The following is a 72,089-nucleotide window of genomic DNA, read 5'->3' on the forward strand; positions in this document are numbered from 1 at the left end:
ATCCGCCTCCCTGTGCCTGCCCCACAGTCCGGGATCGCCTCCCAGTGCCAGCCCCACGGTCCGGGACCCGCATCCCGGAGCCAGCCCCACGGTCCGGTACCCGCATCCTCGCGCCAGCCCCACAGTCCGGGACCCACCTCCCTGCGCTTGCCTCCCAGTCCAGGATGCGCCTCCCCACGCCTGACCCACAGTCCAGGACCCGCCTCCCCGCGCCAGTCCCACAGTCTGGGACCTGCATCCCCGGGCCCGCCCCACAGTCTGGGACCCGCATCCACGCGCCTGCCCCACAGTCCTGGACCCGACTCACAGCGCCAGACCCACAGTCCGGGACACGACTCACAGCGCCAGACCCACAGTCCGGGACCCGACTCCAGGCGCCTGCCCCACAGTCCGGGAACCGCCTCCCCTCGCGCCTGCCCCACAGTCCGGGGCCCGCCTCCCTGCTCCTGCCCCACAGTCTGGTACCCGCCTCCCTGGGCCTGCCCAACAGTCCGGGACCCGCATCCCCGCGCCTGCCCTGGACAAACTCTGGGACCCGCCTCCCTGCACCTGCACCACAGTCCGGGACCCGCCTTCCCTCGCCCGGCCCACAGTCTGGGACCCGCCACATCGCGCCTGCCCCACAGTCCGGGACCCGCCTCCCCGCGCCTGCCCCACAGTCCGGGACCCGCCTCCCCACGCCTGCCCCACAGTCCGGGACCCGCCTCCCCCACAGTCCGGGACCCGCATCCATGCGCCTGCCCCACAGTCCGGGACCCGCCTCCCCGTGCCCGTCCCATGGTCTGGGACCCGCCTCCCCGCGCCTGCTGGACAGTCCGTGACGCACCTCCCCGCGCCCGCCCCTGGTCCGGGACGCGCCTTCCTGCACCACTCCCCAACCCCGGTCTGGGACACGCCTCCCCGCGCCCGTCACACATTCTGGGACCCGACTCTCCGCGCCTGCCCCCTAGTCGGGGACCCGCCTCCCCGCGCCCGCACCACAGTCTGGGACACGCCTCCCCGCACCTGCCCCCCCGGTCCGAGACCCGCCTCCCCGTACGTGACCCCTAGTCCAGGACCCGCCTTTCTGCGCCTTCCCCACAGTCCGGGACCTGCCTCCACGCGCCTTCCCCACAGTCCGGGACCCGCGTCCCCGCGCCCGCCCAACAGTCTGGGACCCGCATCCACGCGCCTGCCCCACAGTCCGGGACCCGCATCCATGCGCCTGCCCCACAGTCCGGGACCCGCATCCCTGCGCCTGCCCCACAGTCCGGGACCAGCATCCCTGCGCCTGCCCCACAGTCCGGGTCCCGCTTCCACGCACCTGCCCCACAATCCAGGACCTGCCTCCCCACGCCTGCCCCACAGTCCAGAACCCGACTCTCAGCGCCAGACCCACAGTCCGGGACCCAACTCCTAGCGCCTGCCCTACAGTCCGGGAGCCGCCTCCTTGCGCCAGACCCACGGTCCGACCCACCTCCACGAACCTGCCCCACAGTCAGGGATCCGACTCCCCACGCCTGCCCCACGGTCTGGTAACCGCCTCCCTGCACCTGCCCCACAGTCCGGGACCCGCATCCCCGCGCCTGCCCCACAGTCCGGGACCCGCATCCCCGCGCCTGCCCTGGACAAACTCCGGGACCCGCCTCCCTGCACCTGCCTCACAGTCCGGGTCCCGTATCCAGGCGCCTACCCCACAGTCCGGGACCCGACTCCCCACGCCTGCCCCACAGTCCGGGGCCCGCATCCACGCGCCTGCCCCACAGTCCGGGACCCGCATCCACGCGCCTACCCCACAGTCTGGGATCCGCCTCCCAATGCACGCCCCACAGTCCGGGACCCGCCTCCCCATGCCTTCCCTACAGTCCGGGACCCGCCTCTCCGCGCCTGCCCCACAGTCCGGGACCCACCTCCCAATGCCTGCCCCACAGTCTGGGATCCGCCTCCCAATGCACCCCCCACAGTCCGGGACCCGCCACTCCGCGCCCGCCCCACCGTCGGGGACACGGCACACCTCGCCTGCTGGACAGTCCGGGACACAGCTCCCGCGCCCGCCCCTGGTCCGGGACACGCCTTCCTGCACCACTCCCCAACCTCGGTCTGGGACACGCCTCCCCGCGCCCGCCACACATTCCGGGTCCCGCCTCTCCGCGCCTGCCCCATAGTCGGAGACCCGCCTCCCCGCCTCCCCGCCTCCCCGCGCCCGCACCACAGTCCGAGACACGCCTCCCCGCGCCTGCCCCCCGGTCCGAGACCCGCCTCCCCGTACGTGACACCTAGTTCAGGGCCCGCCTCTCTGCGCCAGCACCCCAGTCCGGGACCCGCCTTCCTGCGCCCGCCCCACAGTCTGGGACACGCCTCCCCGCGCCCATCCCACAGTCCGGGACCCGCCTCAACGCGCCAGCCCCACAGTCCGGGACCCACATCCCCGCGCCTGCCCCACAGTCCAGGACCCGCCTCCCCACGCCTGCACCACAGTCCAGGACCCGCCTCCCCGCGCCCGTCCCACAGTCCGAGACCCACATCCCCGGGCCTGCCCCACAGTCCAGGACCCGCCTCAACGCGCCAGCCCCACAGTCCGGGACCCACATCCCCGGGCCTGCCCCACAGTCCAGGACCCGCCTCAACGCGCCAGCCCCACAGTCCGGGACCCACATCCCCGGACCTACCCCACAGTTCAGGACCCGCCTCAACGCGCCAGCCCCACTGTCCGGGATCCACATCCCCGCGCCTGCCCCACAGTCCAGGACCCGCCTCCCCGCTCCTGCACCACAGTCTGGGATCCGCCTCCCCGCACCTTCCCCACAGTCCGGGATCCGCCTCCCCGCGCCCGTCCCACAGTCCGGGACCCGCCTCCCCACGCCCTTCCCACAGTTCAGGACCTGACTCCCCGCGCCCGCCCCACAGTCCGGGATCCGCCTCCCTGTGCCTGCCCCACAGTCCGGGACCCGCATCCCCGCGCCTTCCCCACAGTCCGGGACCTGCCTCCCCGCGCCTTCCCCACAGTCCGGGACCCACATCCACGCGCCTGCCCCACAGTCCGGGACCTGCCTCCCCGCACCTGCCCCACAGTCCGGGTGCGCCTCCCCCCGCCTGCCCCACAGTCTGGAACCCGCATCCACGCGCCTGCCCCACGGTCCGGGACCCGACTCCCAGCGCCTGCCCTGGACAAACCCCCCGACCCGCCTCCCTGCGCCTGCCCCACAGTCTGGGACCCGCCTCCCCGCGCCTGCCCCATAGTCTGGGACCCGCCCCCACGCGCATGCCCTACAGTCTTGGAACCGCCTCCCGGCGCCTGCCCCAACAGTCCGGGACCTGACTCTCCGCTCCTTCGTCACAGTCCGGGACCCGCATCCCCGCACCTGCCCCACAGTCTGGGAACCGCCTCCCCGCGCCTGCCCCACGATCTGGGAACCGCCTCCCCGCGCCTGCCCCACAGTCTGGGACACGCCTCCCCGCGCCTGCCCCACGGTCTGGGACCCGCATCCCCGCGGTCTGGGACCCGCATCCCCGCGCCCGCCCCACAGTCCGGGACCCGCCTCCCCGCGCCCGCCCCCAGACTGGGAACCGCCTCCCCGCGCCTGCCCCACGGTCTGGGAACCGCCTCCCCGCGCCTGCCCCACGGTCTGGGAACCGCCTCCCCACGCCTGCCCCACAGTCCGGGACCCGCCTTCCCTCGCCCGGTCCACAGTCTGGGACCCGCCACACCGCGCCTGCCCCACAGTCCGGGTCCCGCATCCAGGCGCCTGCCCCACAGTCCGGGACCTGACTCTCCGCGCCTGCCCCACAGTCCGGGTGCGCCTCCCTCCGCCTGCCCCACAGTCCGGGTGCGCCTCCCTCCGCCTGCCCCACAGTCTGGGAACCGCCTCCCCGCGCCTGCCCCACGGTCTGGGAACCAGACCCCCGCGCCTGCCCCACCGTCTGGGAACCACCTCCCTGCGCCTGTCCCACAGTCCGGGACCCCCATCCTCACTGCGCCCACGCCCCAGTCTGGGACCCACCACACTGCACCTGCCCTACAGTCCGGGATCTGCCTCCCCGCACTTGCCCCACAGTCTGGGACCTGCCTCCCCGCGCATGCCCCACAGTCTGGGACCCGCGTCAGCGCGCCAGCCTCACAGTTCGGGACCTGCCTCCCCGCGCCTGCCCCACAGTCTGTGACCCGCCTTCCATCGCCCTCCCCACAGTCTGGGACTCGCCTCACCGCGCCCTCCCACAGTCTGGGACTCGTCTCACCGCGCCCTCCCCCCAGTCTGGAACCCGCCTCCCCGCGCCTGCCCCACAGTCTGTGACCCGCCTCCCCGCGCCTGCCCCGAACAAACTCCAGGACCCGCCTTCCCTCGCCCGCCCCACAGTCTGGGACTCGCCTCACCGCGCCCTACCCCCCCCCCCCAGTCTGGGGCCCGCCTCCCCGCGCCATCCCCACTGTCTGGGACCTGCATCCCCGCGCCTTCCCCACAGTCCGGGAACCGCCTGCCCCATAGTCTGGGACCTGACTCCCCGCACCTGCCCCACAGTCCGGGACCCGCATCCCCTCGCCTTCCCCACAGTCCGGGACTTGCCTCCCCGTGCCTGCCTCCCAGTCCGGGACTGCCTCGCCGCGCCTGCCCCACAGTCTGCAACCCGCCTTCCCTCGCCTGCCCCCAAGTCCGGGACCTGCCTCCCCGCGCCAGCCCCCCAGTCCGGGACCTGCCTCCCCGCGCCTGCACGCCGGTCTGGGACCCGCCTCTCCGCGCCTTCCCCACAGTCCGGGACCTGCCTCCCTGTGCCCACCCCACAGTCCGGGACCTGCCTCCCTGCCCCTGTCCGGGACTCGTCTCCCCGTGCCTGCCCCACAGTCTGGGACCCGCCTCCTTGTGCCTGCCCCTGATCTGGGACTCACCTCCCCTTCTAACAACCACCAAACCTTAAACACACCATTGTTCACAGCAAACTACCCAGCCTTCAAGAAATATCAACCAGAACACCACACAACCCTGCCACAGTAACCTGTGCCAGACATGTCACATCATCGACATGGATACTACCATCACACAGAACACGTGTGGTATTCATGTGACTCTGCCAACTTTGTCTACCTCATATGCTATAGGCAAGAATACCCCAAAGCATGGTATATTGGCAAGACCGAGCAAATGCTACAACAACAGATGAGTGATCCCTCCCAGTCAGGTAACACTTCAGCGGTCAAGGACTTCCAACCTCTGATCTTCAGATAAGCATCCGCCAATTCTGCCTTTGAGATACAAAACAAGGCAGAATCGCTGAGCAGAAACTGATAGACAAGTTCCATACTAATGAACACTGCCTCAAGCATGATCTTGGTTTCACGTCATGTTATATGGAACCTCCACATACTGTTCTATATCAGTAAAATTATCCTTTCTGTCTTGTTTTGACACCATCACCTTGATAACTTGTTATGATCGCTCTACCTAAAATAGTTTGTACAGTTTTGGATTACTTATTACTTTGATCAGACCCTTGATATGTGACACTGATACCTGGAATGTTATTCCAGTCATTTGGTTTGTCCTAGAGAAGGTAATGAGCAGGTTAAACCATGGAGAATCAACATATGCTATCTCTTTCTGAACTTCTGGAAAACCTTCCATAAGGTGCTGCACAGAAGGCTATTCAGTAAGATAAGGGCCCATAGTTTAGATTAGATTAGATTACTTTACAGTGTGGATTAGATTACTTTACAGTCCACACCGACCCGCCGAAGCGCAACCCACCCATACCCCTACATTTACCCCTTACCTAACACTACGGACAATTTAACATGGCCAATTCACCTGACCTGCACATCTTTGTGACTGTGGGAGGAAACCGGAGCACCCGGAGGAAACCCACGCAGACACGGGGAGAATGTGCAAACTCCACACAGTCAGTCGCCTGAGGCGGGAATTGAACCCGGGTCTCTGGCGCTGCGAGGCAGCAGTGCTAACCACTGTGCCACCGTGCCGCCCACCACTCTAGTGTTAGAGGCAAGGTGCTAGCATGGATAGAGACTTGGATGTCTTCTCACGGTGGCAGCCAGTGACAAGTGGTGTTCCACATGGGTCATTGTTGGGACCACAACTTTTCACTTTATATATTAATGATCGGGATGAAGGAACTGAGTGAATTCTGACTAAGTTTAGAGATTATTACAAATTTAAGTGGAGGGGCAAGTAGTATTGAGGAGGCAGGGAGGCTGCAGGAAGACTTCGACAGGTTAGGAGAGTGGGCAAAGAAGTGGTAGATGGAGTACAATGTGGGAAAGTGTGAAGGCACGCACTTTAGTAGGAAGAATAGAGGCATGGACTACTTTCTAAATGGAGAGAAAATTTATAATCTTAAGTGCAAAGGGATTTGGGAGTCCTAGCCCAGGCTTCTCTTCAGGTAAACTTGCAGTTTGAGTTGGTAGTTAGGAAGAGAACTAGAATATAAAAGCAGAGATGTAATTCTGAGGCTTTATAAGGTGCTCGTCAGATGACAGAGTATTACGAGCAATTTTGGGCCCCATACCTCAGGAAGGATGCATTGGCCCGAAAGCAGATCCAGAGGATGTTCACCAGAATGATCCCAGGAATGAAAGGCTGAACATATGAGGAACGTTTGAGGACTCCGGGACTATCTGAACATAGTGGAGATTCACAAACCATCCACAACATTTCAAGGTGACCAAACCAATTAACTCGGTGTCTCCTGATTGGTCAAGGCCCGTGGAAACTTCCAGAAGCTGAGCAGGAATGCCGCCCCAACAGTTCCCAGGGTCTGGTAAGTATTGGAGTTTCCGATCAATTTGTTCAAGTTAAAACTGTCCAAGTTTAAATGTGACCGTTCGTTATTTTCAAATAAACTCACCCGCGGCTGGCTCGTGCTGTGACATCACTTCCTGTAAACACGCAAAGGAACCTGGGAAATATCGCGGTTACCGGGCGAGGAGTCCGCAGGGTCCTAGAGGCACACACTCCCCCAGACAACATTACTCAGGGAGTCCGCAGGGTCCTAGAGACACACTCCCCCAGACAACATTACTGAGGGAGTCCGCAGGGTCCTAGAGACACACTCCCCCAGACAACATTACTGAGGGAGTCCGCAGGGTCCTGGAGGCACACACTTCCCCAGACAACATTACTCAGGGAGTCCGCAGGGTCCTAGAGACACACTCCCCCAGACAACATTACTGAGGGAGTCCGCGGGGTCCTAGAGACACACTCCCCCAGACAACATTACTGAGGGAGTCCGCAGGGTCCTAGAGGCACACACTCCCCCAGACAACATTACTGAGGGAGTCCGCAGGGTCCTAGAGGCACACACTCCCCCAGACAACATTACTGAGGGAGTCCGCGGGGTCCTAGAGACACACTCCCCCAGACAACATTACTGAGGGAGTCCGCAGGGTCCTAGAGACACACTCCCCCAGACAACATTACTGAGGGAGTCCGCGGGGTCCTAGAGACACACTCCCCCAGACAACATTACTCAGGGAGTCCGCAGGGTCCTAGAGGCACACACGCCCCCAGACAACATTACTGAGGGAGTCCGCAGGGTCCTAGAGACACACTCCCCCAGACAACATTACTGAGGGAGTCCACGGGATTGCAAATACACTCTAACCAGAGCAACCCCACAGCTTTTTTACACAGGATCAATACAGTCACATATAACACAAACATCCAAACTTTCACACTGATGTAACAAGGATCCACATTGTCTCACTGTTTTAACGTGGGATCCAAGCTGACTGCCTTATTCGTGTGGGAAACGAGGAGTGTGTCAGAAATCAGTGCACTATTGGCAGTGAAACCTTCGAAATGCGCGATCGAATTTTAATTCATATTGAAAAAAAATGAAGACACGTTTTGCCTTGGAGGGGTGTCAGGAGGCAAGATAAAAACAACAGACAGGTTTGAAGATTTATGCAAAGCATTGGAATGAGGGGTGATGGGGCCAGTCTGTTATAATTTATCAGAGGAGAAAGTGAGGACTGCAGATGCTGGAGATCAGAGCTGAAAATGTGTTGCTGGAAAAGCGCAGCAGGTCACCTGCTGAATGTTTCCTGAAGAAGGGCTCATGCCCGAAACGTCGATTCTCCTGCTCCTTGGATGCTGTCTGACCTGCTGCGCTTTTCCAGCAACACATTTTCAGCTATAATTTATCAGACACAATTAATGAGAAAGCAATGGGTTACAGCTTCGAGAGACTGTACTGAGTGTGATTGGTGATGTGTTAATTTGAGGTTGTTGATTGTCTGTGCTGTGGCGATGGAATCTGACTACCATGTCACTAGATGGAGCAGCTGAGAGTTCAAGGCTATTGGCTCATGACATTTTGATTTTGCTGCTCCTCGGATGCTGCCTGAACTACTGTGCTCTTCCAACACCACTAATCCAAAATCATGACATTTTAAGCCATGCATTTTAGCCAGGCACCAGGGCTTTGAACGAGCACTCAGCTTCCTGAATCATTCTGGATCAGTGGTGCTGGAAGAGCACAGCAATTCAGGCAGCATCCGAGGACAGGCAAAATCGACGGACCTGCCCCACAGTCCGGGACCCACATCCCCCCGCCTGCCCCAAACAAACTCCAGGACCCCCCTCCCTACACCTGCCCCACAGTCCGGGACCCGCCTCACCGTGCCCACCCCACAGTCTGGGACTCGCCTCACTGCACCCGCGCCCCAGTCTGGGACCTGCCTCCGCGCGCCTACCCCACAGTCCGGGAACCGCCTCCCCACGCCTGCCCCACAGTCTGGGACCTGACTCCCCACACCTGCCCCACAGTCCGGGACCCACATCCCCTCGCCTTCCCCACAGTCCGGGACTGCCTCGCCGCGCCTGCCCCACAATCTGCGACCTGCCTCCCCGCACCTGCCCCACAGTCTGTGACCTGCCTCCCCGCACCTGCCCCACAGTCTGTGACCTGCCTCCCCGCACCTGCCCCACAGTCCGGGACATGCCTCCCCGCGCTTGCCTCCCAGTCCAGGACCCGCCTCCCCGCACATGCCCCACACTCTGGGACCCACCTCAGCGCGCCTGCCCCACAGTCTGGGAACCGCCTCCCCGCGCCTGCCCCACAGTCCGAGACCCAGATCCCCGCGCATTCCCCACTGTCCGGGGCCCGCCCCCCCCCCCCGCATCTGCCCCACAGTCTGCGACCAACCTTCCCGCGCCTGCCCCACAGTCCGGGACCTGCACCCCCCGCGCCCGTCCAACAGTCCGGGACCCGGACTAGCAGAGCGCTTTAGGGAACATCTCCGAGACACCCGCACCAATCAACCAAACAGCCCCGTGGCCCAACATTTCAACTCCCCCTCCTACTCTGCCGAGGACATGGAGATCCTGGGCCTCCTCCACCGCCGCTCCCTCACCACCAGACGCATGGAAGAAGAACGCCTCATCTTCCGCCTCGGAACACTTCAACCCCAGGGCATCAATGTGGACTTCAACAGCTTCCTCATTTCCCCTTCCCCCACCTCATCCTAGTTTCTAACCTCCAGCAACACTGTCCCCTTGACTTGTCCGGACTTGTCCGACCTGCCCAGCTCCTTTTCCACCTATCCACTCCACCCTCTCCTCCCTGACCTATCACCTTCATCTCCTCCCCCACTCACCTATTGTACTCTATGCTACTCTATCCCCACCCCCACCCTCCTCTAGCTTATCTCTCCACGCTTCAGGCTCTCTGCCTTTATTCCTGATGAAGGGCTTTTGCCTGAAACGTCGATTTTGCCTGTCCTCGGATGCTGCCTGAATTGCTATGCTCTTCCAGCACCACTGATTCAGAATCTGGTTTCCAGCATCTGCAATCATTGTTTTTACCTTCCCTAAATCATTTCTTACACACGATTCTGATTTGAAAGGACAATCCAACTCGCTCAGTATCTCCACTCTGGGAAAGTGGACAGGTTGTGGACAATGTAAGATCAGAACAATCAAATCAGTTCTTCAACCTAACTGGCATTTACAGTCCTCAACAGGTCCACAGCCTTTTTTACATTGAAGTCAGTGAATAGAGAGAGCAGCGAATCTGAAATCACCAAAAACCATCGATGCAACCAGACAGTACAGAAGAGGCACTTTCGCCCATTGGTCTGCATTGCCGAAAATTACTCTCAATCTACACTAGGCTGACTTGCCCACATTGGACCCACATTCTTGACCCACATTCTGACATTTCAAGTGGTCATCCAAATACCGTTTAACTGTGAGGTTTGCTGCCCAGGCAATGCATTCCAGATTCCCAGCACGCTCTGAGTGAATTTTTTTTTAAATCCCCTCTAAACCTTATATCTATCACCTTAAAACTAAAATCATTATTGAGTCTTCAATTGAGGGAAACAGCTGCTTTCTATTCATCCTGTCAACGCCCCTCATAATCTTGTACACTTCTATCTGATTCCCCCCACCCCCATCCCAACCTTCTCTGCTCCAAAGAAAACAGGCCGAGCTTATCCAGCCTCTCTTCATCGCTGAAATGCTCCATCCCAGGCAGCATCCTGGTGAATGTCCTCTACACCCTCTTCAATGCAATCCCATCCTTCTAAGAGTGTGCTGGCCAGAACTGCGCACAGTACTCCGGTAGTGGCCTGACCAAAGTCCTGTACAGCTCTAACATAACCTCCCTGCTTTTCTAATCATGTTTCAACCAATAAAGGCAACAGCCCCATATGTCTTCTTAATGACCTTATTAATCTGTTCTGCCATCTTTAGGGATCTGTGGGCCAGCTCCCCAAGATCCCCCTGCTCCTTTAGCTGTCTAGTCTCCTGCTTTCCTACATTTACCTGAACAAATTCTGCAGACAATTTGAGCAGAACAACTTCCCCAAAGTGCCATGTGATATTGACCAGTAAGTCTGTTTTTATGACATTCATTGAGAGAGAAAGGTTGGTCAGGGCAGTGGAAACAACTTCCCTGCTTTTCCAAATACCACTGGATGAGACTTGACACACACCTGAAAGGGCAGAGAGTCCTTGGTTCCTGTAACACTGAGAGTGGCAGTGCCACAGTATCGGTTTGTCACTCTCCCTCACTGTCACTGGGTCAAAAGCCTGGGACTGGCTGCTTAATGGCATTGTGGGTCAACCCACAGCAGGTGGACTGCAGCAGTTCAATAAGGCAGCTCACCACCAACTTCTCAAGGGGCAACAAGGGACAGACAATAAATGCTGGCCCAGCCAGTGATGCCCACATCCTACGAATAACTATTAATAAATTTTGAGTTCAATAAAGGCAGATATTTTCAGAACATTTTCTTGTATATTATCATTGCTTTCCCGTTTGAGCTACTTTGAGCTCTCTATCTCCTGGACCATCAGCAAGTCACAATTGGCCTTTCACATGACGGACATAACCAACAATTCTTCCACCCACCACTCTTCCAGTTTCTCTCTCACACACAGACACATACACACACACACACACACACACACATACACAGACACACATGCACATACTCACATCTACACACCAACACATGCACTCAAACACGTGCTCACACACATTGTGGAAAGCACGGTGGCACAGTGGTTAGCACTGCTGCCTCACAGTGCCAGATACTCAGGCAACTGTCTGTGTGGAGTTTACACATTCTCCCCGTGTCTGTGTGGGTTTCTTCCGGGTGCTCCAGTTTCCTCCCACAGTCCAAAAATATGCAGGTTAGGTGAATTGGTCTTTCTAAATTGCCCATAGTGTTGGGTGAATGGGTAAATGTAGGGGAATGGGTCTGGGTGGGTTGCTCTTCGGTGGGTCGGTGTGGGCTTGTGGGGCCGAAGGGCCTGTTTCCACACTGAAAGTGATCTAATCTAATCTAATTATATACACACTCAAAAATGTAACTGATTAAAATGGAATGTAGAAAGTAAATCTTATGCCCGTGATGGTGACCATGAAATAATTGTCAATTATCATCTGATTTATTAATGTTCTTTAGGGGAGGAAACCTGCCATCCTTACTGGTTCTGACCTACACATGACTCCAGATCCATAGCAATGTTCTTGACTCTTAACTACTCTGAAATTCTTGAGCAAGACACACAGTTCAAGGGCAATTAGAATTGGACAACAAACACAAATCTTGCTAAAAACAAACTTTCTGAAGATTTTCCTGCATCTGCATTGGGAAGAATTAATTCTGGTTTACACTTGAATAGGAGTGAAAGAGACAGCATGAAGGAATGGAATGGAACAGGGCACAGGGCTGGTCCTGTCAGGAAACAACTAGAGCTGTTTGTTTATGTTCATATGGCGAGCTCTCAGTTTAACACACACATTAAAGACTGGAAATGCAATTGGGTGTGAGGAGAGAGTGTCATTGACAAGTGCATCAGAACTGACAAACTGCCATTTCTGGATTTGTGGTAATGTTTCAGTCAGCTTCTGTGTATGTACATAACAAACATTGTCCATTGCTTAAAATTTATGATGTGTGTCATTAGAGCTATACCCACCCAAACAAGTGGGGAGTATTCCATCACACTCCTGACTTGTGCCTTGTAGATAGTGGACAGGATTTGAGCAGTCAGGAGGTGAGTTATTTGTGGCAGGATTCCTAGCCTCTGAAATGTTTCTGAAGCCACTGTATGTTTATGGTTAGGCTGGTTGAACTCCCAGTTATGGGTAATCCCTAGGATGTTGATAGTGTGGGATTCAGTGATAGTAATGCTGTTGAATGTCAAGGCGAGGTGTTTAGGTTCTCTTTTATTGGAACTGTTAATTGTTGAGCATGTGTGTGGCACAAATGTTGCAATATTACCAACTCTGCTGGCACAGTGTATGCTATAGTTATGCCTACCAGTGGCATCTGAAAAGCTTTTCTTACATTCATAAACATCAGTCCTTCTTGTTGGTATGAATCTCAGCTAGCAAGTGGGGGATGAGTCTTACACAAAGTCTTCAGCAGAAAGTAGGCTCAGCCTTGAGAAACAGATTTATTACATCATATGTAATTGTAAATTACAATGCATCAGATATTTATGAGACCCCTTAGTAAGACTTCAGCCTCAATTTACCAGTTGTGGTGTAAAATTCCAAGCAGTGGAATGTGGTGAAACGGTTAAAAATTATGTCCCAATACATGTGTGAATCTAACCGGAATGGAGGTGTTGCTTAGTCCCGTGTGAATCTTATTACACACCTCCCCGTGTGAATCTTCTTATCTGTATGTAACCAGAATGGAATGTGTTTTTTAGCCTTGCTCTGCTGTTCACATGAATGTTTATATCTGGAAAAGAGTATATCAGCTGGAAAAGTCTCCAGTTCGGTGAGTCTGCTCCGGGGTTACGTTTAACCGCCGAGCGTGGGTTGTTGGCAACCGCTCTACGAGAACTGACGGCTCCCAGTTCCGGTAACATGTAGAGTGAGTATAAGCCAGACCCGTTGTGCGACGCTGCGGGGAATAAAATGCCCATATTCTAGCAGTCTCGCCTCTTGGTCGTTTGTTCTGTGTCAGACTACTCTCCTACGAACCTGACCTTGAGAATTTTTTAAAACATTTGGCGTAGTCGGCAGGATCAATCGCAATTGAGGAGAGATTTTGATACAGAACAATGTTTTGGAAAAAGACTAAGAAACCAGAAGAACAAACTGTGGAGGTCCCGACCGTCCTGGGATGGCATGGATGTGGGCATGTATGTGGCAGTTTGTTTGAGAGAGGATCCCAGTCCTGCCGAAGAACCCCTTGCCTGGGGTACAGCGGAGGATGTGGGCATGTAAGCGGAGTTAACAGAATTGAATGGGATTGAACTGAACTGAACTGAGTGGAACTGAAGTGAATCAAATTGAACGGAACAAAATGGAACTGAGCTAAATTGAATTGAAATGGACGGAACTGAATTGAACACAATTGAATTGAACTGAACAGACCTGAACTGAGCTGAATTGAACTACACTGAATTGACTGAACTGAAATTAACTGAAACGAATTGAACTGAATTAAGCATAATGTAACACATGTATTGGGCCAAGCAGTGGAATGTGGTGTAAAATTCCAAGCAGTGGAATGTGGTGAAACGGTTAAAAATTATGTCCCAATACATGTGTGAATCTAACCGGAATGGAGGTGTTGCTTAGTCCCGTGTGAATCTTATTACACACCTCCCCGTGTGAATCTTCTTATCTGTATGTAACCAGAATGGAATGTGTTTTTTAGCCTTGCTCTGCTGTTCACATGAATGTTTATATCTGGAAAAGAGTATATCAGCTGGAAAAGTCTCCAGTTCGGTGAGTCTGCTCCGGGGTTACGTTTAACCGCCGAGCGTGGGTTGTTGGCAACTGCTCTACGAGAACTGACGGCTCCCAGTTCCGGTAACATGTAGAGTGAGTATAAGCCAGACCCGTTGTGCGACGCTGCGGGGAATAAAATGCTCATATTCTAGCAGTCTCGCCTCTTGGTCGTTTGTTCTGTGTCAGACTACTCTCCTACGAACCTGACCTTGAGAATTTTTTAAAACACCAGTAGATACTGTGACTAAAATATTCTGACACACAACATGGGTGCAACTAAATCACTTGAAAATTTGGTAACCTCATCCCAGGAACAGTCCTTTAAAATCAAAGGGTGGACCTTATCTCATGATGCCAGCTATCTCTTTTTCATACTGACTTCTTCCTGCAACATTTGCCACTTGTCAGCCCAAGCCTGGATATTGTCCAGATCTTGTTGTGTTTGAACATGGACTGCTTCAGTATTTGAGGAGTCACAAATGGTGCTGAGCACTGTGCAATCATCACTTCTGACCTAATAATGGAGGGAATGAAGTGAACATCCTCACTTCTGACCTAATAATGGAGGGAAGGTCATTGATGAAGTAGTTGAAGATGGTTGGGCCTAGGACACTACCCTGGATTAGTGGTGCTGGAAGAGCACAGCAGTTCCGGCAGCTGCCGAGGAGCAGTAAAATCAACATTTCGGGCAAAAGCCCTTCATCACGCGCTCTGCCTTTATTCCTGATGAAGGGCTTTTGCCCGAAAAGTCGATTTTACTGCTCCTCGGATGCTGCCTGAACTGCTGTGCTCTTCCAGCACCACTAATCCAGAATCTGGTTTCCAGCATCTGCAGTCATTGTTTTTACCTAGGACAGTACCCGGAGGAACTCCTGCAGAGATGTCCTGGAACTGAGATGACTGATCTCCAACAACCATCTTCCTATGTGCCAAGTATGACTCCAACCAGTGAAGAGTTTGTCCCTGATCCCCATTGATTCCAGTTCTGCTGGGCTCCTTGGTGCCAGATTTGGTTGAATGCAGCCTTGATGTCGAGGGCTGTCACTCTCACCTCCCTTCTGGAATTCAGCTCTTTTGTCCATGTTTGAATCAAGGCTGTAATGAGATCAGAAGCTGAGTAACCCTGGTGAAACCCAAACTGGGCGTCACTGAGCAGGTTATTGCTGAGGAGTGCTGCTTGATAGCCCTGTTGATGACACCTTCCATCACTTTACTGATGATTGAGAGTAGACTGATTGGGCAGTAATTGGCCGGGTTGGATTTGTCCTCTTTTTCCTTTACAGGATATACCAATTTATGGGGTAGGTGTCAGTGTTGTAACTGAACTGGAAGAGCGAGTTTTGAGAAGATTTGTAGCTCGGGTTGAGGTTCTGGATGTAGGTTTGCTCGCTGAGCTGGAAGGTTCATTTCAAGATGTTTCATCACCCTATTAGGTAACATCTAGACTGGAGGAATTTGGCTTGGGCAGAGGCAATTTCTGGAGCAGAAGTCTTCAGTACTATTGCCAGAATGTTGTCAGGGCCTTTATCCTTTGCAGTATCCTGTGGCTCCAACTGTTTCCTGATTTCACATGGAGTGAGTTGAATTGGCTAAAAACTGGTATCTGTGATTCTGGGGACTACTGGAGGAGGCCGATATCGATCATCTGTATATCGTCATGACTCAGTGGGATAGTGTGCTATAAATCACGACCCACTAATTCCCAAGTTGTCACAACTGTGAAAAATTGATGAAATTACCAAAGTGCCCAATTGTCTAATTCCAGTTAAAAGAGTAATCCCACTCAGTTACTCTCTACTAACAATTAAATACCTTTGTAATCAATTTTTTTTAAACATCAACAAAAACCATCACAAGTTGCTAACTTATAACTCAAACTTAAACTCTATCCCCTTTCAAATTCCCTTTCTTCATACAGACAGACAGACACAGATGTGGACATTAAAGATGAAACATGGATGAAAAGTCAACAAGAAACAGTTCACTGGCACCATCCTGGACTATAAAACTTGATGTCGAGCCATGCCCTTTCAGTTCCTCCCACTTCCTTCCAGTTCTTTGTTCATGAAGCGAGACTGATTGCATTCACTGGTTCAGGATTCACACTTTTCAGAGACTCTGAAGGATGCTTTTACTCATCCCCTACATCCCTTGCCCCTTTCTCTTTCAACAGTCCATTTACAGAGTGAAGAGTTTATGGGGAAATAGCGAGTAGGAACAGCTACCGAAGGATTTCCTGTGACTTTCCTCACACAGGACAGAGGGAGAGAGCCAGTGTTAGCTGCACACTGGAAGCTTCTGTTATATTTTCCACACACACGGTATGATCAGCTGCTCAAGAACCAATCAAAACGCTGTTGCCAGGCAGTTGTTCCTTAGTTCAGAAACACACTATTACTGTTCCATTTGACATTGCCCTTGCTGTTCCTGGAAAAGGAAATATTCCATACACAACTTACAATGTGTTCGCATAACCATGTCTTCATTATAAACTACTGACTCCTGCGGAGTCTCCTTGGTTTAAAGCAGTATCTTTTCTCACTTTTAATCCGCAGTCCAAAATAATACTGATGTCCAGTGGTGTTGGATTCAGGTGGACAAATTCAGAAGTCACACAAAACCAGGTTACAGTCCAACAGGTTTATTTAAAATCACAAGCTTTCAGAGCACTGCTCCTTCATCAGGTGACAAAGGAGCAGTGCTCTGAAAGCTTGTGATTTCAAATAAACCTGTTGGACTATAACCTGGTGTCATGTGTCTTCCAAAATAATACTAAAAGTGACCTTTACGGTATACAGAAACAGAAAGAAATCCTTGTATTTATAAAAATCCTTTCATAACCTGAGAATCTCCTGCAATGATATGCATGTAATGACATATAATTGATCTGTAATCACTGGAAACACCGCAACCAATTCTGGAATAGCAAGATCTCATAAACAGCAATGTGACTACAACCAGATATTCTGCATTAGTGGTGTTAGCTTCTGGGCGAATATTAGCCAGAAAGCATTCTTTTTACAAATATTCACAGCTAAACTTTACATCCACCTTCAAGGGTAGCAGAGACTTGGTTAAACATCTCTTTTCATAGGCAGCACCTCCAACAGCATTACACTCACACTGCAATGCACTGACAGCAACAACATGCATTCATATAGTACCTTAAACATCTTCAATCCTCCCAAGATGCCTCAAAGGGGCATAATCAAACTAAGTAAGAATCTAAGTCGCATGTGATGTTCTGACAGATGCCCAGCATGTGGCCAATGTGATAAGTTTAACAAATGTTAAGGAAAGCAACCATGTAGATAGACAAAGAGGTTTAGGGAGGGAATTCCTTTCCTGAGCTTGTGGCCTGTGCTATTGGATTGATAGATGACTGATTCAAATGGAGAATGTTCAACAGGTCAGAATTAGAGAAAATCTTTGATAGAATCACACAATACAGAAGAAGCCCTTCAGCCCATCAGGTCTGTACTGTCAAAGTTAAACTAAATCTTCACCAGTCCCATTATTAAGCACTGGACAGTTGTAGATTTTGAGGAAGTGCCAATGAAAGGGAGGGGCAAGATCATTGGAGGGAGTCAAAAACAACAATGACAATTTTGAATCAAGGTATTGGTTCATCAGGAAGAGTGTAAAGTTAGTGTGAGTTAGGAGACTATACCTGAGTGAGGCAGAAACAAAGGAGAAAGTGAGGTCTGCAGATGCTGGAGATCAAAGTTGAAACTTTATTGCTGGAACAGCACAGCAGGTCAGGCAGCATCCAGGGAACAGGAGTTTCGACGTTTCGGGCACAGGCCCTTCTTCAGGAATGAGGGCCTGTGCCCGAAACGTCGAATCTCCTGTTCCCTGGATGCTGCCTGACCTGCTGTGCTGTTCCAGCAATAAAGTTTCAAGGCAGAAACAAAGGCCGAGTTAGTACATCTGGGAATTTGACCTGAGGGGACGAAGAAGAGTTTTAAGTAAAGTTTACTGCAGGCATTAGGCTCAGCGATGTGTGAGCAGATGAGTGGGATCGTGATGTGCAGTATGTCCTGCAGAGGAGAGATGTCACAAACCACAGCATGATATGGGTGCAGCTGATCGGGGAGTAGGCTCAGGGAATATTTCTTGTCACTAAACATCAAGTTTTCAGTTGTGCTCATGCCTTCTTCCTTCTATTCTTAAACATAGCTTATTGGGTATAAGATTGATACTGATGTAATTAACAGCAGCTATGCCACAGGAATTGGTGCTGGGACCACAATTATATGCAATACACATGAACCAGTTGGATCATGAAAGTGAATGTACTGATGCCAATTTTGTAGATGACACATAAGTCGTTGGGAAGGCAAGTGGTGAGCATGAAATACAGAGTGTATGAGCCATTTGGATACAGAACTGGCTCAAAGGTAGAAAACAGAGGGTAGTGGTGGAGAGTTGCATTTTAGACTGGAGGCCTGTGACCAGCAGTGTGTCACAACGACTGGTGCTGGATGTACTGTTTTTTGTCATTTATATAAATGATTTGGATGTAAACATAGGAGGTATTTAGTATGTTTGCAGATTACACCAAAATTGGAGGTGTAGAGGACAGCAAAGAAGGTTACCTCAGAGTGGAACAAAATCGTGATCACATGAACCAATGGGCTGAGAAGTGGCAGATGGAGTTTAATTTTGGTAAATGTCAGATGCTGCATTTTGGAAAGGCAAATCAGGGCAGGACTTGTACACTTAATGGTAAGATCCTGGGGAGTGTTGCTGAACAAAGAATGCAGGTAGATAGGATAGTGAAGAAAGTGTTTGGTATGCTGCCTTTATTGGTCAATGCACTGAGTAGGTGTTGGAAGGTCATGGTGCAGCTGTACAGAACATTGGTTAAGCCACTTTTGGAATACTGCATGCAATTGTGGCTTCCCTGCTATAGGAGGGATGTTGTGAAACTTGCAAGAGTTCAGAAAAGATTTACAAGGATGTTGTCAGGGTTGGCAGGTTTAAGCTATAGGGAAAGGCTGAATATGCTGGGGCCATTTTCCTTGGAGTGTCGGAGGCTAAGGGGTGACCTTTTAGAGGTTTATAAAATCACAAGGGGTGTGGATAGATGAACAGCCAAGGTCTTTCCTCCATGGTGGGAGTCCAAAACTAGAGGGCATGGGTTTAAGGTGAGAGGGGCAAGATTTACATGGGACATAAGCGGTAACTTTTTCATGCAGAGGGCAATGCTTGTGGGAGAAATTGGCAGAAGCCAATATAATTACAACATTTAAAAGGTACTTGGATGGGTGTATGAATAGGAGGGGTTTAGTGGGCTATGGGCCAATTGCTGGCAAATGAGACTAGATTTATTTAGGATATTTGATCAGCATGGATGGGTTGGAGCAAAGAGTCTATTTCCATACTCTTCATCGCTCTGACTCTGTAACTCACACTCAAAGATAGATATAGACAGGTGGAGTGATGTGATGGGGTTGAAGGCTTGGGGGAGCAGGCAGGAGAGTGGAGTTGAGGTTATTCCTACTTCTAGTTACCTTGAGAGTGAAAAACCTGATTGATGGAATATAATATGAGAAACTGTGAGGTTATGCACTTTGGCAGGAACAATAGAGGAGCTGTATATTATTTGAATACAGAAAGGCTGCAGAAAGCTACAACTCAGAGCTCATCCACAAATCACAAAAACTGGAATCTAAACCTTTGGGTAATAGAGAAGGTAAATGGAATTAAATGCAGAAACTGCTGGATAAACACATCCGGTCTGGGGTCTGTGGAGAAAAATCAAAGTTAACATTTCAGGGACAACGACCCTTCCTCAGAACTCAAATGGAATATTGGTCTCAGATGCGTTTATGGTTATGAAGGGTAAAGATAAGAAGGCAGTCAAGGCAGTATAAGAATAGACAGACCACGAGGGGATAGAGGTAGTCTGGAATGGCCTATCAGGTCTCCAAATGAGGGCTTGAAGGCTGCACTCTGTGACTTTGAGGGGGTGAGTGGTAGTGTATAGGGACACGAGCTATTCTCCGGGGATTTTACAACAATGTCCAAACAGGGGGAAGGTGAAACCGCAGTCCCTTCATCGCTAAGCTCTCCACATAATGACGGGGGCAGTCTTAAGAGATGGAAACACTTTCAAGAATATTCTAAGTCAACAAATCAAAAGTGATACAAAACTATTTATCTGCAAATCAATGCTTAATGAATGAAATGTGTCACCCTGCAACTTTCCAGCCATATATCCATGTTTTAAATTAGTTATTCATGTTATTTCACGCTTCTTTGTGAAAACACGGTTTGGACTCAGACAATCAGTGAGAGGGAGAGGTCAGGTCTGTGTGTGAGGGCAATGTTAATCCCTTGGGACCAAAAACAATTCACCCCCTCAGGAATGTTACTGCATTCCTGGTCAGGCTTGGAGGGGGTCATTTGCAAGACTGGGTGTGTATGTAAGTGACCAGAGAGGGTGGAGGAGGTTAATGAAGGTGTATCAGCAATTGGGAGAAGGATGGAAAATGAGGGGGTTTGGGGCACAAGGGAGAGGTGAGGAGGATGGCAAATGTGTAGTGGGGCGTATTGAGGGTTGGAGGGTAAATTGGGAATAGGGGTGGGTGGAGGAGCGGGGTGGGGAAGTGAGTGGCAGAGTTGGGGATTTTGGGGTAAATGGGCCTAAGGGATTGAGGGAGTGGGGATAGGAAGGTGGAGGTAGACGGAAGGGTAGATGAAGGGGAGAGTTCCTTTGAAACTTTCCCTAACCCCACACCCTCACATGCAGCTTAAATCCTCCCAGCTTACTCTCCCGACTTTATAAATGGAACATCAAATCATTCCGGCCAGGCAGGGTGGGAGGAAAAGTCCAAACGTGCCCAACAAACAGGCGATGATAAATATCCAGAGAAAAATCCGGTCAATCACCATGGCAACATACTTCCAGTCTTCCTTTACCTAAAAGAGAAAAGGATGACAGGGGTATGGAGGAAAGACGGTAAAGGAGGGATGGAGAGGGATAGGGAGGGAAGGAAAGGGATAGGGAGGGGTGAAGAGGGATAGGAAGGGGAGGAGAGGGATAGGGAGGGAAGAGGATAAGGAAGGGGTGAAGAGGGATAGGAAGGGGAGGAGAGGGATAGGGAGGAGAGAGGATAAAGGAGGGATAGAGAGGGATAGGGAGGGGTGAAGAGGGACAGGGAGGGGAGGAGAGGGATAGGGAGGGGTGGAGAGGAGAGGGATAGGGAGGGTGGAGAGGATAGGGAGGGGAGGAGAGGGATAGGGAGGGGAGGACAGGAATTGGGCGAGGTGAAGAGGGATAAGGGGGGGGAGAGGGTAAAGGAGGGGTGGAGAGGGATAGGCAGGGTGAAGAGGGATAGAGAGGGGAGGACATGGATAGGGAAGGGACAGGGTTCGGGAGGAGAGAGGGTAGGGGAGGGAGGAGGTCAATGAGAGCAGGGGGTAAATGAGGGGAGAGAAGGAATTGGAAGGAGAACCAAGATAAAGTTAAACCAGTTTGAGACTATGCGGCGAGCAGAATTTGCCCAGAGATTAATCCAGCCTTCAGACCTGCTGTGGAACCAGCCCCTTCCAGAGTAAACTTCCCACCAGAGTTGTAGCTCTATTTCCATGCAGCCTGGCCCAGAGGGATCTCAGAGGGAAAACTGGCCTGAACCTGGGTCGTTGCTTTGGAGCCTAACAACTCACCACTTCCCTGTTCAGTGAAGAGGAGTTCAGGTCAGGATGATTGGATAATTTGGAAAACCAAAAGGAATTCCATGTAGAATGACCAATCCACCAGGATAGTGTTGTATGGTCGAGAAACAGAAGATTAATTCTCAGATGGTACTGGGATTACAACTAAAGAGAAAGTGGCAGTAACATCCTCCCACTTCACTCAGCAAAGGAGCAACCACAAAGAGAACACTCCCCTCCCGAACACAGCAAACACTTTCACAACTCAGTTCTGTACTCCGAACAACTGTTAAAGTAAGAAAACTGACCCCAGTATACCAGGGTAGGCAAGACTCACAGTTTCTCCCTCTCTCCACTCTCAATGTCGTGAAATCAAATAGCAATGAGCTTCCCTTATAGGAAAGAACCTCAGAACAGGAGCTGCCTAACTACAGCAACATGAACACAGAGTGTGGAACAGGAAATTATTAACTAAGATCCACCTGCTGTCACATTGCAGAGAGCAGTTCTTGTTCAGGTACTTGATTAACCACTGCCCACATGGATGCTAGGGCAGTTGCTTGCTCCTCCTGCAGAATGTGGCAGGTGGGAGACATGGCACATGTCTCCACTGGCTACATCTGTGGGAAGTGCACCCAACTCCAGCTCCTTGAAAACCGTGTTAGGGAATTGGAGCTGGATGAACTACGGATCATTCGGGAGGCTGAGGGGGTAATTGAGAGGAGTTACCAGCAGTTGGTCACTCCTAAGGCTCAGGACAAGGATAGATGGGTTACAGTTAGGGTGAGGAAAGGGGACAGACAGACAGTGCAGAGATCCCCTGTGGGCATTCCCCTCAGCAATAAGTAGTTTTGGATACTGATGGGGGGATGACCTACCAGAGGAAAGCCATAGTAGTCAGTTCTCTGGCACTGAGCCTGACACTGTGGCAAATATGGGAAGGGGGCAGAACAGGAAAGTACTCGTGGTAGGGGACTTGATAGTTAGGGGAATCGACAGGAGATTTTGTGGTCAGGATCGGGATTCCCGGAAGGTATGTTGCCTCCCTGGTGCCAGGGTCCGGGACGTCTCCGACCGGGTGTATAAGGTTCTAAAAGGGGAGGGCGAACAGCCAGAAATCTTGTTACATATTGGCACTAATGATATAGCCAGGAAAAGGATCGAGGATATAAAAAGTGATTTCAGGGAGTTAGGGTGGAAGCTGCAGAGCAGGACGACCAGAGTAGTTTTCTCTAGTTTACTCCCGGTGCCACGAGATAGCGAGGCGAGGAACAGGGAGCGGGTGCAGCTTAACACGTGGCTGCGCAGCTGGTGTAGGAGGGAGGGCTTCAGATATGTAGATAATTGGGATGCCTTCTGGGGAAGGTGGGACCTGTACAAGAAGGACGGGCTGCATCTGAACTGGAAGGGGACCAATGTCCTGGGTGGAAGGTTTGCTCGAGTGGTTCAGGAGGGTTTAAACTAGTATGGCAGGGGGGTGGGAACCCGAGCTGTATACCGGAGGTGAGAGTTGATGCAGATGAGGCAATAGCAAGAGGTAGACCAGCTAGTGGGAAGGATTTTCCTGGGAAGGAACCAAGGGATCAATTAAAGTGTGTTTGCTTTAACGCAAGGAGTATCAGGAATAAAAGTGATGAACTTAGAGCATGGATCAGTACCTGGTGCTATGATGTTGTGGCCATAACAGAGACATGGGTTTCTCAGGAGCAGGAATGGTTGCTGGATGTTCCAGGGTTTAGAGCATTTAAAAAGAATAGGGAGGAGGAAAAAAGAGGAGGGGGTGTAGCACTACTAATCAGAGAGGGTATCACAGCTACAGAAGCTTCCATTGTCGAGGAGGGCTGCCTACCGAGTCAGTATGGGTGGAAATTAGGAACAGCAAGGGAGCAGTCACCTCGTTAGAGGTTTACTACAGGCCCCCTAATAGCAGCAGGGAGATTGAAGAAAGCATAGGTCGGAAGATTTTGGAAAAGTATGGACGTAGTAGGGTTGTTGTAATGGGTGAATTTAACTTTCTCAATATTGATTGGAACCTCCTTCAAGCAGAAGATTTGAATGGAGCTGTTTTTGTAAGGTGTGTTCAGGAGGGTTTCCTAACTCAGTACGTTGACAGGCCGACGAGGGGAGAGGCCATTCTAGACTTGGTGCTCGGAAATGAGCCGGGGCAGGTATCAGATCTTGTGGTGGGAGAGCATTTTGGTGATAGTGACCACAACTGCCTTACATTCTACATAGCTATGGAGAAGGAGAGGATTAGGCAAAATGGGAGGATATTTAATTGGGGAAGTGGAAACTATGATGCGATTAGACATGAGCTAGGAAGCATGGACTGGGAGCAATTGTTCCATGGTAAAGGCACTATAGACATGTGGAGACTGTTTAAGGAACAGTTGTTGCGAGTGATGCACAAATGTGTTCCTCTGAGACAGGCAAGAAGGGATAAGATAAAGGAACCTTGGATGACAAGAGCGGTGGAGCTTCTCGTCAAAAGGAAGAAGGTAGCTTTCATAAGGTGGAGGAAGCTAGGGTCAAACTCAGCTCTAGAGGATTACAGGCAAGTGAGGAAGGAGCTCAAAAATGATCTGAGGAGAGCCAGGAGGGGGCATGAGAAAGGCTTGACAGAACGGATTAGGGAGAACACAAAGGCATTTTATACTTATGTGAGGAATAAGAGAATGGTCAAAGAAAGAGTAGGACCGATCAGGGATAGCATAGGGAACTTGTGTGTGGAGTCTGAGTAGGTAGGGGAAGCCCTAAATGAGTTTTTTGCTTCTGCTTTTACGAAAGAAATGAACTTTGCAGTGAATGAAGCCTTTGAAGAGCAGGTGTGCATGCTGGAATGGATAGAGATAGTGGAAGCTGATGTGCTGAAAATTTTGTCAAACATTAAGATTGACAAGTCACCAGGCCCGGACCAGATTTGTCCTCGGCTGCTTTGGGAAGCGAGAAATGCAATTGCTTCACCACTTGCGAAGATCTTTGCATTCTCGCTCCCCACTGGAGTCGTACCTGAGGACTGGAGAGAGGCAAATGTAATTCCTCTCTTCAAGAAAGGAAATAGGGAAATCCCCGGCAATTACAGACCAGTAAGTCTCACGTCTGTCATCTGCAAGGTGTTGGAAAGGATTCTGAGGTATAGGATTTATGACCATTTGGAAGAGCATGGCTTGATTAAATACAGTCAACACGGTTTTGTGAGGGACAGGTCATGCCTCACAAACCTTATTGAGTTCTTTGAGGATGTGACTAGAAACGTTGATGAGGGTCGAGCTGTGGATGTGGTGTATATGGACTTCAGCAAGGCATTTGATAAGGTTCCCCATGGGAGGCTCATTCAGAAGGTCAGAAGGAATGGGATACAGTGGAACTTAGCTGTCTGGATACAGAACTGGCTGGCCAACAGAAGACAGCGAGTGGTAGTAGAAGGAAAATATTCTGCCTGGAAGTCAGTGGTGAGTGGTGTTCCACAGGGCTCTGTCCTTGGGCCTCTACTGTTTGTAATTTTTATTAATGACTTGGATGAGGAGATTGAAGGATGGGTCAGCAAGTTTGCAGACGACACAAAGGTTGGAGGTTGTTGACAGTATAGAGGGCTGTTGTAGGCTGCAGCGGGACATTGACAGGATGCAGAGATGGGCTGAGAGGTGGTAGATGGAGTTCAACCTGGATAAATGCGAGGTGATGCATTTTGGAAGGTCGAATTTGAAAGCTGAGTACAGGATTAAGGATAAGATTCTTGACAGTGTGGAGGAACAGAGGGATCATGGTGTGCAGGTACATAGATCCCTTAAAATGGCCACCCAAGTGGATTGAGTTGTTAAGAAAGCATATGGTGTTTTGGCTTTCATTAACAGGGGGATTGAGTTTAAGAGTCATGAGATCTTGTTGCAGCTCTATAAAACTTTGATTAGACCACACTTGGAATACTGCATCCAGTTCTGGTCACCCTATTATAGGAAAGATGTGGATGCTTTGGAGAGGGTTCAGAGGAGGTTCACCAAGATGCTGCCTGAACTGGAGGGCTTATCTTATGAAGAGAGGTTGACTGAGCTCGGACTTTTTTTCATTGGAGAAAAGGAGGGGGAGAGGGGACCTAATTGAGGTATACAAGATAATGAGAGGCATAGATAGAGTCGATAGCCAGAGACTATTTCCCAGGGCAGAAATGGCTAAGGCTTACACGAGGGGTCATAGTTTTAAGCTGTTTGGAGGAAAGTATAGAGGGGATGTCAGAGGTGGCTTCTTTACACAGAGAGTTGTGAGAGCATGGAATCCGTTGCCAGCAGCAGTTGTGGAAGCAAGGTCATTGGGGACATTTAAGAGAATGCTAGACATGCATATGGTCACAGAAATTTGAGGGTACATGCATGAGGATCAATGGTCGGCACAACATCATGGGCTGAAGGGCCTGTTCTGTGTTATACTGTTCTATGTTCTATGTTCTATGTCAGCTTCAATCTGTAAAACTAGTTTCTCACCTTGGTGTTGTGCTTTGTCAGATTTCTGCTTTTGGTTAACCATTTTCCCATTGTAGTCTGTGGTCTGTGCAGGTATTTTCCTCTCTGTTTGTGATTTCTGTCAGGTTTCCTTTCTGATTTAATCTTTGCACTGAGGTTAGTCAAGACAGAGTGAGACAGTTGTCAGAAAAAGGAGGGAGTCAAGAATTTGCATAATAAATAGGAAGGTGGAGGTGGGGTGAGGTCACAACTGGCTTAGCCATGGTCTAACTAATTGGTGGAGCAGGTTTGAAGGAGTGAATGGACAACTCTTGTAGCCTTACCCTTCAAGGTGCCTTGAGTTTGCCCATCCATCACTTTTAACATTCACTTCCTTCACAGTAGCAGCAGTGTGTATCATCAACAAGATGCATTGCAAAAATTTATCAAGGATCCTTAGATAGCACCTGCCAAACCCACGACCATTTCTATCTGGAAGGACAAGGGCAGCAGATACATTGGAACACCAGTCTCTGCAAGTTCCCTCCAAGCTACTCACCATCCTAACTTGGAAATACATCACCATTCCTTCAGTGTCGCTGGGTCAAAACCTTGGAATTCCCTCCCTAAAGGCATAGAAGGTCAACCCACAGTACATGGACTGCAGCAGTTCAAGAAGGCAGCTCACCCCACCTTCTCAAGGGGCAACTAGGGATGGGGCAATAACTGCTGGTCTGGCCAGTGATGCCCAGATGCCAGGAATGAATATTTTTGAAATCCCACCAGATTGCATGTTGATAACATTGCTAATTAATCTTGACTCATTACACAATACTGGATCGAAAATAGTATTATAAGCGAAAGTGAGGACTGCAGATGCTGGAGATCACAGTCAAGATTAGAGTGGTGCTGAAAAAGGACAGCAGGTCATGGCAGCATCCGAGGAGCAGGAAAATCGACATTTCGGGCAAAAGCCCTGCATCAGTCCTGCTCCTTGGATGCTGTCTGACTTGCTGTGCTGTTCCAGCACCACTCTAATCTTGACTAAAATACTTGTATGTCTAGTTGGCTCCACAACACATGGCCTTGTGAAACTGTCAGAAAAACATTCCACACAGGAATTTAACAGAGAATGAAACATGGTTTCAAGTAGTTGTTTGCAGTATTTAAATTTGATCAATAAAAATCTGCTATTGACAGCTAGGCTCAGTTATGATGACCATGAAGCCACCATGTTTTCATTACGATACCATTTCATTGAAGACAGTTCAGAGAAGGTTCACGTGGATGATCCCTGGTGTGGAGGGATTGTCTTATGAGCAAAGGCTGAACAGGTTGGGATTTTACTCACCGGAGTTTAGAAGAATGAGAGGTGATCTTATTGAAACTTATCCAATTCTTACGGGGCTTTTCAGGGTAAAAGGATGTTGCCCCTCATGGGAGAGTTTAAGACCAGAGGGCAGAGTGTCAGAATAAAGGGCCATCAACTTAAGACTGAAAGAAGGAGAAATTTCTTCTGTCAGTGGATTATAAGTCTTTGGAATTCATTGCCATAGAGAGCTGTGGGGGAATCTGCCCACAATGTATATTTCAGGCTGAGACAGACATATTCTTGATCATTCGGGGAATCAAGGGTGATGGGGTAAAGGGGAGGAAGGTGGAGATGAGGAATGTAGGATCAGCCATGAACATATTTGCTGGCAGAGCAGGCTTGAGGGGCCAAATGGCCTACTTCTGTTCGTATTCTTTGTTGTATTATTGTCCTTTAGGGAAAGAAATCTGCCATCATTACCTATCTGACCTACATGTGATTCCAGACCAACAGCAATGTAGTTGCTTCATAACTGCTCTCAAGAAAGCCACTCAGCTGAAGGGCAATCAAGGATTATACCTATTCACTTGGCACTCCCCCAGTTATTACATTGTCTTTGTCACAAATTCCAATAATTTATTGTGTAATGCCATGTACAACTAAGCCCAGCTGGGAGGCCTATAAACCATCACCAGCTTTTTCTGAACCTTGCTCGGCATGATCTCCACTCCTACTGTCTCAACACCATCACCACTGTTGCATTGTCATCCTTTATTCTCAGGTCTACCTCCCATCCTTTACTCAGACCTCTCATATATTAAAGTTGATATTTCTCTGCGCCTTCTCTGTAGCTGTAACACCAAATTCTGCATTCTGTTCAATTACCCTGATCTACTTATGGAAGGTATGATTTGTATGGTTAGCATGCAAAACAATACTTTTCACTGTATCTCTGTACATATGACAATAATAAATCAAATCAAATCAAATCATTCTGTCTGCCTTTTAAAACTATGAGATTTGTGGAATGGGGCTTCTGTTTAGATTGTCACCATGTAACAGTTTGATTGAAACCCTTTTGTTCCTTTCTCTCTCACAGTGTTGCTACCAAAGCCAGTATTTGTTGCCCATCCCTAATTGCCCTTGAACTGTGTGGCTTACTTGACCATTTCAAAGTCCACCACATTGCTTTGGGTCTGGAGTCACATGTAGGTCAGAAAATGTAGCAGATTTCCTTCCCCAAGTGGCATTAATAATCCAGATGGGTTTTTTAATAACAATCAATGATAGTATCATGATCACCATCACTCAGTCTAGCTTTCAAGGGCAAATTTTGTAAAATCAAACTTAAATTCCACCAAATACTTCTTGAACCCATGTCCCCGGATCAGTATCCTAGGCCTCATGTGCATTAATCTCTTCACCTTCCCACTACACAACCATCTCCCTTTCTATTGACCTGTCTTTGTGCCAAAATGATGCAATGTGTTTTAATTTACAGTTCCCTGCAAGGACCTCACTCTCTGATGCGCTATTTACTGCCAAACTCAATTACAATAATGAGGACAAAATGTACACTGAGGAATCTCCTGTCAAAGCGCTCCCATTAAAATAATTTACATTTTTACTGTTTCTCGTTTCCCATGAATTAGTGTGAAGTGAGATTTCGATCCAGGTCAAGTTAGATAAACCTCCACACAGATAGTCTGTCCTCACAAAAATGATCTATTCTGTTGCTGCAGCCTTTATGTTTAGATTTTTAAATCTCCCTTCAGCAGAACACTCCTTGCCTGTCAGTTTAAAGCACATCTCCCTGCCCTGATATTATTAGCTGATGTTATGTTTCTCAACTCTCACCCTTCCTCTGGACAGGGCATCTATGGTTATCAGTGTTTGTACCTCAACCCTGTAACACTACCTTTCCTTTTATGTTTAACTTTCCAAATCTCTCCCGATGAGAACACTGCCCTCTGTTACTGGGCAATGTTGGACTAACAAGGTAGATGAAGGAAGGATGTTCCCAATGGCGGGGGAGTCTGGAACCAGGGGTCATAGTTTAAGGATAAGATAAACCTTTCAGGACTGAGATGAGGAGAAAAGTCTTTACCCAGAGAGTGGTGAGCCGGTGGAATTCACTGCCACTGAAAGTAGTTGAAGGCAAAACATTATGTGATTTCAGGAAGGAGGTGGATATAACTGTTGTGGCTAAATGGTTGAAGGGATATGTGGGGGGGGGGGGGGTGAGGGTGGATGATGGAGGATGGGATTAAGGCATTGAGCTTGATAGTCTCCCATGGTCATATCAAATGGTGGAGCATGCTCAGGGGGTCAAATGTCTACTCCTCCACCTATCTTCTATATTTCTATGGTTGTTTGACATTATCTTTACAGCTCTCCTGTTTCTCTGTGAAATGACTCTGTTTGATATCTGAGTACAGGGTTAATCTGGAATCTATCCAATGGTGCTGATGAGACATCCAGTTTTCCATATACCCCTCAGCTTTATCTAATCCAAATCTACACCTCCTTCATTGAGTGAAGTCCATTCTCCATCAACATCTCCTGTCATATCTCTGCACGACTCACCTCCCCCTCACAATATACCCCATTGTGGACATCAGCCTTTCAGACCTGGACACCTCCCCAAAATCTGACTCACACCCTCCTGCTTTAACAACCCCCCCCCCCCCCCCCCCCACATCTGTCATATTCCCACCCCCCACCCTGCACAACTGCTACTCCTGTAGCTAAGGTTTTGTCGAAGCTATGCCCCACCCCATTCCCACCCCTGACCTCCGGCTGACCCCGGGAATTCACTATTGACATGCCCATCATTCAGAATTTCCAAAATTGGGACCTTTGGCTTCTCCAAAGTAGGAGAGGCCTGTCAGCCAATCAGAGAGTCAGCTACTGTTCTGCCTCAGCAGCACCACCAGCACCGGTGGCCAGTTCTGGGACTGCAGCCATAACGAGGTGGTCCCGAATGACAAACTGCAACAAAGGTAGGGTGGGCAACAATCCCAAAAAACCTCAAGGTTTGGAGGATATTGCTCTTGAGGAGCAGATCTTACTGCTGGAGGTGATGTCGGTTGAGCACGGTGTGCCTGATCTCGAAGACTGCCATGTTATATTGGGAGATCTCCCCAGGAAGAAAAGCCCCCATTAGGCAGTAGAGGTGGGAAAGTCCCAGTCACAGCAAGTCGAAACACTGCCATCCCAGTGTGCCTGTCCCTGAGGGAGGGTGTAAGAATCTGGCCACAGAACCCTCCCAAGCAGTCCCTCCCCCGACTGGATGGGACACCCCCCCCACCCCCACCCCAAACACTATTGACAACTCTTACTGAAAAGTCGGCATCCTCAGCTCGGAGATGGTTGGCGATGTAATGCACTCCTTCCAGTGCCCTGATGATGCTGGGTGATAATGGCAGACTGGCTCCTGTCTGAGTGATGTTACTAGCCCAGGCTCGGCGGCTGCCATTGACCATCCCCTCCGTGGATCTGCTGGGCTTGAGGCGACACGGGTAGCCAAGGGCACAAGGACTCACCAGCCTGGGTTGGCAGGGGGGCAGGCCAAACCGGAGTTCCTCACTCCCTGAGGAAGGGCAGCATTTGGACGGTGCAAACTTCAACTCCAGAGGACTGAAATGGTTGGTGAACGTCTCAGTTTTGGGTCTCGGTCTCTTCATGAACAGCCAGCGAGGGATGAAATCCAGGAAGACCTTCTTCACCCACCTGGGCATCTTGTGGGTGTTGGGCGAGCGGTGGTGGATGTTGAGGACAAAGACAGTGATAACAATGGAGAGCGTGACAAAGATCATGGTGAAGAGCAGGTATTCCCCGATTAAAGGGATGACCAACGAGGTCGAGGGGATGATTTCTGTAATAAGCAGCAGGAAGACAGTCAGGGACAGCAATACTGAGATACAAAGAGTAATTTTCTCTCCACAGGCTGATGGTAAATGGAAGACCAAAACGGTTAAACAGGAGATGAGTAAACAAGGAATGATGAGGTTAATGGTGTAGAAGAGAGGGAGCCTCCTGATAATGAAGGAGTACGTGATATCAACATACACCTCAAAGCAACAGTCATACTTCTTGCTGTTATAAACCCCCACTGTGTTGACTATCGCCCACTCGCCACTTTCCCAGTAGTCCTTAAGGTCCACATTCCTGCCCATGCTCCTCAGATCGATCTTGGACTTGTCGTGCGTCCAGGAGCCAAACTTCATTTTGCAATTCTGCTGGTCGAACGGAAAGAAGGTAACATCGATGCTACAGGAGCTCTTGTAGATCGCCGGGGGCACCCACTGTACCTGGCCTGTCGAGAAGAGGTGAGCCTTCGTCATGTGTGTCACTGCAAACTCACCATCTGCACTGCAACAAACAAACAGGGCATGTTTACAGAGCCATTGGGCCCAGGGTTAAATCATCCACAAGGCAAAGCTCATCCAGCAAATCAATCAGAAGACCATAACAACAGGAGTAGGCCATTCATCCCCTCAAACCTGTTCATGGCTGATCCAACATCTCTCACATCTATTTTCCTGCCCTTTCCCTATAACTCTTGACCCTCAACTGATCAATGATCTATCTGTCTCAGCCTTAAATATACCCAAGGATGCTGCCCCTGCCTCTGTTGTAAGGAGTTCCAAAGACTCACAACCCTCTTAGAGAAGAAATTCCTCCTTGCCTCAGTCTTAAATTGGTGCCCCTTTATACTGAGACTATCCCTCTGGTTCTAGACTGTCCCATGAGGGGCAACATCCTCTCAGCACTCACCCTGCCAAGCCCCTTAATTATCCTCTGTATTTCAACAAGGTTGCCTCTCATTTTTCTAAACTCCAGTGAGTCGAGTCCCAAACTGTTTAGCCTTTGCTCGTAAGACATTCCCTCCAAACCAGGGATTATCCAAATCAACCTTCTCAGAACTTCTTTCATTAAAATTATATCTTCCCTTAAATTAGGGGATGAAATCTGCTGATAGTACTCCAGCTGTGGTCTCCCCAGCCCCTTCCACTGTTGCTGTAAGATTTCCCTATGTTTATCCTCCACCCATCTTGAAATAAGGGCCAACATTCCATTCCCCTTCCTGATTACCTGCTGCCCCCATACGCTAGCTTTCTGTGTTTCATTCACAAGTTCTCGTAAGTCCATTTGTGTTGCAGTTTTCTACAGTTTCTGTCTATTTAATCCTTGCTCAATTTAATCTAACCATCTCCCCTGAAGGTGCGATCCTTGCAGTTTATGTAATTAATTTCAATTTAATGAGCAGCTAAATTTGCATTGATTAAAAGGCTGACAATCTGGAAGGTCTCTTCTCTCTGAGAACAGTGCTGGTTCGATACGTTTGACATTCTGAAACTAGTTTGCAGCTGCCAGGTTTTCAGAACTCCCCCATTGGAACCAATCTTGACATACCAGCAAATATAGATTCACTAGCTAAATATGTCGATTAAAATCAAAGGAAATCTTTCTGTCTGTCAAACAAGCGTGAAATCTCTTCAGACATTTATTCCACAAATCATCAGGGAATAGGTTCTTGTCAGTTCTTGTTAATTCATTCACAGGCTGTGAGCTCTGCAGGCATTTATCACCCAGACCCAGTGGACCTCAAAGGGTTTATCAAATCAGAGGGCCATCTGCCAGTTAGAGTGACTGAGGAATGCCGACTCCTCCCTGGAAGAGCATGCCTGAACTCCCTGGGGACTTACGACTGTATGACAGCTTTCTGGTCACATCTACCGAGACCAGCTTCACACATCCCGAATTTTCAAACGTGTTGGGATGTGAACGCTCTGGCTCAGGATTATGAAGATGGACCCCAAGGTCACCAATCCCATGTCAGAGTTTAGCCAACGCCCTGACAGCCGGCTGGCTCCGAGCAGATTATGGTGAAGCGGATTGGGATGGCACAATGGCTCAGTGGTTAACACTGCTGCCTCCCAGCGCCAGGGACCCGGGCTCAATTCCATCTTCGGACGATTGTCTGTTTGGAGTTTGCACGTTCTCCCCAATTGTGTTTCCTCCAGGTGTTCCAGTTTTCTCCTACAATCCAATGATGTATGGATTAGGTGGATTGGCCATGCTAAATTGCCCATAATGTCCGGAATGTAAATTAGTTGGATTAGCCATGGGCAATGCAGAGTTACAGAGATAATGCTCTTGAGAGGGTTGGTGGGGACTCGATGCTTCAAACGGCCTGCATCCTGGGGGCATTCTATGAAGCAGAAACAATAGCAGTTACTTATAGGTGACTGCATTCTCCAAAGACTGAAAGTTGAACCACAGGCTACCCTACAACTCAGTAAACTGTTATATTATTAATCTGGTACAGATTTGACCATTGACTGGCATACAGAAAGATGGCAATACTGCAGCTGCATGGCCACAAGCATTTACCAGTATCTCGCTCCCTCTCTCTCTCTCTCTCTCTCTCTCGAATGGAATAACCCCATGGCTGTGCTATATCAAGAATCCTTGTCCACTCTGGTGATGAATTACCATGGGTGACAATGACAGATATGGTGAACTTTACCTGGTCGGGGGCGCGCACACACATTCCAGGAAGAGTTCTGGATTGTTTCTGGATGAGACATGTGGTATAATGCTGAAGATCCACCATAATCTTACTGACAAGCAGAGGAAGGTCAATAGGTTAAATGGCCTCTTGCTGTTTCTAATGGATGAAAACTGGAAAGTCTTTATTTATTTGATTTAAATAATCTGAGATAGTAGAACAGAAGAGGTACATTCAGCCTATTCAGTTCATGCCAACCCTCCACAGAGCAATATCATCAGTGTCCTTTCCCCAACCCCCAGATTAAATCCCTATTGCACATTTAATTTCTTTCAAGTGTCCATTAAAATTCCTTTGAACAACATTGATCATTTCTGCTTCCAGCACCTTGCTGGGCAGCAACAATCCAACTCATTCCCACCAGCTAGGTCACATGTGAAAGTTTTCCTCATAATCACCCCCTCCACCTCCTGTAGCCCTTACCCCAGACTTTAAAGCTATGCCTCCCCTCCCCTTATCCTTGTCCCATCAGTCAAGGGAAAAATTTCCCTAATCTGTCTTATCCAATCCTGTTATAATCTCATCCACCTCGGTCTAATCTCCTCTCAAAGTCCTTTACATCAAGGAGAACTATCCCAGCTCCTTAAACGACCACTACTCTCATTAATCTTGCTAAAATGACCATAACCAAATAAACTTCTGCCTCACTGAAGCCTTGTAAGGGTTCAACATCACTTCCCTACTTTTATATTCATTGCCTTTATTTATAAACCCCAAGATCCCATATCCCTTGCTAACCACTCTCTCAATATGTACAACTACCTACTAAGACTGATGCACACACAACCCCAGGATCTCTGTCCCTACACATTCTTTCGGATTTAAGTCCCCTTTTTCTTCTGTATTAATCCCAGAGGAATTTCGCCCAAGGAGACTGTAAAACTCACTTGTTGTAAAGAACAATGTCAGGAATCCAGATCATTTCAGAGGGGACACGGATTGAAGTTACATTGTCAAACTCTGCAGGATCCCATGTGAGTTTATAATCATACCATTCCTAGAAAAGAAACACAGGTAATCAGGAGGAGTACAGGGCTTTTGTGAGGAGCTGGCACATTGTCTGACAAAATCTGAAGGAACAAGATCAGTGAAAGTAGAGTGGAAGCTACAGCCAGCCACTGTGAACCCCAGCCCAGTGTGATCAATTTTACAGAATACATTTTTATGTTTTTATTCATTCAGGGGATGTAGGTGTTGCTGGCCAAGCCAACATTTATTGCCCATCCCTAGTTGCCCCTTGGTAGGGGTGAGCTGCCTTCTTGAACCACTGCAGTCCATATGGGTTGACCCACAATGCTTTTAGGGAGGGAATTCCAGGATTTTGACCGAGTGACACTGAAGGAATGGCGATATATTTCCAAGCCAAGATGGGGAGCAGCTTGGAGGGGAACTTGAAGGTGCCTCATCCTCTAGATGGAAGTGGTCGTGGGTTTGGAAGGTGCTATCTAAGGAGCCTTGGTGAATTTTTACAGTGCATCTTGCAGATGCTACACACTGCTGCTACTGAGTGTCGATGGTGGAGGGAATGGATGTCTGTGCATGTGGTGCCAACGAAGTGGCTGCTTTGTCCTGGATGGTGTTAAGTTTCTTTACTGTTATTGCAGCAGCCCCCATCAGGCAAGTGGGGAGTATTCCATCACATTCTGGATTTGTGCCTTGTAGATGGTGGACAGGCTTTGGGGAGTCAGGAGATCAGCTACTTGCTGCAGAATTCCCAGCCTCTGACATGCTCTTGGAGCCATTGTGTTTATGTGGCAAGTCCAGTCAAATTTCAGATCAGTGGTAACCTCAAGGATGTTGAAACAAAATGGCATGTCAATAGCTCTGACAAAGGATTAAAATAGAATTAGGCTTAGAGGGATCATCACATCAATTTTTTCTTTTCACCCATGGGACTGGGCATTACTGGCTAGCCAGTATTTCTTGCCCACCCCTGGCTGCCCTTAAACTGAGCGGCTTGCAGAGGACAGTTGAGAGTCAGCCACATTACTGTGGCCCTGGAGTCACATGTAGACCAAACCAGGTGAGGAGGAAAATTTTCTTCCCTCAAGGTCATTAGTAAACTAAATGGGCTTTTCCCAATAATCGACAATGGTTTCGTGTTCATCAGAAGTTTCATAATTCCAGATTTTGTTTTAAACTTGAATTCAAATTTCACCATTTGTCGTGTCAGGATTTAAACCAAGGTCCATAGAACATTAGCTGAGTTTCTGGTTTAATACTTTAGCAATAATATCATTAGGGCATCACCTCCCCAAAGACACAGGTTCAGTTACTCCCGTGTAAGGCTGTGACTCATTAACCTGCAAGACCCACGCCAACAAATTCATCCAAACCCAAACCTCACCACCTACATGTTCATCAAACATCAATCCTGACTAGCAGTTCTACAAAGTTTACACCACAGATCCATGAGGATCCATACTATATACCTGTAGGCCCATCAGCTCACCAATTCACCCAAACAGGTCCACCAGATCTCCAGTCAACCCAAACAGACCCATCAGATCCAAAATTCACTCAAATAGGTCCACCAGATCTCCAATCCACGCAAACAGGTCCATCTGATCTCTGGTCTAAAGGGACAGAGATGAATGCCCAGTCAACACTTGGATCCTGAAATCCCTGAAGCCTAGTGGCCGACTAGGGAGGGAGCAGTTCGAAGCTCAGTGTCTCAGAGCAGGGCCTCGGAACTCACTTGGGAGCTCATAACCACTGGGTCCTAGCAGCCTCTGCCTAAAGGCCACGGACCTGGCCTTGGGATGGCTCCTTCTGGGGACTTGCTGTGGATCTCCTCAGGGGATTAGTCCCTGTTCCTGTCAAGACAGCTTGTAAAGAATGTTGGGTGATCCCCCAGTGAGGGGATCACAGCGATATAGAGATCACAGGGGTAGGGGATTTTCCCTTTCAAAAACACACATACCTGCTTGAGCCAAACGTTAGTTGTCATCATCTGGTTTTTCTCATCCTATTTCAAGAAAAGGAAGGGAAAAGATAACAATTAATCACTACTTTATAACCAATATAACAATAAGACAGTGGCATGGATCAATAATATTACAACAGAAACTTCTCTGCATTGCGTTGGTGAGTAAATTCAAGCCGATTCATTAGACTATTGCCCTGTTGTGTTCATTTATTCAAAGGATGTGGCATCGCTGGCTAGGCCAGCATTTATTGCCCATCCCTAATTTCCCAGAGGGCAGTTAAGGGTCAACCACATTATTTGTGGGTCTGGAGTCACATGTAGGTCAGACCAGGTAAGGATAGCAGTTTCAATCTCTGAAGTCCATTGGTGTCTCAGATGGGTTTTCCAACAATCAATTCATGGTGATAATTTGACTCATAATTCCAGGTTTTTATTGAATTCAAGTTCTACAGCTAATGTGGCAGGATTCAAACCTGGGTGCCCAGAAGAATACCTGGGTCTCTGAATTAACAGTCCAATGATAATATGACTAGGCTATCCCCTGTTTCAGGTGATATGAAGTCATTTTTAAACAGTTGCCTTTTTACAACTAACCACAAATAGGACCATAAATATGTATTTATGTAGCACCTCTTGCCATGTTATAATGTCCCAGAAGTACTTCAGAGCCAATGAATTGCTTTCAAAAAGCAATCGCCAGTGTAAGTGTGGGAAATGTGGGAGCCAATTTACAAACAGGAAGTTCCCACAAACAACAGCATGGCAATGAGCTGCCTTCACAGGTACTGATTGAGGGGTAAATATTGAGCAGCACCTTAGGAAGAAAGCCCCTGTGATTCTCAGAAACAGTGCCATGGGATTGTCTTCACCCACATGAGAGGGCAGCAGTGTGAGTGCAAATCTGAAAATGTGTATGGGCTGAATGAAGGGACGTGAGGGAGACTGGGAGCTGCCCGTCCCTCTCAGGCGAGAGTGAACGTTTTCTGCTCTAATAATTTGTATCTAAGGGAGACATTTCTTTAATCTGCATTTGGTCTAATGGGCAGTCAACCAATGCAATCATTCCAGTTCTCGTTATGATGTTCTGCAGCTGGAATGTCTGTGGCATGTGCGGTCTGTACTAGCCTCTGGCAGATAACTGAAGCATAAGGAGAAACCTAATGGATTTCAGTGTGCTGATTGAGCACAGAGCAGCCTTCTCTGGACTGCACAGACTGAAGTGTCAACATTAGCATCCTTTCTCCCTCCCTCATCCAAGTAATTTCCCTTCTGATAACAGACAAAATAATGGTCAGTTTAGAACCAACAAAAACTGACATTTATATAGCAATGTGAATATAATGAAACACCACCAGCTCCTTCCCAAGACGTTTATAAAAGAAAATACCTCACTGAGCCACAAAGAAACATTAGGAGAGACCACCAGAAGATTGGTTAAGGGGATAGTTTTTAACGAGAGGGTTATAGGAGGGAGGTGAGGTAGAGATATGAATTGTATTTCAGAATTCAGGACCAAGGCAGCTTAGGGTGGAGTATTTCAAATCAGGATCGACAAGAGGCTAAAACCAAAGGGATACTAAGATCTCAGTGGCTTGTGGAGCTGGAGGAGATGACAGCAATAGACTGGGGTTTTGGAAACAGGAGAGAAAATTTTTAAGATGAAGATATTGCTTTATAAGATCCAACTCATTGTTCAAGTTCAGATAGTCAGAGATGGCAGACTATTTAACCATGGAGGTCTCACTGCAGTCAAGTCTGATAAGAATGGGAGGGGGAAGTTTGTGCGGAGTCAGAACCAAGTCTTGTCCCTTATCTCAAGACCAAAGCCCTGGCCACTTTACTGCGAAAAGAGTGGCTCTGAAAGTCAGCTCCAAATGGAAATCCTAGTGCACAGGCCACAGTGTGGTTGGATCTCACTTCCTCTCAGAAGCACAGAGAACAGCAAACTGCTTAATTTTGTGACAAGGCCAAAGAGATGGTCATATCAACGAAAGGTACAGTTCTAAATATTGTGCAAGAGCAGAGAGACTTGGGAATGCATCTACACAGATCGTTGAAAGTGACAGGGCAGTTTGAGAAAATGATTAATATAACACATAAAACCTTGGGATTTATTCGTAAGGAGTAAAATAGCAAAGAAGCTATGATAAATTTGTGAATAAAACTTTGATTCAATCCAGTGCTTTGTTCTGGACATCGCATTTCAGGAAGGATGTGAAAACCTTATATTGGCTGCAGTAAGAATTCACAGGAATGTTTACTTTATTCGTTCATGGGACATGAGTGTCACTGGCTAGGTCAGCACTTACTACCTGTCTCTAGTTGCCCCTTGAAAATGTGGGGGTGAGCTGCCTTCTTGAACCACTGCAGTCCATATTGCTGTAGGTAGACCCACATTGCCTTTAGGAATTCCAGGAGTTTGACCTAGTGATACTGAAGGAATAGCATAATATTTCTAAGTCAAGATGGAGAGAGTTTGTAGGGGAACTCATTTCTGCTACCTTTGTCCTTCTGGATGGAAGTGACTGTGGGTTTGGAAGGTGCGTCTCAGGATCCTTGATGCATCTTCTAATGATCTCTGCAGTGTATCTTGTATTTAGTACACACTGCTGTGACTGTACCTTGGTGGTGAAGGGCTTCGCATTGTGCTATAACCAGTTATACATCCATGAAAGTGTATCTACACAGTTCAGTATTTCCCAGTCCTGTGGCATTAGTACACAGAGCTAGTCACTGGAGTGTGTTTAACGTAATCCTAGTAATTGTGAGAACATCAGACTGAATGAGAAGGCTCTCAATCCCTACAACACAGATAACAAGACACAAAGTGATGATAAATTATTCAACAGACAGCCCATTAAACTTTAATGTCCAACATACTAAATCTTTAATCTGTTTGTTTATTATGTAGTTCCTCCATCTTCATCCTCACAGAGTAAAAACACCATGCCTGATCTTGATTTGACATCTGTTCTCCCCAAGTCTCTTCATCCCCTCAGCCAACAGCAGACCCTCATTCAGAGCCTAGCTCAGCTCCTGCTCCAGCCCTAGTCAACATTGCCAGGAAGCAACCAGCATTCACACATGGGTCACTGAAATCAATCCTGGTTTTGTCCCTTCCTCCAGTCCCTTTCCTGCTATACACTGTGGGGAAGAGAAGGGGGGAAAGAAGCTCATTCAATCCTGCACAGAAAGCATAGCCTGTGTGAGTGCACATAACAACAACGACTAGTATTTCACTGTGAAATGCACTGGGGTGTCTGAGAGTGTATTGAATGCAACTTAATATTGCCTGAACATTTTGTTATTTTACTTGGTGAGTATAAACACAGTATCAACACAGCACAAACTCCCAGGAGTGATTGTGAGCACCACTGATTGTGAACACCAGTGATTGTGAACATCAGTGATTGTGAACTGCAGTGATTGTGAACAGCAGTGATTGTGGACACCACTGATTGTGAACATCAGTGATTGTGAACTGCAGTGATTGTGAACATCAGTGATTGTGAACATCAGTGATTGTGGACACCAGTGATTGTGAACTGCAGTGATTGTGAACATCAGTGATTGTGAACATCAGTGATTGTGGACACCACTGATTGTGAACTGCAGTCATTGTGAACATCAGTGATTGTGAACATCAGTGATTGTGAACATCAGTGATTGTGGACACCAGTGATTGGGAACTGTAGTGATTGTGAACTGCAGTAATTGTGAACAGCAGTGATTGTGGACACCACTGATTGTGAACAGCAGTGATTGTGGACACCACTGATTGTGAACATCAGTGATTGTGAACATCAGTGATTGTGAACAGCAGTGATTGTGGACACCACTGATTGTGAACATCAGAGATTGTGAACTGCAGTCATTGTGAAAATCAATGATTGGGAACTGTAGTGATTGGGAACATCGGTGATTCTGATTATAAGAAGTAGGAATAGGAGTTGGCCATTCAGCCCAGCAAGACTACTCAACCATTTGATGAGGTCATGGCTGATCGGATAATCCTCAACTCCACTCTTCTGCTTTATCCCCAGAATCCTTGATGACCTTCCTGATTAAAAATCTATCTCAGCCTTGAAAATACTTAACAATCCAGTCTTGACAATCCTCTGCACTTCTGAGAGAAAAGGTTCTCCCCATCTGGCTTAATTAAGTGACTCTTTATCCTGAGAGGATGTGCTCTGGTCTTAGACTCTCCCATGAGGGGAAACTACCTTCCATTTTACTATCAAACTCCCTAAGAACTCCATCTCTTTCAAAAAGGTCACCTTTCATTCCTCTAAACTCCAATGAGTTCAGGCCCAACCTACTCAACCTCTCCTCAAAATAAAATCCCATGCTATCCAGAATCAATATGATGAACCTTCTCTGGACTGCCTCCAATGCCAGTTCATCATTCCTTCAATAATACGATCAAAGCTATTCACAGTATTTTAAGTATGCCTAACTATTATCTTGTATAGTTTCAACAAAATATTCCTACTTTTATTTATCATTCCCTTTGGAAAAAAGGGTATTATCCCATTTGCCTGCCGTATTACCTGCTGAAGCTGAATGCTGTTTTTTTGTGATTTATGCACAAGGCTTCACAAATCCCTCTGTGCTGTAGCTTCCTCAATTTAAATAATATTCAGCTTCTCCATTCTGCCTGCTAAAGTGAATAACCTCATATTTTCACATAACATCAGTGGTTGTGAGCAGCAGTGATTGTGAACAGAGGTCGTTGTGAATTGGAATGATTGCGAACAGAGGTGATTGTGAACAGAAGTGATTGTGAGCAGTGATGATTGTGAACAATAATAATTGTGAACAGCAGTGAATGTGAGCTGATCAAAGCGATATCTCACCACGTCAATAAGCTGTGCGATGGAAAGGCCAAAGTTGACAATGACAGCATCTGAAGCATTGGTGACAGGTCTGGACCACCGATTGTAACCAGTGAAGAGATGTTTGAAGAGTCTCTCCTCAGCCTGAGAATGAGTCTTCTCCTGGCAATGGACTAAAGATAAGAAAGAGGAAGGGGGTGAGGGAGAGAGAGGGGGAGGGAGAGGATGTGGGACAGGGAGAGGGAACAGGAAAGCGAGAGAAGGAGAGTGGGAGAAAAAGAGGGAGAGGAAGAGTGAGAGGGAGAGATACGGGGGGAATGGAGCAAGAGAGGGGCGAGAGAGAGAGAGAGGGAGAGATTATGAGTATGATGAAACCCACTGTAATCGATCAAACATATTGTTAACCCATTTGACCAGCATCCACCAATCACCTTAAACATTAACTCCCTCCTAACGCTATCACACCTTCCAAACCCATGACCACTTCCATCTAGAAGAACAAGGGCAGCAGAGACATGGGAATGCCACCCACCAAACCACTCTCCATCCTGCCTTGAAAATATATTGCTGTTCCTTCAGTGTCACTGGGTCAAAATCCTGGAATTCCATCTCTCAGGGCATTGTGGGTCTACCTACTGGACATGGACTGCAGCAGATCAGAAAGCACTATTTTCTCAAGGGTAACTAGGGATGGGCAATAAATAATAGCTTTCTATACAATACTCACATCCAGTGAACAAATGGAAGCATGGGTAATGAATACCAATGGGATTATTGCAGTGTCAGTGGCTGAGGTGATGGAATCTAAATGTTTGATGCACTTCAATGAGTGGTCTCTGCTGTGGTCAGCTTGTATTAAAATCTCACAATCCCTCAAAATAAAACTTCTCATTCATTGAGGTCATTACTATATTGCTGTTACTTTTTGTCTGGTACACCAATCAGGAGCTACATGCATGCTGTCTCGTGTGGTACATGATATAGGAGCCTCAGTGATGACCTGTACTAACCCTAATGATGATCTGTCATCTATGACTTGAAACCAAACTTAACCACAAGAACTCTGAATGCCATTTCTACAAAGTCCTGATTGCCCAAGCTGCAGTGAAACTTGCTGGGCACTTAATGGTAATCAACCAAAATCAGAAAGGGAAGCCCTTAGAAACAGAAACAGAAGTTGCTAGAGAAACGCAGCAAGTCTGACATTACCTATGGGAAGAAAGCATTGTTAATGTTTTGAGTCCATTGACCCTTCTTCAGAACTGATGTAGATAGGAAAAGCTTGGTATATGTGCTGAAGGTGGGATGGGAGATAAGTAAATGATGTAATGGAGCTCAGAGAGAGATAACAGCAGATGGGCAGGCAAAGAACTAGAAAATGGTGCATCTGGGAGAGTCAAAAGCCATGGGTGAAACTGCGTTAGCTGTGATGGGTGCCCATAGCCCATGTGAAGACAAGAGGGTGGGTACAGGACATGGAAGGAGGTGCCCAGGCCCTCAAATTGCTAAACTTTATACTAAGTCCTGAAGGCTGTCAAGTTCCCAAGAAAGCCCCTTTTCCCCTCTCTGTATGACCCACAATGGGACACAATGGGCCTTTCTTTTGTGCAGCACTGTCTGTCTAATTCTATAAATGGAACTGAAATCCTGTGAGGAGGTCCTCCATGGAATGAGAGGATCAGCAAGCAAACACAAACATCCAAATTGCAAAATGTCAACTTACTGCATCTGCACAGGAAGAGGGAACAGAGGAGGAGCAGACTGCAGCCTCCTGGCACACCTCCTGCCGAGAGTAAAAGAGTAAACATCTCCGTGTTCCTGACACTCCACTTTTAAACAAGAGGCAACAAGATTTCCGTTGTCCCACAACAGTTCATTAGAATGAAATTGCACAGCTCGCTTGGCTCAGGGTGTGGATTGCCTCTGAGATTCCCTCATAGCGCTGTCCGCGGTGCTGAAACTAGCTCTGTGCATCCACTGAGAAAGTGTCAGAGCCAGGAGTTACTGAACGTGTCCTGTCAGAGAGAGAAAAAAAGAGAAACATCCACATTAATATTTCAACTTGGAGAAGTGCACTTTACTGTAATAAAACAGAGTGCTCATCGTCTAAATCTTCTTCAATCAAGTAAAGTGGTAGAAACAGAGATGAGGCCAAACTCTGTGACCCTTCAGTCTTGGTCACTGAAATTCGAGCCAAGGTTCCACTCAAGTGTTTGTTTAAGAGGTAAATCCAATGGCCACTATTCAAACACAACTTTCGATTCACAGTCATTATTTTGAATTAAAACCCAACTCTTCCTACAAAAATGCAAAATACAAATACAATTACAGGGAGAACGCTCAGCTGTGTATTCCAGGATTTAAGTGTCTTTGTTAATTCTCCACCAGTCTAACAGGAGTTGGTAAAATGACCCATCCTTTTGTGAAACCCGTGTGACACTCACTATTCTGTTGCTGGGCACTATTTAACAGAGTGAGCCTTGCTTCCTGGAAAGTCTCCTTGTTAGAGGGTGTCAAACATCTTTGATTTCCCAAGTTTACATTTAGATTACAACTTCAGTCTTATCGTTTTACGTTAAGAAAGAGCTCTGCATTTCATACAGTGTGAAAAGAGGCCATTCAGCTCATCAAGTCTGCACCAACCCTCCAAATAACATCCCACCCAGACCGCAATCCTATCCTTGGTTTTAGCTTGGCCAATCCACCCTAACCTGCACATCTTTGGACTGTGGGAGGAAACTGGAGCATCCTGAGGAAATCCTTGCAGGCATGGAGAGTATGTGCAAACTCCACACGGACAGTCACCTGAGGCTGGAATCAAACCTGAGTCCCGAGTGCCATGAAGCAGCAGTGCTAACCACTGAACCACCATGTTGTCCTGAGAGGATTTTCTGATGCAAAACCTTGCTTTAGAACTGGTACAGGAAATGTGGTGGGAGGCTGGGGAGAGGAGGATCAGGCATGTAGAGATGTTTCCCATTCTCAAAGTGTTCTGGTCTTGGGGAGAAGGAGGTGTTGGGTCTGGTGACTGGGAGGCATTGTGCAGAGGAGGTGCTGGATCAGAGTCTAAGGTGTGCAAGGAATCCAGCTAGATGCATAGATGTTGGGGTGTATGGGAATTTGAGGTTCAGTTTAATAGTTTCCCAGCAGATAGACTAGGTTTTTGGTAGACCAACTTTTCCTGAGTAGCTTTTTACTTCCCTACAGTTGAATTCTCAGAATCCTCCAGTTTAAACAGGAACTTTTGGAAGAATCCAGAGAAGGAGGAATTTCCCATAGGAATCTTCAGGCTCCTAGACAATTCCCTCAGAATCTGCTACAACAGTAATTCCACCAGAGACCTGTGCACAACTCCCTCCTACACTGCAGAAACAATTACCTCCCCATTGGAAAATCAAGGACATCATGTTACAAAGTGGCAAACTAAAACACTGTCAGAATGGTCAACAGTGAATCTTCATAAAGATTGGTTGGTGAATGGAGAGGATCTCCACAAACACAGATCAATGAACAGAGATGAAAATAGGGGAAGTGGTGAAGAATCTCCGCTGGTTTGGCAGCATTTGTGGAGAAAGAAAGAGAGTTAATGTTTTGTGTCTAATATGAACCTTCTTTGGAACTGAAGATGTTTGATATATGATACTTTTTTTTATCCTATTTGTCAAAGTGAAGGATGAAGTGAGTGAGGGTGCCCAGAGCAAATGACAAAGAGAGTGCTAATGGGGATAAAGAAGGGATTGGGGTACAGAAGAAGTGTTAATTGTAGGTGTGAATAAGAGGAAATAGATCAGCACTGCTGAGAGAGCAAACCCATGCAAACAAGGGGAACAGGGTGTAACGACAATGAAAGATAGAGTCCTCCCTCACAAGCAAACAGAGTGACAAGCAGAGAAAAATTTTCCTGTTGACTTCTCCTGCAGTCAGTGCTGTCAAGACAGGGAGTAGGAGTCTAGAACTGACTCAGAATTGTGCATCGAAGGAATGGTTGTAACAGGCAATAAATAATGTAACTATTTACACCAACTCAAAGTGGAGTTTGTCAGCTCAAAGGAGACGATGTATAATTGAGGTGACAGCACAAAGCTTTGCAAATTGATGTGGAAATCACCTGGAATAATCAGATGATGCCATTCTGTCTTGAATGTAATTGTTTAGAGTCACAGATGTAATTGTTACGTCCTGGCCCTTTCATTAAGGAGCTCACCGGCCTCCCCTTGCCCAACTGAATTATTCCAGCACTGAACCAGCATCAAGCTCATCCCCTTTATCAACCTGATTGCTAAGTCAGATTATAGCAGGTAAAAATCCAACATCACATCACAAGCTGTACATTGAGGGTACCAGTGGGCCCTCCCATATGAATCACCGCTGATTGACTCCACTGGGAGCATAGGATCAAAGAACCATACAGTAAAGAAGAGACCCTTCAGCCCATCAAGTCTGCATCAACAAAAACCACTCTAAACCTACAATAGTCCCACTTTCCAGGACTTGGTCCATAGATTTGAATGTTGTGACATTTCAAGAGCTCGTCCAATTGCCTTTTAAAGGTAGTGACACTTCCCACCTCAACTACAATTCCACAGAGTGCAATCCAGATTCCCACCACCCTCTGGGTGAAAATTTCTTCCTTCAAGTTCGCTCCAAACTCCTGCCTTTCACATTAAAAATAAGCACCTTGTTAATGATCCTTCAGCTAAGGGGAACAGCTGCTATCTATCCACCCTGCCCATGCTCCTCATAATCTTCTACACCTCTGTCAGGTACCCCCACCCCCTTAACCTAACTCCGCTCCTAAGGAAACAGCTTAAGTTTATCTTCCTTGTTGAAATGCTCCATCCCAGACAATATCCTGGTGATCTCCTCTGTACCCCCTCCAGTGCAATCCCACCCTTCCTATACAAAAACACAAGTTGCTGGAAAAGCTTAGCAGGTGTAGGAGGATCTGTGAAGAGAAAGTAGAGTTAACATTTTGAGTCCAGTGAGCCTTCTTCAGAACTCCATTTCTGAAGAAGGGTCATTGGGCCTGAAATGTTAACTCTGCTTTTTTCCCATGGGTAATGCCAGACCTGCTGAGTTTTTCCAACAATTTCTGTTTTTGTTTCTGATTTCCAGCATCTGCAGTTCTTTCCGTTTTTGTTGAGTGTCGCACCCTTCCTGCAGTGCAGTGATGAGAACTGCACACAGTATTCCAGTTGTGGTCCAACCAAAGTCGCATACAGCTTCAACATAACCTCCCTGCACTTCTAATGTATATCCCAACTGGGAAAGGCATGTAGCGCATATGCCACCTTCAGGACACTATTAACCTGTCCTACCACCTTCAGGGATCTGTGGAAAAGCTCCTCAAGATCCTTCTGTTCTTCTGAGTTTGTGTCCTACTGTTCCTGCCATCCTCTGCTTTATATTTGTTTTCCCCTTGTGTTCTCCAGCTAACTGACCATCATTTCCTTTGATAAATCTCAATAAACTGGCTGTGTTAAATCAGTACTGTTTTGGTCTGACACAGGGGGAGTTATACCAACCAGAGAGAGAAGGACAGAGACCAAAAGAGCATGCGAGTTGGGGGAATAAGAAAGAGAAGAGAGCGGTCAATAGAAAAATGAACAGAAACAGAAAATTTAATGGAGATATCCATAAAATGGAATAGAGGGAAATCAGAGAATTAAATTCTGGATATAAAACCATTGAGCAGTGACAGGAGAAATAGACCAGGGAGATGGGGAAGGGCGGAGATTATGAAACCAGAAAGAGAAAGAGATAATGAAATGGAGAAACAGAGAAATATATAAATGAAAGACTGAGGGTTGGGGAAGAAAGAAATAATTATAAGATGGAATAGTCAGAGACATAGTGAAAATCAGAGAAGGGAACTTTTTATAAAAAAAAACTGAAATAAAAGTGATCAGAGAGGTGGAGAAACACAGACTGACAAAGGGAAAATGCAAAACTGGGCGAACAATTTCAGATTCATGTGAGAATGCGAGAAACTACAATAAAAAGATTGGGGCACACACTATCACACACACTGTCTCACACACACTAACACTAACACACTGTGAGACACTGACCCACACTTACTGTCACGCACACTGTCTCACACACACTAACACTAACACACTGTGAGACACTGACCCACACTCACTGTCACGCACACTGTCTCACACACACTAACACTAACACACTGTGAGACACTGACCCACACTCACTGTCACACACACTGTCTCACACACACTAACACTAACACACTGTGAGACACTGACCCACACTCACTGTCACGCACACTGTCTCACACACACTAACACTAACACATTGTGAGACACTGACCCACACTCACTGTCACGCACACTGTCTCTCTCACACACTAACACTAACACACTGTGAGACACTGACCCACACTCACTGTCACACACACTGTCTCACACACACTAACACTAACACACTGTGAGACACTGACCCACACTCACTGTCACGCACAATGTCTCTCACACACATTAACACTAACACACTGTGAGACACTGACCCACACTCACTGTCACACACACTGTCTCACACACACTAACACTAACACACTGTGAGACACTGACCCACACTCACTGTCACACACACTGTCTCACACACACTAACACTAACACACTGTGAGACACTGACCCACACTCACTGTCACGCACACTGTCTCACACACACTAACACTAACACATTGTGAGACACTGACCCACACTCACTGTCACGCACACTGTCTCTCTCACACACTAACACTAACACACTGTGAGACACTGACCCACACTCACTGTCACACACACTGTCTCACACACACTAACACTAACACACTGTGAGACACTGACCCACACTCACTGTCACGCACAATGTCTCTCACACACATTAACACTAACACACTGTGAGACACTGACCCACACTCACTGTCACACACACTGTCTCACACACACTAACACTAACACACCGTGAGACACTGACCCACACTCACTACCACGCACACTGTCTCACACACACGAACGCTAACACACTGTGAGACACTGACCCACACTCACTACCACGAGCACACACTGACCCTGCTCTAAGGCTTAGGTGCTCCTGGTCCAGAGAGAGAACGGTTCAGTTCCGCATGGTCTCATTGCAGAGCGGCTCCAGGTCGCTGCCACCGCCGGTTTGTGGTGAACTGTGAGGCGGGGGAGGGTGGAATTGCCAGAAGGACTGGGGTCCTGGCTGCTTGCCGGAGCTGGAAGAGGAGCTGGGTTCCTGGCCTGTCCCACACTCTGAGCTGAGCAGACAGCCCACTGTCTCAGCACATAGCAACCCCAGCTTCCCCCTGCTCCGTTTCGCACAGTCAATCCGGACTGGGGGATCACTGCAGCTTCCCCACAATCACAACCGCCTCACAGCGAAAGCCGAGCTGCCCCAGACACACATTCATCCAAACACCAGCTACGGTCCTGTGGAGAGAAGCCAGTATGACAGAGACAGTGAGCTCTGTGTGTGTGAGAGAGTGACAATAGGAATCTCAGCCTGGAGCAGTCTGCAAATATCACGGCTGGGAGTCAGTTCCCCTCACATTACACCCGGATCCAAAACGTTTCCGTCCGACTGGCTAAATGTCTGTACTGCCTAACCAGAGTCTATGCAAAGGATAAAACTTTTTACTCTACCTGTGCCTGGGAGTGTTTGATGGGGGACAGTGTGAAAGGAGTTTTGCTCCATATCTAGCCCCGGGCTGTCCCTCTGCTTGGAGTGTTTGAAAGGACAGTAGAGAGGGAACTTTATTATGCATCTAACCCCGTGCTGTCCCTGTCCTGGGAGAATTTGATGGGAGAGTGTTACGAAGTGGATTGTTGACAGTTGTAGATTGTAAATTATATTATTAATAGTGATTGCTTGTGATTGTTTGGTGCTGTGAGCATTACTGCCTGAAAGCATTGATTGAAGAAATGATTCTGAGTTATTTGCTCTTTATTAACTTCAGTGAAAGTGCAGTGTCAGATGGTGGCTGCAGAATTGATTGAGTGACCTCAAGGGTTTCTCTCGAGTCAGGATCGATTTTTTCAGTTGGCAGCATCAGAAATAAAACCAAAGGATTGTCACTCAGATTTTTGACCATATACAGAGTCCATTAATTATAACATTTCCATATTCACTACTAATATTGAGATTGCTGTGATAGTTATTTCAAACAACAAAGAAAGCCGGAGAAACTCGGCAGGTCTGTCAGTATCTGTGGAGAAAGAAATAAATCAACGTTTTTCGGTCTGTTATGATTTCTTCAGAACCGAAGTGGACTGAAAAATACCACCGTTAAAAGGGAAGAAAATATTCCCCTTCTTGATCTTTCCATTCAGTGGTGTCCCCTGCCCTCTATCCCAAAATCTGTAGCCAGGAAGAATGGAGGAATAATCCGAGATTCCCACCAGAGTAACTCTCCGCCATGAAGCACTGGAGTGACACTTATCTCATTGATTCATGAGAATAGTGATGAGGAACTGCATTCTGGGCCAGCAGCTTCCTGCCTGTGATTGGTGCAGATTTATTCTTGGGTGTGTCTATCCAGGTGTGTTACATAAGAACGCTCAGTGGTAAATCATAGAATCCTGACAGTACGAAAACAGGCCATTCTGCCCATCGAGTCCACACTGACCCTCCAAAGAGCATCCTACCCAGACCCAACCCAATCGCTGTATACACACATTTCCTATGGCAAATCAACCTAACATGCATATCCCTGGAAACAATGGGCAAATTAGCATGGCTTATCCACCTAACCTGCCCATCTTTGGACTGTGGGAGGAAACCAGAGCACCCAGAGGAAACCCATGCAGACACGGAGAAAATGTGCAAACTCCCCACAGACAGTCACCAGAGGGTGGAGTCAAACCCAGGTCCCTGGCATTGTAAGGCAGCAGGGCTAACCACTGAGCCACCAGCCTGCCTGTGATGATGTGTTTGCTGAAAGTATTGAAGGAAATCAACTCTTTGAGCACACTGCCACCTCAAGCTGAAATACATTGTGACTCACAAATCCCAAATACATCAACCTCTGTTCTAAATACCTGAATAGATATCCCGGCTCTAGAGATTTGACCATACTGCACCAGAGCTATCAGGGGATGGTTTCCAACTTTTGTTGATATGGATTCAAGATTCCCATTGAATCTGTGCTGGACCCTCATTAAAATGACCTGGCAGTTCTGACAGACTCAACAAATTGGAAAGAACCTTGGACAAGGGGCTTGCAAAAGTTCCAGAAAGAAGGCCCGGGCCCAGGCTGATGATCAGCAAAGCTGCTCAGAAGATCCTGCTCCAAGCATACATTTCAGCCAGCCTTCTATTGGCCACCTGTATTTCCTGTGGGAAAAGGCAACTGAGGAAGTCATCGCTTTGGACTGAGCCTGAGAATATAGCTGCAATTCAGGAAAGAGTTCAATGATCTCACAGGACTGTTCAGAGGGACAAATGGCTTACACAGAAAGGGTGGGTTCGTATGTGGAATGAAATTCCTGAGGAAGTGGTGGATGTGAGAACAGTTCCAATGTTGAAAACAGACTTAGATAAGTACATGAATAGGAAAGGTTTGAAGGGCTATGGGCCAAGCATAAGCAGGTGGAGCTAGTTTAGTTTGGGATTGTGTTTGGCATGGAGTTGTTGGACCGAAGGGTCAGTTTCCGTGTTTTATGACTCTATTACTTTATGTCTCACAACTCAACAGCTCATTTGTCTGTAATTATTGCATTACACTACACATTCACTCCCTCACACCTTATTACCCACCTTACATTATGCAAACTGTACATCAGCTATTCCTCAGCCACACCTGTTCTTTAAAAACAAGGCTCTCACTACCACACTCTCTTGCATGACAAGGTCACATATAACGCAGGACAAAAGACCACTCTCTGAGAAGGCTGTGCCTACCTGTTTCACAGCAGAGAGGTTGCACAAGGGTGGGAGAAGAATTGAAACAATCAAAACTGGAAGCTCTGGGAGACGCACTGCTTCAGAGCTCATTTGCTTTGTCCTCCTGATCTCTGTCCCAGCCCACAGTCTCTGCACGAGAAACTACAGCTGCTTTCATCAGTCACCTTCCAGTGGCCATCACAGCAAACACACACTCGCACGCACACTTATACACACACACACACACACTCACACTGAGGAAACACTCAGAGGATTGGACAAAGGAAAGACAAGATAGGCTATAAGGAGACTTAACAGGGCAGGTGTGAGGAGAATATCTCTTGATTTGAGGCAATCTAGAACTGGAGGAAACTTATTTTTAAAAGTTAAAGGTCTCCCACTTGCATGGAGATGAGGAGGAATGTTATAATTACGGAGGTTCATTAGCTTGTGGTACTGTCCAGCCATGTGAGCAGTGCAGTCTGGGTCAGTCGATCGCTTTGAGGCAGTTGGACAGATTTATAAGGGACAGGGCAGTGAAGGGATGTGGAGGGCAGATAGGAAAGTGCAGTCAAAGTAACAATCAGATCAACCATGATCATGCCCAATGACCGAGCAGACTTGAGGAGCCAAATGGCACATTCCTGCTCCTCATTCTTGTGTTTCTTATGGGCTTTACAATAGTATTTCTCAAACAGAATACTGAAGAATTGAGTTATTTCCATTTACCTTTCCTTCAGAATTTGGGGCTTGTGTCAACATTCATTTTGACGTAAGGATAAGGTGACCCTGAAGGAAGGAAAGCAAGTGATGGTGTTGACGGTGGTGACAAAGGCTGTGGGAGTATTGATCATTGGAAGGAATGACTCAGCTGTAGTGCTGCTACATCACCTGCTCTCCAAGAATCCTGCAAATCAGGATACATGCATTTACTGTTCAGAGAGTTGGAACTGAAATAGATCGCTGTTCCTTTAGTGTCACTGGCTCAAAATCCTGGAATTCCCTTTCCAATGGGCTTGTAGGTCTATCCATAGCACATGGACTGCAGTAGTTCAAGAAGGCAGCTCACCCCCACCTTCTCAAGGGGCAACTAGGGACGGGCAATCAATGCTGGTCCGCAATAACCGACCCAGCTTGCACTGTTCACATGGCTAGAGAAGATTGGGAGACATTTTTCCTCAAAGCAGAAGGCTCAAAAAGCAGGGGGCAGAAATTTAAGGGGGTTCAGAGGAAATTTGAGGAAAGATTCTTTCACTAAGAGGATTGTGGGTATCTGAAACGATGAAAGGGTGATTGGAGCAGGAACCCTCAAGACGTTTAAGAATCATTCAGATGAGCACTTGAAATATCACAGCATACAAGATTACAAGTCAAGTGCTGGATGGATGGTTGATGACTGAAGCAGACACGATGGGCTGAAGGGCCTCTTTCTCCAAGGTAAAAGCTCTATAACTCAATATTAACGTATGTTGTCATTGAGAATATAAAAATATATGCTGCATTGATATGGGACAAGGATTGCACCCTCTCCTGAGGCTTTAGTTCTATTTAATGAAGGATTGCACCCACCTGACATTGCGTCTTATTCTGGATATTGGAACACTGGCTAATGGAGGCTTCAGTGATATCACAGCGGATTCTCACACAGACTGTAATGCCTCACTCATGTCACCTTGTGCAGTCTGAAATAATCCCATAGTTAGGGAGCACAATGATCCGGACAGTCATGAGCTGTACTGCCCAGCACCTGATGCTGTGCCATCTCCTCCCTCTGGTTCCCCACTGCTCTCCTGCACTACTGGGCTATCCATGTGGTTCCCCATTGCCCCCCTGCATGAGAAGGAACCAGGCCAGACCAGCAGTGAGGCTTGCTAATCAGCAGGTAAGCCAAATGCCCTGGGTAAGAGGCTTATCTAACACTGCAGTGTGGCAGGATCTGGTGATTTGATTTTCTGCACAGGTGTATCATGTGATGCTGGATCAGGTGAAGGTCATTGGCTATCCTGGACATTTACACTGAACATAGAACATTACAATGTAGTACAGGCCCTTCGGCCCTCGATGTTGCACCAACCTGTGGAACCAATCTGAAGCCCATCTATCCTACACTATTCCATTTTCATCCATATGTTTATCCAATGACCATTTAAATGCCCTTAAAGTTGGTGAGTTTACTACCATTGCAGTCAGTGTGTTCCATGTCCCTAGTCTCTGAGTAAAGAAACTACCTCAGACGTCTATCCTATATCTATCACCCCTCAATTTAAAGCTATGACCCCTTGTGATAGCTATCCAAAGAAAAAAGGCTCTCACTGTCCAACCTATCTAACCCTCTGATTATCTTATAAGTCTCAATTATGTCACCTCTCAACCTTCTTCTCTCTAACGAAAACAGCTTCAAGTCCCTCAGCCTTTCCACATAAGACCCCCCACTATATTCTGCATTCTGTTCTATTACCCTGATGTGCTTATGTTAGGTATGATCTGGTTACTATGCAAAACAATACTTTTCACTGCATCTCGGTACATGTGACAATAATAAATCAAAACAAATCAAATCAGGCTTGGATACAGTTCGTTCGGGTATGATGCATGTTTCAGCAACGTGAATTGGCTATAACACAATTGATGAATTGTGGATGCTGTTTGGATAATGCAAACTTTCTACTGAATGAGTATAACGATATTCTATAGTGATCTTCTACAGCGCAATTTTCAATTGGGTTTACCATAGTGTGATTTTCGACAGCACGCAGTCACAGAGGAGCAGATGCTGTGTTATATCAGAATAACCTGTGTATGACTTTTTCTCTCATCATGTGAGCTGTCAATTAACCTACTATTCAAAGCATACAAATTCTTCAGCACCTATCCGCAAGGTTGTCAGTCCTGGGTCCTGTACTCTGGCATGTTCACATTCTGGAAGTTTTTTGTCAGTATTGTCATTGTGCCATCCTTCAGATTGACCAGCAGGACTCCAGGGTAAACATTGACACCCTGGAAACTGCTACGATCACTGGCATTGAAGTGATTCTCCTGCAAAGCCAGCTGCACTGTGCAGGTTATCATGCCCAGATGGATAACAGTTGCTTGCACAAGATCATGTGACACAGAGAGTTGACCACTATCAGATGGCACACAGGGGTGCTATGCAAATGTTTTACAGGCTCCTTGAAAAAGTGATGATTGTGACTATGAAGCATATCATCAATTGTTGTAAAACTTCATTTGGTTCACTAATGCCCTTTCGGGAAGGAAATCGATCATCTTTACCCGGTCTAACTGACATGTGACTCCAGACCCACAGCAATGTATTGAATCATAACTTGCTTCTGAAATGGTTGAACAAGCCACACAGTTCAAGGACAATTTGGGGTGTTCAACAACCTCTGGCCTTGCTAGTGACACACATGAAGGAACAATGAAAAGAAGCAGTGAGTGGTCATGATCTCAACACAGATCCTTGCAGAGTAACACTAATCATCTATTGACAATTGGATCACTTGTCCATTACACCTACTGTCTTATGCCTGTCCATCACAATAGGTATAGGCAATTCAGCCCATCGAACCTGCTCTCTAATTCAGTACTATCATGGCTAATCTGACACTTCAAAGCCTTTTACTCATCCCATCCCCATAAGGCTAGGCCTCTCCAATTTCCAAATGAGGTCAATATTTAATTTCAATTCCTGGGGCTTCGACTTTAGCTAACAGTGTCTGATAAGGTATCTTATTCAGTTCCTAATGGACTTACATATAAATTAGCTCCATGGAGAATGCCCTAGCTAATATTTCCATATTTTCAAAACAATTCCATCAGATTTATCACACACATATCCATGTCGTGCCCCTCTGATCAGCTGAACCTTTACAATTTGTTCAGTCAGCCTGTCATCATTACAGATCCAGGAACGCCTCAATAGCAGATTGTTATGAAGGTGTAGAAATGTACTGTACCTTTAAGAGAGTGAAGGACTTGCCAAGCACACCAAGTGCTGGAGACTTTGTGATGTAACATTCAGTTCAGAACAGATAGCACTGGCTCAGTTGCTATGAGACTAAAACAAATTCGAATTTGGCCAACCAGTTTAAATGATACCCCAAAAATACCAACCTCCAATCAAGTTTGAATTGAGTATCTTGACAATCTTAAAAGCCAATGACACAATCCGATGTTTTGGGGGTATAAGACCAAGGAAAATTGAACAATTGGGAGGAGAAGAGCCAAGCCAGCATATAGAGACTGTCCGGAAAATAGTTCTCTTAAAGGTACAATCAGTATCAATCAGTGACCTGTGAAACAGAAATCCCAAAGATGAAGAAAAGAAGACCACAATACAGAGAAGAACCAAAAGCTGCCTGGTTTTGAGATACAAAGTTTTGTTTTATAAATCTTAATCAGGGGTTTTATGGGACTAGCATTGTCGAAGGGGAAGGTAAAAGATAGGTTAGAGGAAGGAGTTGTAAATAGTTGTTAGTCATTCTCTATTATATTTTAAGAAACAAAGTTATTAATTTTTACAAAAAATAGTTCTTGGCCTCTCAAATTTTCACAGATTACTGCATGGGATAAATCTTTTCTGCATTGCTGGTTTAAATTAGCAGGAGAGTTTACCACATTTTGTAACAGTTTAGGGGCTTGGGTCTGTGATTTGAACTGGTTTAGACAGATTTGAATAGATTTGGGGGTATGAAAAATCCCAGCAGAAAAATCCCAGTGTCCTAGGTGAGACAATCATTTTACTTTTGATGACTTGTGGTTGATTAAATTAAAAGTGAGTGAAATGGCTCTTAAAATTGCTAAAAAGGTTCTGGGATTTGAAGATGATTCTCAAATTTGCCAAGAAAGTTTAGAAGGAAATAAAAAGGCCATACTTTTAGTATTAGCAAAGAAATTAGATTTGGATTTAACCAAAGACAAAAGTAAAGCTGAAATTGTAAGGGAGTTACTCAAACACTTAGGTGTGTCAGAGAAACAGACAAGTGCAGTCGAGGTAGAAAAACTTGAATTACAATTGAGAAAAATGGAGTTAGAAGATAAACAAAAGGTGAGAGAAAGAGAAAGAGAGTGAAAAGAGAGGAAAACCAGAGAGAGAAGGTTCTTACCTGAGCAAAGAGAGAGAGAAGAAAGAGAGAGAGAAGAGAAAGAAAGCAAGAGAGAATTTGAACTTCAGAGGTTGCGACTTAGTCAGCAAAGTCAAGTTAACAGGATAGAGATTAAAAGAGAAGATAATGATATACACAAATATTTCAAAACTCTGTCACATTTTGATGAGAAAGATATTGAAGCCTTCTTTATTTCATTTGAAAAATTGGCTAGGCAGATGGAGTGGTCCAAGGATTTATGGGTAATGCTAGTTCAGACTAAACTGGTAGGCAGAGCTAGTGAGGTATTTGCCGCACTGTCAGATGAGGTGTCAAGAGATTATGAAGAGGTTAAGCAGGCTATTTTAAGTGGTTATGAATTGGTACAGAAGCATAGACAGCGGTTCAGAAATACAAAGAAGGAACCAGGTCAGAATTATGCTGAATTCGAAAGAATTAAACATAGTCATTTTGATCAATGGCTGCGTGTTTTGAAAATAGATAGGACCTTTGAGACTTGAACAGAGATTGTTCTGCTGGAGGAGTTTAAAAACTCACTTTGAGGGATGGTAAGGATTCACGTGGAGGAACAGAAAGTTCAGGAAGTGAGAAGGGCAACAGAATTAGCAGATGAGTACATGTTGGTGCATAAGACAAGTTTCCAGCCAGAATTTCATCCTGTGAGGGATAGAAGTTGGGAGAAGGGGAGATCCTACACTATGAAAGCAAGAGTAGGGAGCACAGGTAAGATTTTACCACAGGATAAAAAGAAGCTTGAGAGAGTGGAAAGGAGATGAAAGGCATCAGGTGTTTCCACTGTGACAAAGTGGGACACGTAAAGTCACAGTGCTGGTCATTAAAGAAAGGTGCTGTGGGAAAAAATGTGGTAAAAGAAGCTAAGCCAGTTGCATTCGTGAAGGTAATAAAGGATACCCCATGAAGAGTTGAGGAGCTGCAGGAGACTGGCACAGCCTAGGCAGGGGCTGGGTATGGAGTTAGTACCTGATCCTATCGGAAAGATGTTGTGAAACTTGAAAGGGTTCAGAAAAGATTTACAAGGATGTTGCCAGGGTTGGAGGATTTGAGCTACAGGGAGAGGTTGAATAGGCTATGGCTGTTTTCCCTGGAGCGCTGGAGGCTGAGGGGTGACCTTATAGAGGTTTATAAAATCATGAGGGGCATGGATAGGATAAATAGACAAAATCTTTTCCCTGAGATGGGGGAGTCCAGAGCTAGAGGGCATAGGTTTAGGGTGAGAGGGGAAAGATATAAAAGTGACCTAAGGGGCAACATTTTTACGCAGAGGGTGGTACATGTGTGGAATGAGCTGCCAGAGGAAGTGGTGGAGGCTAGTACAATTGCGACATTTAAAAGGCATTTGGATGGGTACATGAATAGGAAGGTTTAGAGGGATTTGGGTCGAGTGCTGGCACTAGATTGGTTTGGGATGTCTGGTCGGCATGGACAAGTTGGACTGAAGGGTCTGTTTCCATGCTGTACATCTCTATCACTCTATGACTCTACAAAGAATTCACCTCTATGGGGAAAGTTTACTCAGAAAGAACAGGGGGAGAAGGGAAAGAAGTTATAATCTTAAGAGATACAGGATCTAACCAGTCACTGATAGTAAGGGATGAACAAATTTACACTCTTTCTGATTTGTTATCTGAGAGTGTGGTCATTTGTAGGATAGATGGACAGAAATGTAGTGTTCCCCTATGCAAGATCAGGTTGGATTCCCAACTCAAGACTGGGGAAGTTTCAGTGGGAATGATTGACAGAGTGTCAGATCCAGGAATTCAGTTTGTTCTTGGGAATGATTTGGCAGGATCCAAGTTACACCTCTTGTTGTCAAGAAGCCCAAAGAAGACCAAGAAACTGAGGAGTTAAAACAGAAATATCCTGGCATTTTCCCAAACTGTATGGTAACCAAATCCCACCATCATAATTCACAGCACGAAGCAAAAAGTAAAGAGAAAGATGAAGGAGTTGAGGTTCAGTTAGTGGGTACCCTGTCTGACATAATGATGCAGGAAAATCCTGAACAGGCGGAGGGTCAGACAGAAGTGCATGGTCCTGAAAGACGAATAGACTTTCAACAACAAAACAGGATGATAAAAGATATATGTGGATGTGTACTCAAAAAAGAGGCAGAGAATATTCCAGACGGTTATTATCTGAAAGATGGAATCCTAAGGCAAAAATGGAGGCCATGGCAGGTTAGTGCAGAGGAGAAATGGGCCAAAGTGCACCAGACTGTTTTGCCGGGAGTGTTTCGGGAACCACACAAATTCCCAGAAGGAGGTCACCTAGGGGTACGAAAAACTCAGGCTAAGGTGCAGAAAAGTGTTTATTCGCCTGGAATGCACAAGGATGTGGTTAACTTTTGCCATACATGTCATACACGCTAAATACATGAAGTAGATGTGGGGAATACTGCTCCAATAAACAGCACCCCTATTGACTTAATCCTCTCAAAGCCAGACAGGTCCAGATGGAGGTGGAGGGCATGCTCAACAAGGATGTCATTGAACCAAGCCAGAGCGAGTGGAGTTCGCCGATCGTCTTAGTGCCCAAACCAGACGGGACCCAGCAATTCTGCGTAGATTATTGGAAGGTCAACACCATTACAAAATCAGATTCGTATCGAATTCCTAGATTGGAGGACTGTATCGAGAAAATTAGGCAAGCCAGTTACATCACCAAGTTGGACTGAAAGCGTGGTTACTGGCAGGTACCTTTATCAGAGACAGCAAAAAACATTTCTGCGTTTGTAACCCCAAATGGGGTATATCAGTTTGGAATGAAGAACGCACCCACCACATTCCAAAGCCTCATGAACAGAGTTGTGGCTAGGTTAACAAACTGTGCAGTCTATTTGGACGATGCAGTGATCTTTAGTGAGTCCTGGAAAGATCACATGGTACAGTTGGCAGAGGTCTTTGAACAACTATGAGAAGCAAAACTGGTGATGAACTTAAATAAAACTGAATTTGAGAAAGCAGAGGTGATGTTCTTGGGACATAACATCGGTCATGGAAGATTGACCCCATGGAACGTAAAAATGAAGGTGATTAAGAAATTTCCATGACTAATCTGAGAAAAGAGGTGCTTCCATTCTTGAGCCTAAGCGGATTCTATCAAAAAGTTTGTTCCAAACTTCAGCAGTGTCATGGCACTATTAACTGATTGGCTGAAGAAGAACACAAAGTTTCGGTGGACAGAATAATGCTGGGAGGCATTTGACCATATGAAAACAATATTTGCCCTCGCATCAGTTTTAGCTACATCAAACGTTTCAAAACATTTTCAAGTGGCCATCAATGCTAGTGACATCAGAGTAAGAGCTGTACTGCTGCAGGAAGATGAGGATGGGATTGAATTGTCAGTTACTTTTCAAATAATTTAACATCCACCAGGAGAAATACTCCACAATCAAAAAGGAACTATTGAGTTTGGTACTGGCCTTACAACATTTTAACATGTATGTCATGAACAATTTGTCAGAGACGGTTGTGTACACAGATCACCATCCACTTACATTCTTAGAACACTGTAAAGACAAGAATATGATTCTATTTCATTGGAGTCACATGTTACAGACTTTTAACTTAAACATCATACATTTTTAACTTAAAAATCATAAGAATGTAATCGCAGATGTGTTATCACGGATTTAACTGATAAAGTTTAGATGAGATTTGTATTTATTTAATTTTTTTTATATATACACACAGGTATATGGGAAGAAGTTACGGTGAACTTATATTAAACTTTCTGTATGTTAAGGTAATGTGTTTAAAAATGAAGAAAAAGAGAAGCCATCTTTTCATTGTGATGGTTCACTTTTTTTCTTGAGGGAGAGGTGTTATGATAGTGTATTACACCTTTAAGAGAGTGAAGGAGTAGGCAAGCACACTGAGTGCTGGAGACTTTATGGTGTAACATTTAGTTCAGAACAGATAGCACTGGCACAGTTGCTATGAGATAAAAACAAATTCGAATTTGGCCAATCAGTTTAAATTATACCCCCAAAATACCAACCTCCAATCAAGTTTGAATTCAGTATATTGACAATCTTAAAAGCCAATGATGCTTTGGGGGTATAAGACCAGGGAAAATTGAACAACTGGGAGGAGAACTGCCAAGCCAGCATGTAGAGACTGCCCGGAAAATAGCTCTCTTAAAAGTACGCCTATTGATCAGTGACATGTGAAGCAGAAATCCCTAAGAAGAAGAAAAGAAGTCCAGAATACCAGGGACAGCACGATGGCTCAGTGGTTAGCACTGCTGCCTTACAGCGCTAGGGACCCAGGTCCAATTCCAGTCTCAGGCAACTGTCTGTGTGGAGTTTGCACATTCTCCCTGTGTCTGTGTGGGTTTGCTCTGGTTTTCTCCCACAGTCCAAAGATGTGCAGGTCAGGTGAATTGGCCATGAGAAATTGCCTATAGTTTTAGATGCATTGGTCAGAGGGAAATGTGTCTACGTGAGTTACTCTTCGGAGGGTTGGTGTGGACTTGTTGGGCTGAAGGGCCTGTTTCCACACTGTAGGGGAATCTAATCTAATACAGAGAAGAACTAAAAGCTGCCTGGTTTTGAGATAAGAAATTTTGTTTCATAAATCTTAATCGCTGGTCTTATCAGACTAGTATTGTAGAAGGGGAAGGTAAACGATAGGTTCGAGGAAGGAGTTGTAAATAGTTGTCAGTTAATCATTCTCTGTTATAAATTAAAAAATAAAGTTGTTACTTTTTACTAAAAAACACTTCTTGGCCTCTCGAATGTTCACAGATTACTGCATGGGATTAATCCTTTCTGTGTTGCTGATTTAAATTAGCAGGAGGGTTTACTCTGTGTTGTAACAAGATAGAAGGCTCACTGGTTTATCCCTGGATCCTATCATGCAATTCCATGTTCTAAAGAAATATTTACTATTTCAGGGTATTCTTTGGAAAATTATTGTTAGGGTTCCTGCAATGTTTTCATCCTTTAAAATCCTGGATGGAAACCATCTGGTATTGGGGAATTTGTTCTAATTTTAGGGTCATTATTTTCTTCATACCTGTTTTTTTGCTTTTGTTCATTTTAGCTCTATCCTTGATCCAACAGTGGGGCTTTCCAAGAGCTGTTTGGCCTGTTGACCTCCTTTAAACTCTGGCACAGAATCACCATTCAGCTGGATTGTCATTTAATCATTTCTATTTCCATTGGTTTTCATGCCAAGTCTCCAATCTTTTTCACCCTAATATAATAATTAAAAATGTTTATGTTGATTTTAATAATGTTTGCAAATGTCTTTAAATTGCTGCTCAGTGGTTAGCACTGGTGCCTCACAGTACCAAGGTCCCAGGTTCGATTCCAGCCTCGGGCGATTATCTGTGTTGAATTTACACGTTCTCCCCATGTCTGTGTGGGTTTCCTCTGGATGCTCCGGTTTCCTCACACAGTCCAAAGATGTGCAGGACAGGTGAATTGGCCATGCTAAATTGCCCATAGTGTTAGGTACATTAGTCAGAGGGAAATGGGTCTGGGTAGTTTACTCTTGGGAGGGTCGGTGTGGACTTGTTGGGCCGAAGGGCCTGTTTCCACACTGTAGGGAATCTAATCATTCCTAATCTAATCATGTTGTGTGGTTGGTATCATTTGTTTTGCCAACTTTTTCTGAAGGTTGTAACACAATATTCCTGAGATCAATACAATGCAAGTGAAAGGGACTGTCCGGGGTTAATCATACAGTCATGGAACAATTCTTGGCAACCACCAATGTAACCTTTTCATTCTTCTGCAACCTTAGAATTTTTGTTAACCTCTGAATCATCAGGATTTATGTCATTGGTTACAAATTTGAAAGCTTCTTTTATTTTTCTGTTGCCTCGTAACACATTAGTCATCCATAAACTGTTTCTTTGTAAGTAAGCTGGCCCATGGGGTAAAATTTGCTTCTCCATCCATAAAGTCCTTTTTGAACACCTCACGTTCTTCGTTCCCTATTGACTGATTTGCTCAGTTTACAGATCGCATTGAAGTTGAAATAACTCTTACATAGGCCATTATCCTGTCAGCAAGTCACTCTTCATTTACACGTGCAGAGTTCTTAACACTGCAGAACCCCTGACACTCCTGTTCATTCGGGTCAGCCAGGGCTCCCTGAATGGACCAGATTAACAGCCCCATTCAGAGACCTTTCATTCTATGATGTCCACCTGACTGACCCCGTTACAATCGATACAGAGCGAGCTAGCATCTGAGCAGCTCTTTTATTTTCTTTCCATTTTAAACATTACATTAAACATAACCTCATTATGATCATTGTTCAGTAATTATTCACACATTGTTAGGTTCTTAACTAACTTCATCTCATCATTAAATTTAATATGTAGGTTCTGTGACATATTGTTGCCAAAAACTTTCCCAAGCATATTCATGAAATTCCTTATTTTGTCAGCCATGTCTGTTCATTAGGTCTACATGTAAGTTCAAATATAGCACATCCTCTAAATCTCTGCCCTGAAACATTTGCTGACTTGTGTGATGGCTATATCATTTTGGGATGCAATTTTTTTAAACACAAGTTTCAATTTGGAGAAATTCTGGATCAACTGCACTCGGGATGTGGGGTTCCTGATCATCATGAAGTGGGGTGATATCGAGTAAAGATCAAAGACTCCCTTGTACAAAGTCCTTCTTGAGAAAATAGACCAGAGCAGCACTGTGAGAACCAAGGGACCATCTGACCCTTGAAACGCTGAAGAGTCCCACTGAGGGAATATTTACCAGGTGACCACATCCCAGAATGCAGCAAAGATCGTTTCTCATCATTTATTGAAATGTTACAACTTCATATGAGTTTGAACATATGCAGTAAGTGAATAGTGAGCAGGTTTTAATATCATTAGCAAGCTGTTTGGAAACATGACCCTTTATATGGCATGACTGGGAAACTTAAAATGGGTGCAGGCAGTTGTTGATGTGTTGGTAATACACTGGGCCACCAACTAAAAGTATACAGTGAATAAATTGGAACAGAACAAAGAACTGAACTTAGACCAATAGAGAGAGAGTAGAAAGGATTTGTCAGGCTAGAGAGCATTGCACATGGGAAATAGTGGCTGGTGTTTTTCGCTCATGTTTTGACCGTTTCTGCTAATACTGGAACCTCGTCAAGAAAATGAATCTGAGCATCACAGATGTGAGCTGATTGCTAGTGAGATGTGGTGTCTAACAAGCAGCCTGCCAGCTGCCCCTCAGTTCTGGTATTGGATAGACTCCATTGTGTGAGACTTGCCCATATGTTGGCTCAGTTCTGTTGAAAGAGTGTCTGACAGCTCCTCGACCTGGCTGGCAAGGAGATGGATGGCCTGCAGCATCGTGTCCATCTTCCAAACCTTCTCCTTGAACCTAACAAAGGAGAGGACATTACTGATAGAGGATCAACCTGAAAACAACCTGTCGAGATCCACCAATCCTGCTACTGCAAAAAACCAACTCAAGGAAATATATTATTCACACATAATAATATGCGGAAGAAGCTTTACCCTGTATCTAACTCTGTGCTGTCCCTGTCCTCGGAGTGTTTTGATGGGGATAGTGATGAGACCGTTTTACTCTGTATCTAACCCATGCTCTCCCGATACTGAGAGTGTTTGATGGGGATAGTGTAGAGCAAGTTTTACCCTGTACTTAATCCTGTGCTGTCCCTATCCTGGATGTGTTTGATGAAGTCAGTGTAGAGGAAGCTTAACTCTGGGTGGTCCCTGTGCTGGGAGTGTTTGATGGGAGGACAGTGTAGAGTGAACTTTACTCTGTATCTAACCCCGTGCTGTCCCTTTCCTGAAAGTGTTTGATGGGGCCAATGTTGGGGCAGCTATACCTTGTGTGCTTCCTATCCTGGGAGTATTTGATGGGGACAATGTAGAGGAAGTTTTGCTCTGTATCTAACTCCATGCTGTCCCTGCTCAGTGGGTATTTAATGAGTAACTATGTGCCACAGAAAGAAATGTTTCTGGTTCTAAACAAACACAGAAGTTGCTGGAGAAACTCAGTGCATCTGGCGGCATCGATGGAAGAGAGAAACAGCTAATGTTTCCAGTTGAATATGACTCTTTTTCTGAGCTCCCATTTGCAAAGTACTTATGTCCAGCATCTGCATTACTCTGCTTCAATTGGAAGGTTTCTATCACATGTCCCTGGTGCCCCACCCCTTTGTATTTGCTGGAGTTAAGCCCACAATCAGACCAGTTGTGATCTTATTACATGTTGGGGCAGATCCAAGGCAGTCTGTTCCAGCTCATTCCCACCTTGTAATGTCTGTAGCTATAACATTTCAGTGGTAAAGGCTAAACTTTTCCAAACCTTCATATATGCAGCTCAGTACTTACTTTTTCACATGGTTATTTGATGTTGGTTCTGAGTCAAGGGCTTGGAAGATTTCTGTCATGATGTTATTGGATAGCTCATTCTGTTGCTTAATGTCCAGGACTGTGGTGGTGATTAACGATTGGTAGCTCACTTTCCCAGTCTCTTCATTAACTGCAGTTGCTAAGCTCTCCAGAATAGAACTGCTGCCATTCAGGAGATTCTTGACGGGATTGAGATCCTCCTGAATCAGGGAGCTAATAGCTTCCTGCTCACTGGGGATGGTTATGGAGCTGGTCAGCACTGTAATCTCACACACACTTGAGAGCTCCGGGATTCCTAATCCAGCTGCATTCTCAGGCATGAGCGTGTTGTTCAAAAGCATGGGGAAGAGAGGATCTGGAACATTAGTCTCTAACGTATAATCATCTCCAGCCTTCACCATGTAGACTCCCAGAACAAAGTGCAAGATCCACAGGAACCTCATGGTAACCTAAGAGTGAAATCAGTTAGAATTTCCATAATCTCATTTTTCATCACCAAAGTCCCAACTATTCCTAACCCATTGCAGTTTCTGGCTGGCTTCCCACTGGAACTCACAGCCTCTGTGTGTTTCAGTGTTCCCCTTTACTATGTGTACAGATACAGGAGCTAACGCTGGGACACACACACACACACAGACCAGGCAGTGAATCATTCCCTTTCACTGGCTGTGTGCACTTGGACACTGAGATACACAGAATATTGAAAAATAGCAAGTCCAGAAGAACCAAGACAGATTGTCTCAATTGCTGACTCAAGCTGAAGTTTGAAAAAATGTTTAATTTTCTGAAATCACCTCAAGCAATAAACCTGACACACATTCATCAGATATACACACACTGTCAGATATACACACACTGTCAGATACACACACCACCAGATATGTAAACACAGCATACACATTAGATATATACACACAATATACTCATAGTCAGATACACATACACATAACACTCTCACAGTCAGATATACACATACATAACACACACAGTCAGGTATACACATAATCAGAGTCACACACACAATGCATATCATCAGATACACAGACAGAACATGGACCTCATATTTGGAAAGAGCTCATTTGATGAGCAGAAATATTACCTGAAAAAAATGTTGTTGTTAATAGAGACCACCTTCTCAGATGGCTGCAGTTTCTCTGTCAGAAACACTCGCTACTTTCCTGGCTGAATGAAGTTTTAGCTGTTTACAGTTCCCTGTTATCCTGCCTAATAGAGACAGAGAGGCAGTGGGAGTTTGAAATTCTGATGTTCCAACCCCCTTTCTTTGATGCTGAGTTGTTCTGGGGCTCCTGTTGTGTTAGTTATTTTTCACAGGCAGCTTCATAGTTCAATTTCCACATCTGTAAGATGTTAATGAAATCTCGCTGCAGACAGGACGTGGAGCTAAATACTGGCCGCAGTATTGATTCTTAAAGTGACAGTGATACCAGAAACATGCTGTTCAATTTGGGAGGGGGGGGTTTGATGAGGGGGAGCTGGGATTGTGATACAACTGAGTGTTCCCTTCAGAGTTCAATGAGTCTTTGCAGACTTACATTGCTCCCCTGTCCTACAGTTCCTCGATGTTAACATTCTCATCATCATGTTCAAATTTCTCCATCACTTCATCTCCCCCTAGCTCTGTAACGTTCTCCAGCCCTCAGAGAAGATATCAGTCTTCAGCATTTTGCTGATGTTAATCACTCCCCTGTGATGTCCATGTCTCCAGCTGTCTGGGATCTAAGATCTGGAATTCCATCCCTAACACTCCCTTGTCTGTCTCCCTCCTCCTTTCTGATGCACTTTTATGCTTACATTTTTGACAAGATTTTTAATCACCAGAATTCAGATCTCCAACATGAAACAATTGATCACCATACCTGGGAGGTACTTGCCTTTATTGGTCAGTACATTGAGTAAAGGAGTTGGAATGTCATGTTGTGGCTGTACAGGACATTATTTCGGCCACTTTTGGAATATTCCTTACAATTCTGGTCTCCCTGCTACAGGAAAGATGTTGTTAAACTTGAGGGGTTCAGAAAAGATTTAAAAGAATGTTACCAGGGTTAGAGGGTTTGAGATATAGGGAGAGGCTGAACAGGCTGGGGCTTTTTTTCCTGGAGCGTCAGAGGCTGAGGGGTGACCTTATACAGGTTTATAAAATCATGAAGGGCATGGATAGGATGAACAGCCAAGGTCTTTTTCCCAGCGTAGGGGAGACCAAAACTAAGGTGATTTGGGAAAGATTTAAAAGAGAACTAAGAGGCAACTTTTTCATGCAGAGGGTGTTGCATGGGTGGAATGAGCTGCCAGAGGAAATGGTGGCGGCTAGTACAATTGCAACATTCAAAAGGCATCTGGATGGGTATATAAATAGGAAGGGTTTAGAGGGATATGGGCCAAGTGCTGGCAAATGGGACTAGATTAGTTTAGGGTATTTGGTCAGCATGGGCAAGTTGGACCAAAGGGTCTGCTTCAATGCTGTGTATCTCTATGGCACAATGACACTGCCCTGTTGAATGGCAGCACCTCCCGTAGTTTAGCACAGGTCACCAGGATGATCAGGGAAAACTGCCCTGCCAAAAACTACAAGCCCTAGTGCCACATGATGGTTTCACGTATGGCATTTGTGATAAAATCCCCTCAGGGACTGGCCTGTTAGTCACCGGTGATGGTGCTCTATGTCAGGAGGCAGCAGCTGAAATGGACTGAAGAAAATGAGCAGAAGAAAACAGACAAGGAGCTCAATGTCAGAGTTTGCTTGGCAGTGCTGCTGTGTAGCAGATGGTGATAATTTCCTATACTCAAGTAATTATTTCAATGCAAGTTATTGTTGTTAAGAGTGAACTAGTTGAGATTAACCTCTGACCCTTCCCTTGACTAACACCTGAGTCTCCGTGGCAATGCCTCTTGCTGTTGCACCCTCATGGATACCTGGCTACACCTCAATCTCCTCCTCACTCCCAAACCCCCAGTAACACCTGTTCCATCCCTTTCAGCAATTCTTTGTGATACCTGTACCATGCCCACATAAACCTCACCGTCCAACAATGATTTCCTCATGGCAATCTTTCTCCCTCATCACTTCAAACAGCTCCTCATCCTGAGTGCCTTCAACCTTCATCTAAACTCTGTCCTCACCTTCATTACAAATTGTACCCTCTACCTTGATCCACTTCACTCACTGTCTCTCTGATTTTGACAGTTCCCTGTGCAATCCCTTTCCCCTTGCCGTACCCCATCTTCCCCTGATTGATCTGTGCCTTTCACCCCAAAAACAATATGGCTGACTTCAAACTCTCCAACTGAATTCACACATTCCTTCCCAAACAGTGACCCTCTCCAGAGGCCCCTCACCCCTCTCAGCCCTCCCTACATGCACCAGTCACCTCTGGATAAATGACCCCCATGCTAACTCCTTAACTGATTCACTAATCCCTCTCCATTCAGTTTCCCCTCATCCAGCCAGAATCACAAAGTGCCCAGCGACAGGAACCAGTCAACAATGGCAAAGAATGGCTTCACGGGCCAACTAGAAAGACCATTCCCCTCAAGGAGATGCCTTAATTTGGAGTCAGAAATCTAGCGGTGAACAGAGAGTAGTTAGAGAAGCTGGCTATCTCGCATCTCTCTGAACAAACATCTGCCACAGCATCCCTTTTTTCTCTTGACTCTTGGCCTTTGACCCCTTTGCTGTCAAGAAATGGTAGACAGGATGGTGAAGAAGGCATTTGGTATGCTTTCCTTTTTTGGTCAAAGCATTGAGTATAGGAGCTGGCAAATGGGACTAGATTAGTCTAGGATATTTGATCAGCATGTTGCGGCTGTACAGGATATTGTCTCGGCCACTTTTGGAATACTGTGTTCATACCTGGTCTCCCTTCTCCCTGGAAGGATATTGTGAAACCTGAAAGGGTTCAGAAAAGATTTACGAGGATGTTGCCGGGATTGGAGGGTTTTAGATATAGGGACAGGATCAATAGGCTGGGGCTGTTTTCTCTGGAGCACCGGAGGCTGAGGGACGACCTTATAGAGATTGATAAAATCATGCTGGGCATGGATAAGGTATATAGGCCTTATTTTCCTGTGGTGGAGGAGTCCAGAACTAGAGGGCATAGGTTTAGGTTGAGAGGGGAAAATTAAAAGTGGACCTATGGGACAACTTTTTCACACAGAGTGTGATGCATATATGGAATGAGCTGCCAGAGGAAGAGGTGGATGCTGGTACAATTACAACATTCAAAAGACATCTGGATGGAAATATGAATATGAAGGGTTAGGAGGTATATGGGTCGGGTGCTGGCAGGTGGAATGAAATTAGGTTCGGATATCAGCCCCTCACGCCGTGAGCCTTTCCTCCCTCCACTCCAACACTGGTGTTGTCTCCCCAGGGACAATTCGATCTACCACACAGAATCATAGAGATGTACAACACGGAAGCAGACCCTTTGGCCCAACCCATCCATGCTGACCAGATTACCTAACCTAATCTAGTCCCATTTGCTAGTACTTGGTCCATGTCCCTCTAAACCCTTCCTATTTATATCTCCATCCAGATGCCATTTAAATGTTGCAATTGTATCAGCCTCCACCACTTCCTCTGGCAGCTCATTCCATACATGCACCACCCTCTGCGTGAAAAAGTTGCCCCTGAGGTCTCTTTTAAATCTTTCCTCTCTCACCCTAAACCTATTCCCTCTAGTTCTGGACTCCCTCACCCCAGGGAAAAGATCTTGGTTGTTCACCCTATCCATGCTCCTCATGATTTTATAAACTTCCATAAGGTTATAAAGGTTCAGCCTCTGTCTGCCACTCTGGTTGTATGGAATGAGTCTTTAGATTTCCATTTGCCCTCTTGAACAATCATTGCCCCTGCTTGAGACAACTGTTAATATTGAGGTGTCAGTCAGTGATGTTAATGGTTGTGATGGTGGGTCTGCTCGCTCACTATTGTCACCAACCCTCGGCTCTGATACACAGTGCACTTTCTGGATGGAAATGGTTAATGGAAAACTGGTGAGGTTGGAGCTGATGGGGAGCACAGTGTATCCTCCCTGCTCAGTTTCTATTGACATTAACATTTAGCTCTAAGGCAGCCCACAACATTCCTCATTAAATTCACAACATTCTGGAAACATTGCATGGTTAATCAGACAGACTGGGCAATATTCCAGAGTGAGTCAGACTCCTTGGCTTCCACAATTTAACAGATCTGGAAGAGTAGGGTTCATACTCAGAACACCAGCAGCTGAGCAGTTTTATCTGGAGGTCATTTTATCAAGGTAGGATAAGAGCTGGGGAGCATTTAAATGCTCCAATTTACTTGGTGTTTTATACTGTTCTTCTAAACAAGTGGATAGACATGCACAAACCCAATGGGAACATTCTGAGTGACAATTGTAATCATAGTTAAAAATCACACAACACCAGGTTATAGTCCAATGGTTTGATTTGGAAGCACTAGCTTTCATAGCATTGCTAGTGCTTCCAAATTAAGCTGTTGGATGATAACCTGGTGTTGTGTGATTTCTAATTTTGTCCACCCCAGCCCAATGGCAGCATCTCCACATCATCATTATAATCATGGACTGAATGAGAAGGAGCTGGGTGTTTTGGTCAAGGGGGGGGAACCCAGACTGGGGAAGATGGAATTTGAGATTTGAATAGGTCCCCGGCACGGTGGCACAGTGGTTAGCACTGCTGCCTCACAGCGCCAGAGACCTACGTTCAATTCCCGCCTCGGGCAACTTCTGTATGGAGTTTGCACATTTTCCCCGTGTCTGCGTGGGTTTCCTCCGGGTGCTCCGGTTTCCTCCCACAGTCCAAAAATGTGCAGGTTAGGTGAACTGGCCATACTAAATTGCCCGTAGTGTTACGTGAAGGGGTAAATGTAGGGGAACGGGTTTGGGTGGGTTCTCTTCGGAGGGTCGGTGCAGACTTGTTGGGCCGAAGGGCCTGTTTCCACACTGTAAGTAAGTAATTTAATCAAGACATATTAGTTCAGCCCTAGGTGAGAGTTGTCTCCACTTTTGGACAGTCAATATCAGTTAAGGAAAATTAATGTTGGGCATAAAATATAATTTAGTTTTATTTGGACAGAGAAGTCACTGGAAAGACCAGCATTTGTGGCCATTAACCTCAGAGACTCACTGAACATCAGGGAACATTTCTGAGTCAATCACATTGCTCCGGTCTGAGGTCAGGCGTAGACAAGACTAGGAAACAGCAGCAGATTTCCCTCCCTGAAGGACATGAGTGAACCAGATGGTGTTTATAATCAATTAATGATGGTTTCATGGTCATTGTTATCAGGATGAGCTCTCAGTTTTGAAATTACTCATGGAATTTAAATTCCACCAACTAACGTGGTGGAAACTCAGTCCATTTCCCCAGAACATTAACTCCGCCCTCCAAATTACACAGTGACATTCCCACCCACTGTTGTCAAATATTAAACAATAGTTACATCAAACCTAGGAGCAGGAGTGGGCCATTCGGCCCTTCGAGCCTGCTCCCCAAGTCAATGTGATCACGACTGATCATCCAACTCAATAGCTTGTTCTTCCTTTTCCCAAAGCTTTTGATCCATTTAGTCCCAAGTGTGATATCCAACAGCTTTCTGAAATCATTCAATGTTTAAGCTTCAACCGTTTTTCTGTGGCAGAGAATTCCACAGGCTCACATTCTATCTGGATATATCATGGCTTGGTATGACAACTGCTCTGCCAGGATCAAAGAGACTACAGAGAGTTGTGAAC

At 46.6% G+C, this 72,089-nt stretch overlaps 2 protein-coding genes across 4 annotated transcripts; both read right to left on the minus strand.

Annotated features, from left to right (window-relative positions):
• Window positions 1-18,064: 18,064 nt before the first annotated feature.
• On the minus strand, window positions 18,065-49,655 carry chrna2b (cholinergic receptor, nicotinic, alpha 2b (neuronal)). Of its 3 annotated transcripts, none has more exons than XM_043695265.2 (7): window positions 49,609-49,655; window positions 43,668-43,959; window positions 41,966-42,117; window positions 37,104-37,148; window positions 35,068-35,177; window positions 30,945-31,977; window positions 18,065-21,120 (listed from the first exon to the last, which is right to left on the minus strand). In XM_043695265.2, the coding sequence occupies exons 2-7, from the start codon at window positions 43,750-43,752 to the stop codon at window positions 20,995-20,997; spliced, it is 1,551 nt and encodes a 516-aa protein (XP_043551200.1). In that variant the 5' UTR covers window positions 43,753-43,959; window positions 49,609-49,655; the 3' UTR covers window positions 18,065-20,994. The 3 variants fall into 3 exon arrangements, with proteins under 3 accessions (XP_043551200.1, XP_043551199.1, XP_087847168.1); XM_043695264.2 differs by lacking the exon at window positions 49,609-49,655 and adding an exon at window positions 49,014-49,435; XM_087991042.1 differs by lacking the exons at window positions 41,966-42,117; window positions 49,609-49,655 and having other exon boundaries at window positions 43,668-43,734.
• A 13,700-nt stretch (window positions 49,656-63,355) lies between these two features.
• LOC122552568 (uncharacterized) lies at window positions 63,356-66,645 on the minus strand. Its single transcript, XM_043695269.2, has 3 exons — window positions 66,434-66,645; window positions 65,314-65,783; window positions 63,356-64,333 (listed from the first exon to the last, which is right to left on the minus strand). Exons 2-3 carry the CDS (start codon window positions 65,775-65,777, stop codon window positions 64,180-64,182), a joined length of 618 nt encoding a protein of 205 aa, XP_043551204.1. The 5' UTR covers window positions 65,778-65,783; window positions 66,434-66,645; the 3' UTR covers window positions 63,356-64,179.
• Between the last annotated feature and the right edge of the window lie 5,444 nt (window positions 66,646-72,089).

The sequence above is a fragment of the Chiloscyllium plagiosum genome, unplaced genomic scaffold, assembly GCF_037043375.1.
Source record: "Chiloscyllium plagiosum isolate Xiang-an unplaced genomic scaffold, Cpla_swu_hap1 HiC_scaffold_10, whole genome shotgun sequence".
Classification (NCBI taxonomy): domain Eukaryota; kingdom Metazoa; phylum Chordata; class Chondrichthyes; order Orectolobiformes; family Hemiscylliidae; genus Chiloscyllium; species Chiloscyllium plagiosum.

Bases quoted from the DNA above. Each gene is read 5' to 3' on its own strand.
- chrna2b (XM_043695265.2), bottom strand. From the start codon at position 43,752: ATGTTTACTCTTTTACTCTCGGCAGGAGGTGTGCCAGGAGGCTGCAGT. The intron at 31,978-35,067 runs GTGAGTTTTACA...TGTTTGTTGCAG, and splicing joins GACATTGTTCTTTACAACAA to TGCAGATGGTGAGTTTGCAG. The intron at 21,121-30,944 runs GTAAGAGTTGTC...TTTCTCTTTTAG, and splicing joins CTGAGGATGCCGACTTTTCA to GTAAAGGAAGACTGGAAGTA.
- LOC122552568 (XM_043695269.2), bottom strand. From the start codon at position 65,777: ATGAGGTTCCTGTGGATCTTGCACTTTGTTCTGGGAGTCTACATGGTG. The intron at 64,334-65,313 runs GTAAGTACTGAG...CTCCTTTGTTAG, and splicing joins TCAAATAACCATGTGAAAAA to GTTCAAGGAGAAGGTTTGGA.